This window comes from Puma concolor, chromosome E3 (assembly GCF_028749965.1).
Source record: "Puma concolor isolate L17-30 chromosome E3, mPumCon1.1.hap2, whole genome shotgun sequence".
Taxonomy (NCBI): Eukaryota; Metazoa; Chordata; class Mammalia; order Carnivora; family Felidae; genus Puma; species Puma concolor.
This window is the reverse complement of record NC_141682.1, coordinates 26,952,520-27,024,608: the sequence shown is the minus strand read 5'-3', so window position 1 is coordinate 27,024,608 and position 72,089 is coordinate 26,952,520. Positions and strand designations below refer to the sequence as shown.

Here is a 72,089-nt window from a genome sequence, read left to right as displayed (position 1 = left end):
TTGAAGAAATATCAGGGAAGATGTTAGACAATCTCTGTCTACACAGAGGTGAGTCTTTCTCTTCCTTTCCCCTTCTCCTCCCCTTTGTGTTTCTTTCTGTCTCTCCTCTACCCCTAACACCCCCTTTTCCTTTCTCTGTTAGTCAAGACCCACCTTCATTAGACATTTAACATGTTTTCATTGAGTGTCTGCTATGTGCCAGCACATGGGGATATAGTAGTGAACAACACAAGTACCACTCATGCCCAATGGCACAGCAGCAGTTTTAATTTAGGGTATGGGCAGTGCAGGCTCTGATCTTGGTTCTGAGAAGACCTGGCCCCTTGGCCTCCAGAAACCCCTACTGCTGGGATAGAGTTCTGCTGCCCTCTTCTCAACCTCAGCATCCTCCCTGGACTCCTTACATATTCTCATCAGCACCAGTGGCTACTAGAGCTTCCTGATTCTTCACGAAGTTTTGGGATAGAGCAGGCACACAGCATCCTGAGCCCTGGCTCCTGACTGGCTGTTTTCTCAGGCATGTCAGGACTCTGCTTCACTTTTCTGCATAAGAGGCCAGAGCTGATGGACTAGGCTTCCTACCATGCTGACTGGCGACTATTAGCAACGTGCCCCTCTGTGAAGATGGAGAAAAAAGGGTCACAGATGGGGTTTCAGCTTGGGCTGTATAGTACATATAAGGGGACTTATTTGGTGAGAGTGAGTCCTGGTTTCCAGAAAGACTAAAAAACTGGGAATGGAGAGACCTGGCGTTTGATTCCAGCTCAGCCTGTAGCATGCCATGTGATCTAGGGGAAATGCCTTTCCTTCTCTGGCATGGCTCTTCCTGTCTGTGATGTCTGATTCTTGTAGCACTTTCACTGTTTTGCCATATCAGTGTATTACCTCTAGACTTACTTAGTTGTTTTTCTTTAAAATGACTTACCTTAAATTTACTTTAAAAGGAAAATTTATGTAATATTTATGTCCTATATTCATATCATGAATGAAAATCCAATTATCAATCAATTTCCATAAATAAGAGACAACCATGAAAATAAATAGGGGGAAAACAAACCCACAATACTAAGTTCCGCTCAGATACTATTGCCCATTAGAAGCTTTGAGTTTGGGGCCTGACATGATTTGTTAAGTAGGAAATATGGCATGTTTTAGAAAGGTGTTCTAGATGTGCCAGCACCACATAGAGACTTGTAATTAGAAAGATAGAAAGAGAACAGTGAAGATAGAATGTTGTATAAGTTGATGTTATTTACTTTCATGTCTGGGTACCACATAAAAGCCAGTCTCACTCTTATGAGTGATAATTACCCCTCATTTTGGAAAACCTCCATGATTTCTTTAAAAAAATTTTTTTTAAATGTTTATTTATTTTTCAGAAACAAAGAGAGTGTGTGAGCAGGGGAGGGGCAGAGAGAGAGAGAATCTGAAGCAGGTTCCAGGCTCTGGGCTGTCAGCACAGAGCCTGTTGTGGGGCTTGAAATCATGAACCCATGAGATCATGACCTGAGCCAAAGTCGGATGCTTGACCGACTGAGCCACCCAGGTGCTCTGTTTTCTAAGGTCCCTTCTTGCTTGGACATTTTAGGACTCTTAAATACCTAGATTCTCCAGCTGTTTTAACACTCCTTGCTGCCTGGTGAGGCAGGTGGAATTGTTTCATTTTTTAAATGAGTTAATTAAGGCCTAAATGTGGTTGGTCCCAGGCCTTCCATGTCCCTGCTCAGCTTTCATGTTTGGGATCCGTAATGGCAATTTCAGACCTTCTCCATTCCCATGCCTCCTGCCAGCTACTATCCTCTGACTAGATGGTCATGGAAGCCATAATTCAAAGGGGAGGTCCCCCTTTCCAATCCAGTCTCTCCTTTTCTTATTTTATGGTTCAAGAGGTATCTTACCTGTTCTCTGGATCCCCTCCTGGGTTCTCAGGGTCTTCACTCCATCAATTATCCCTAGTCGTTTCAGCATTTTCAGTTTCTCTCCTCTAGTGACTCCTCACCAACATTTGTTTGGGTATCTCAGAAGTTCTTTCCTACAAATGGACAGTTTATTGGGTGATAAGGAAGACTCCAAGGAAACAAGATTGTTTGAAAAAAATATCTCCGATACTTGTTGAGAGCGATTACCTGTCTTTTGACAAATAGTTCAATCTGGTAAAGCAGGCATTTGGCAAAGTATAGATAGCCTCTAGCCCTGCTTGTTTTTTTTTTTTTTTTTTTAATGTTTTAAAACATTTATTTATTTTTGAGAGAGTGAGAAGGAGGAGGAAGGGCAGGGAGAGGGAGACAGGATCTGAAGCAGGATCCACCCTGTGAGCACAGAGCCCACTGTGGGCTCAAACCCATGAACTGTGAGATCCTGACCTGAGCCGAAACCGCAAGTTTGCCACTTAACTGAGTGAGCCACCCAGGTGCCCTGTGCTTCTGCTTGATTTTACAAATAAAGTGTTATTGGAACATAGGCATGTTCATTTGTTTATGCATTGTCTGTGTCTGCTTTTACACTATAATGGCAGAGTTGAGTAACTGTGACAGAGATGGTTTGGCCTTCAAGTTAATATTATTTATTATCCTTTACTTGAAAAAAAGGGGGTGCTTGGCCGGTTCATTCGGTAAGCATGTGACTCTGATCTTGGAATTGTGAGTTTGAGCTCCATGGTGAGGGTAGAGATTACTTTAAAGCATTATTTATCATCTAGCCCTTTGCAGAAAAAATTTGCTGACTCCATGCTAGAGAAGAACCAGTTCATATTTCAAGATAAGTATTAATGATGGGCTGCTTAAAACTGACACATGTTTAAAACCATTGTCTGAATAGAAATGTGGCCACAGGCCAGAACAGACCATAGAGTGATGGTTCAAGGTCTGGATTGCACACTGGATGTGGCACACTTTGATCCATCCACCTCTTAGATTTTTGCTTGCATTAAAAGATCTCGGTGAGTGAGGGCATTGTCTCATTGGAGTAGTGTGTGTTTAGATGAGCAAGCTGGACAATGATGATATTTCATAACAGCACACATCCATTCAGCATGATAAGCACAGCACTGCCATGTGGAATGATATCCAGGTGAAAATCCAGTGCCTTAATGCTATCTGTCTACACCTTGAGCACACCTTTCCCTTCAATGCAGCACATTCATTTATGTGTGCTTTTTATCTGGAAGAAACACACATGCACTCAAATCACAATTTGGTCGTCATACATTCTGGATCCTGTGGTTGGCCAATGTGAGATGAAATGGATGGTTGAAGCTTGTCTTCATGTCTCAGAGTTTTGGGTGAGTTCTCAAAGCTGATAGGAATAGGGAGGGGCAAGGAATCCCCGTATTCTAAAGTGAGGTGTTAAATTCTTTTGAGAGGACTTTGGCAGGCCCCCAGGTTGGATCTTCTAGAATTAGCCCATCCTCAGACTTCAGACTATGGGGAGAAGGCTAAAGATTGATCCAGGAGCTGAAGAAAGTATAGAGTGAACAAACCAAAGAGTGGAAGTGTCTTTAGACAGAGAGTTTTTAGATTATTGATGAATTTCTGCATCCTCTTCCCACCATGAGACAGAAGGGGGTGGTGGCAGTGGACTTAAAGATATCTGCTTGGAAAGGTTGAATTATATCCCCTGAAACTCAAGGAATAAAGTAATTGTTACCTGTTGTACGCATAAATATCCAAGACAAGCTCCAATCCAAGCCAAGCTGGAAGCTGAGGAGGAGATAAGGCTGCCTTTGCATTGCCCGGAGTCACACAGGCAAGGTTGCTCTTAACCTTACCATGGAAGGGAGCTGGCTAGGGGTCATCCTAAAAGGTATGCACCCATGAGGATCATCTGGAGAGAGAAGGTTACTTCAGCAGATGGGTGGACTGCCAGAAGCCAACACCTGGGACAAAGAAGATGAGAAAGTTTGTTTAATGGAACAGTGGTAAGAAAAAAAGTTTACAATTAGTCTGTGTTCCTACCTTCAGTCTCAGGTAACCATTAATCTACTTTCTCTCTCTATAGACTTTCTTTGTTCTTTAGAAAAACATTTTATGTAAATGAAATCACACAGTATGTAGTCTTTTGTGTCTGGTTTCCTGCACTTATTAGCATGTTTGTGAAGTACATCCATGTTGTAGCAGGTATTGGTATTTTGTTCCTTTCTATTGTTGAGTAGTATTCTGTTGCATGGATATACAGTGGTTATGGGCATTTTTTGTAGCCGATACTACCCAAAGCAATCTACATATTCAGTACAATCTCTATCAAAATAACACCAGCGTTCTTCACAGATCTAGAGCAAACAATTCTAAAATTTGTATGGAACCAGTAATGTTGAAAAAGAAAACCAATGCTGGAGGCCTCACAATTCCAGACTTCACGCTGTATTACAAAGCTGTAGTCTCAAGACAGTATTGTCCTGACACAAAAACAGACACATACATCAATGGAACAGAATAGAGAACCCAGAAATAGACCCACAAATGTATGGCCAACTAATCTTTGACAAAGCAAGGAAGGATATCCAATGGAAAAAAGAAAGTTTCAGCAAATGGTATTGGGAAACTGGACAGTTTGTAATGTAATGGTATTTTGTTCCTTTCTGTTGTTGGGTAGTATTCTGTTGCATGGATATACACTGGCTGTGGGCTATCCTAGGTGATTCTAATGTGCAGACTTGATGTATCCATTCAGCCATCTGATTATGAAAAAAAAAAACCTGTGAGACACCAAGTCAACATGTTTAAATTTCTCCTAGTTTATAAAAAATAAAACCAACCAGTTTCCTTCAGCATCACGCCTCCATGCAGTGAGCAACTCCCTCCCTCTCGGTCTTCCTCCCTGACAAACTTCTTGGTCAACTGTCTCCAGTTCCTCACCTTCTCCTTGACTTCTGACCTGCCTGCTGCTCTGAAGCTGCTATGTGTAAGGAAATGTCTTGGTTGTCCCCTACTTAGCCTTGAGGGCATTTGTCTAGCTAATTACTTCCTTCTTCTTGAAACATCATGACATCACAATTTTATGATTTTCCTTTGAACTCCTGACTGTTTCTTTTCATGAATATTTTATTTGTATTAGTTTTCTACTTATGTGTAACAAATTACCAAAAATTTAGTGGCTTAAAACAACACATTTATGATCTCAGTTTCTGAGGGTTAGGAGTGCAGGTACAGCTTACCTGGCTCTTCTGCTAGGGTCTAAGAAGGCATTTACATCAAGAGTCTTGACTGAGGGAAAATTCAGTCCTAAGCTCATCAAGCTGCTGCTAGAATTCATTTCCTTGTGGCTCTATGACTGAGGGCCATGCTTCTCATTTGGTGTCAGCTTGGGGCAATGCCTAGGTCCTAGAGGGCCACCCACAGTTCCTTGCCATGTGGCTCTCTCACAACATGACAGCTGATTTGTCAAAGCCAGCAAGACTAGTCTGCTAAGGCAAAGCCTCATGTAATGTAACATAATAATGAGAGTGATATCCTATCACCTTTGTCATATTCTGTAGGTTAGAATCAGGTCATAGGTTCTGTCTGCACTCATAGAGAGGAGATTATATAAGGACTTGACTCATTGGGGATTACTTTGCCTTCCACATTCTTATAAAATACAGTAAATGCAGAGTATATATACTCATCTGTATAATATCTTGGCATTTTTCCTTGTTTGTTTCAGAGTTATTTAAAGGAATGACACATCAGTCCATTCAGTTGCAGTCTGTTTTGTGTCTGTTTCCTTCGGATTTCCTTTCTCTTGTCCAAGAAGTATTCACTATCAAAAATTTGGGATTCAGCATCTCCATTCATATTTTTACTGTTTCTCTAAATGTATGTATGTACCCAAGGAAACTTAAATAAATGTAATCATATTTTATATACATGTCAGTTTTTAACATTCTCTTTTGAGGTTTATTTTTTTTTTAAATTTTTTTTTCAACGTTTATTTATTTTTGGGACAGAGAGAGACAGAGCATGAACGGGGGAGGGGCAGAGAGAGAGGGAGACACAGAATCGGAAACAGGCTCCAGGTTCTGAGCCATCAGCCCAGAGCCCGACGCGGGGCTCGAACTCACGGACCGCGAGATCGTGACCTGGTTGAAGTCGGACACTCAACCGACTGCGCCACCCAGGCGCCCCTTGAGGTTTATTTTTGACACCTGTAGCTTTAGTTCATTCATTTGCTTTGTGATGTAGCATCCTATTTATTTGACCATTTTCTTGGTGGACATGTAGGCTATTTCCAAGTTGTTGCTAATGCCACAATGCTGCCATACACATGCTGGTACCCATATCTTTGAGCATATGCATGAGATTTTTTCCCCTGAAGTGTGCAGCTGGAAATAGAATTATTTGATGGTAAGGTGATGCCTGGCTCACCAGTTGTTCTCTGTGTTGCCCAGCTTCTCCTCAAAGTGCTTATACCCATTTTTTGTCTTTTCACAGGCATTTGTCTTTTCCATATCCATCCAACACTTGAGGCTGTTTCATTTAATTATTGACAATCCAATAGGTATGAAAATTGTTGATGTTTTAATGTCCACATTCCTGATTTTTAGTGAAGTTGGACATGGTATGTATGTATGTATGCATCATTCATTCATTAATTCATTCACCTTCCAGATTTCCTCTTCTGTGAACTGCTTACTGCCTACTCATAGTTAGAATCTTCATGATTTTTTCCCAAATATATGCCAGGTGACTTGACCTGGAAGAGAGACCATTTCCCACTTCTGCTTGGAATGTGGCCCTGCTCTAGCTTTTGTTGGCCTTTTCATGGTGGCCTCTGTCAGTAATGGCAACAGTGAGGTCCTCTGAAGTTCTTCATGTTTGGGAGACATCAACAAGAAGAACCTGGGACAATAGAGGAAGAAGAACAGGGAGGCCTCCATGTGGACACACTAGCTAATAGATTGAGGACATGTGAAGTGACCACAGAGACTCCTCGAAATATTGAAAGGGGGACCCAAGGGAACACACAGAGGCAAGACAGAAAAATTTAGGTAGATTATAATTAATAGAACTTTAAAAACAATTTTTTTGACGTTTATTCATTTTCGGTAGAGACAGAGTGCAATTGGGGGAGGGGCACAGAGAGAGGGAGACAGAATCTGAAGCAGGCACCAGGCTCCAAGCTGTCAGCACAGAGCCCGATGCGGGGCTTGAACCCATAAGCCATGAGATCGTGACCTGAGCCGAAGTCGGACGCTTAACCAACTGAGCCATCCAGGTGCCCTAGAACATTTTTAATATAGCTCTTTGTATATCTACAGGATGGTGAGGCAGGGGCACGTTTGCATTATTATACATTTAGCCTTTTCTGATTGAGATAATATGGCATCAGTAAAATCCTTTTATAACCTTAGCAGCACATGTATAAACCAAAGGGAGAGGTTAACCTCCCAAAAGTATTGCTGTTTCCTTAAGCAGGGTCTCTTTCACTGTAAGGTATGATCCTTTCTCTTTGGAAGGGGGTTACACATCTACCTACAGCTGTGCTGGACTTGGTTGGAGATATAGTCTCATTTAATATTTCAGTTCCACCAAGATAAGATGGAATATTTTAAAGGTATGGGATGTAGCAGAGAACCAGCAAAGAGAACCTTAAGGAAGCAGTCAAACTTGAAATAGAATTGCCTCTAGGTAGACCTATCTCATTGATAGAAATCTCAGGAAAGATGAACCATCCCAGTTCTCTTTCTTCTGGCTTCAAGCCCCACATTTAGCATCTTCTTCCCAGGAAACATCTTGTAAACATAAATTGTCCAAGTTAAGACAAAGAAGCTGAACTCTTTCTCCTACTTTTCCAAGCCCATTCCTTTTGCCTTGTCCAATGGCCTGCTTCTTCCCCAGATGACAGATGCTATGATGACCTCATTCTTGGGGAAAACGCTGTTCTTTCTTCTCATGGCTGTGGCCTTTCCCTTGCAGACTTCACAGGGACAGCGATGTCAGAACACATCACCATGCCCCAGAAATCAGATACACTAAGAGGGACACACATATAACCACAGGGAGTCATTTCCTTACAGCCTCTTAAAAATCAGATATTTATAAGATTAATTTGCAATAACAAGAAGCCCTTGTCTCTAGCTGAGGAATATTTGTGTCCTCTCTCAGAGCCCTGGAGACATACTTGACATCTTGGGGACAGGTCACCTGTATCAACCTTCACCCACCAGCAGGAACTATTTCCATTTTTCTCATCACTGGTGTGAAATGATAGCAACCCTAACGAGATGGGCAAGTGGCCTTTATGCAGTCGCCATCACATCATCCTGAAGGCTGAAGTTTCACTCCAGCAATTAGTGTTGGATGCATACGGTTTGAGAGAAAGAATTCGGGTGTAACTGGAGGCCACATTTCATGGTATTGAAATTGACTGTGGAGTGACTGATGGCCTGCCCCTAGTCTTCCAAATCCTTGATGCTCTGTCTTTTCCAGGGACTGTCACTAGATGATTGCAATGAATGATATGCTTTCTCCACTTTGAAAAAGAGAGAAAGCTGGAACATGACATAACTAAACCTTTCTTCTCAAGAGTGGCCTTGTCATTGCAAAGGTGACCCAGTTTCCCAGAGAAGTTCTGGAATATGCAGTGTTCTCTTGTCCCTATCGTGGGGAACTAAATAATCATAGCACTATTTATTAGTAATACAGGTATGTTCCAAACACTTAAAAAAATCATGCAAATAACTCCCACCACCCGCCTTTTCAAGTCAGTACTATTGTTATTCCTACTTTCCTTATGATGTAACAGTAGCTCAGAGACTGGAGTAACTTTTCTAGTGTCATGTAGCTGGCAAGTGGTGGAGTCAGGATTTGAACCTAGATCTGCATGACCCACATCCTTGCACACCAGGAAGCTGCCTTTGAGGGTTGCAGTGCTATGAAGGTGTCTGATACTGGCACCACTTTTGTTCACTCCTAAAAGTGCTATTTGGCATCCTTATTTTAATCAAAGTCAATTAAAATTATTTTTGATGTCAGGGGCACCTGGGTGGCTCAGTCAGTTAAGCATCTGACTTTGGTTCAGGTCACGATCTCATGGTTCACAAGTTTGAACCCCGTGCCGGACTCTATGCTGACAGTTCAGAGCCTGGAGCCTGCTTCAGATTCTCTCTCTCTCTCTCTCTCTCTCTCTCTCTCTGCCCCTCCCCTGCTCACACTCTGTCTCTCTCTCTCTTTCAAAAATAAATATTAAAAAAACTAAAAAAATTATTTTTGATTTCAGAGCATTTAGAGAACTGTGTGCTGGCAGTGAGAGATAGACCAGGACTGAGGCCTTGAAGATAGAATTATGCCTTTGGAGGCACCTAATTTGAGGACATGAGGCTCTGGAGGATTAGAAGGATCTTTTCTTGCCTTTTATCTAAGTATTTTAACAGTGCAGCACACCTGACTGTTTTTCTCCTTGTGGGTTGTGAAATACTGAGCCACATTTGTAAAATTCCCTGGGTCATAAGGATGTGAATATAGGGGAGACCCATTTTTTCTTTCTAATAGTTCTTTTTTTCCCCTAATCCAATTAATTATTTTTTATTTTTTTAATTTACATCCACATTAGCGTATTGTGCAATAATGATTTCAGGGGTAGATTCCATCTGTTAGTTCTATCTTAACCCGTAGTTTAGGAAGTGTTGATTTTACTCTCAGAGGTACTTGGAAGGTAACTTTTCTCAACCCTTCTTTTTCACTCTGCCCCCAAAGGAGAGGGAAGGCCTTGACTGATTTGTAGCAGAGGAAGGAGGAACACCATATATGTAAGAAAGCCACCTTATCTTTCTATTTCTCAGGCCTCCAGAAAGGAGGAATTGTTTCCATGCTCCTGCCTTCCACACAGGAATCCTAACTGGGTTGTGGTCCAGGTGTGGCTTGCAGAGGAGGGTCTAGAGGTCCGTCTGTAATTGTCCTCACTGATAGGACTCTCCTTGGGGGACAGATATTATGCTTGCAACTGTCTTCTATACAGTTCCAGACTCTCATGAGTGTTTGAGCCAAAATATAAACTGATTGGGTAGGAAGTCCATTGGCTCTCAATTCAACCAGGTTTTCCAACCGACCCTTCTAGTAATAGAACTGATCATTGATCTCCACTAGTCTGTTTTTGAATCTGTTTCTCAGCAGGTTCCACACTCAGAGTAAGGGGGTATAGGGTGTGATTTGTCAGTTTCCTTAATCTTCAACAGTGAGAAGTACACACACTGTAAACCTCAACCAATTCTGGAAAGTCTGAATTGGGAAATAGCCAAATGAAAGATTATTTGGGAAAGCTGTATCGTAATTTGCCAGTTCTTACAGGCAACCAAGTGTTACCAAATAGGCAAGTGGTTCTCAAGCCTGGCTCTGTATCAGAATCACATGGGAAGGCTTTAGAAAATTTTGATGTCTTGAGCCCATTGCCCTTGGTTCTGATTTAATTCATTTGGGTGTAGAGTCAGGCCATAGGTTTAAATTAAGGCTGGAAATCACTAAAGGAAGGTGCTGAAGGCTCCTTGTTTAATAGGTCAATGTCTTCTAAAGTACAGTGCTTATAACAAGGGGTATGTGAATCAGGTTAGATGACAAAGGCTTTGCTTCAGTAACATTGAAGCACATTGCAAAAAATTTTTTCCCTTTCTAATTTGTTATTAATCCTTCTGATTAGGTTAAGGAGAAAGTCTCAATATGGTGGTAGTAGGCCCTTAATTCCTGTCTTTTGTTTGTTTGTTTATTTATTTATTTATTTATTTATTTATTTATTTATTTAAATATATGAAATTTATTGTCAAATTGGTTTCCATACAACACCCAGTGCTCATCCCAAAAGATGCTGTCTTTTGTTTTTTAACACAAAGAGAATAGATGTTAGTTTCAGACAGTTGTACAAAGTAAGAATTATTAACAATCTTTGGCCTTTTTAAAATGGGTTCTATCTATTATGGCAGGTGATTCTGGTTTTCCATTTATGATAGTGATTTAAAGTTTTCTTTAAAAAAAAACAGTGGTTCTCCATTTTGGTTGTACATTAGAATTATCCAAGGAACGTTAAAAAATACTGTCATCTGGGTTTCATGTTGGGTATTGGGATTTTCAAAAAGCTTCCCAAGGGTGTAAAACCACTGTTTTAAAGTCCAACAGTGCAGTACTTCTCAATATTTCATGTGTGTATGAATCACCTGGGATCTTGTTAAAATTCAGATTCTGGTTCAGCACATTGGGGTAGAGCCTGTGATTCCATACTTCTTACAAATTCCCAGTTGATACTGATGTGATGCTGCCATTAGTGGACCATGGTTTGAGGAGCAAGGCCCCAGTGGACCTCATGTTCTAAGAAATCCAATTCTTAAATAGTTTCATAAAGTAAATAATGCTGTACCAGTTCCTTTTATTTTAATTTTATTTTTTAAAATTTACATCCGGGGCGCCTGGGTGGCGCAGTCGGTTGAGCGTCCGACTTCGGCCAGGTCACGATCTCGCGGTCCGTGAGTTCGAGCCCCGCGTCAGGCTCTGGGCTGATGGCTTGGAGCCTGGAGCCTGTTTCCGATTCTGTGTCTCCCTCTCTCTCTGCCCCTCGCCCGTTCATGCTCTGTCTCTCTCTGTCCCAAAAATAAATAAATGTTAAAAAAAAAAAATTTACATCCAAATTAGTTATGATATAGTGCGACAATGATTTCAGGAGTAGATTCCTTAGTGCCCCTTACCCATTTAGCCCATCCCGCCTCCCACAACCCCTCCAGTTACCCTCTGTTTATTCTCCATATTTAAGAGTCTCTTATGTTTTGTCCCCCTCCCTGTTTTTATATTATTTTTGTTTCCCTTCCCTTATGTTCATCTGTTTTGTGTCTTAAAGTCCTCATATGAATGAAGTCATATGATATTTGTCTTTCTCTGACTAATTTCGCTTAGCATAATACCCTCCAGTTCCATTTACGTAGTTGCAAATGGCAAGATTTCATTCTTTTTGATTGCTGAGTAATACTCCATTGTATATATATACCACATTTTCTTTATCCATTCATCCATGGATGGACATTTGGTCTCTTTCCATATTTTGGCTGTTGTTGATAGTGCTGCTGTAAACATGGGGATGCATATGTCTCTTCAAGACAGCATACGTGTATCCCTTGGATAAATGCCTAGTAGTGCCATTGCTGGGTCGTAGGGTAGTTCTATTTTTAGTTTTTTTGAGGAACCTCCATACTGTTTTCCAGAGTGGCTGCACCAGCTTGCATTCCCACCAACATTTCAAAAGAGATCCTCTTTCTCCACATCCTCACCAACATCTGTTGTTGCCTGAGTTGTTAATGTGAGCCATTCTGACAGGTGTAAGGTGGTATTTCATTGTGGTTTTGATTTGTATTTCCCTGATGATGAGTGATGTTGAACATTTTTTTTCACGTGTCGGTTGGCCATCTGGATGTCTTCCTTGGAGAAGTGTCTATTCATGTCTTTTGCCCATTTCTTCACTGGATTATTTGTTTTTTGGGTGTTGAGTTTGATAAGTTCTTTATAGATTTTGGATACTAACCCTTTATCTGATATGTCATTTACAAATATCTTTTCCCATTCTGTCAGTTGCCTTTTAGTTTTGTTGATTGTTTCCTTCGCTGTGCAGAAGCTTTTTATTTTGATGAGGTCCCAGTAGTTCATTTTTGCTTTTGTTTCCCTTGCCTCCAGAGACGTGTTGAGTAAGAAATTGCTGTGGCCAAGATCAAAGAGGTTTTTGCCTGCTTTCTCCTCGAGGATTTTGATGGCTTCCTGTCTTACATTGAGGTCTTTCATCCATTTTGAGTTTATTTTTGTGTATGGTGTAAGAAAGTGGTCCAGGTTCATTCTTCTGCATGTTGCTGTCCAGGTTTCCCAGTACCACTTGCTGAAGAGACTGTCTTTATTCCATTGGATGTTCTTTCCTGCTTTGTCAAAGATGAGTTGGCCATACATTTTTGGGTCCATTTCTGGGTTCTCTGTTCTGTTCCATTGATCTGAGTGTCTGTTCTTGTGCCAGTACCATACTGTCTTGATGATTACAGCCTTGTAGTATATCTTGAAGTCTGGGACTGTGATGCCTCCTGCTTTGGTTTTCTTTTTCAAGATTGCTTTGGCTATTCAGTATCTTTTCTGGTTCCATACAAATTTTAGGATTATTTGTTCTAGCTCTGTGAAGAATGCTGGTGTTATTTTGATAGGGATTGCATTGAATATGTAGATTGCTTTGGGTAGTATTGACATTTTAACAATATTTGTTCTTCCTATCCAGGTGCATGGAATCTTTTTCCATTTTTTTGTGTCTTCTTCACTTTCTTTCATAAGCTTTCTATAGTCTTCAGTGTATAGATTTTTCACCTCTTTGGTTAGATTTATTCCTAGGTATGTTATGGTTTTTGGTGCAATTGTAAATGGGATGGATTCCTTGATTTCTCTTTCTGTTACTTCATTGTTGGTGTATAGGAATGCAACCGATTTCTGTGTGTTGATTTTATATCCTGCAACTTTGCTGAATTCATGAATCAATTCTAGCAGTTTTTTGGTGGAATCTTTTGGGTTTTCCATATGGAGTATCATGTCATCTGTGAAGAGTGAAAGTTTGATTTCCTCCTGGCCGATTTGGATGCCTTTTATTTCTTTGTGTTGTCTGATTGCAGAGGTGAAGACTTCCAATACTATGTTGAATAACAGTGGTGAGAGTGGACATCCCTGTCTTGTTCTTGACTGCAGGGGGAATGCTCTCAGTTTTTCCCCATTGAGGATGATATTAGCATTGGGTCATTCATATATGGCTTTTATGATCTCGAGGTATGATCCTTCTATCCCTACTTTCTTGAGGGTTTTTATCAAGAAAGCATGCTGTGTTTTGTCAAATGCTTTCTCTGCATCTATTGAGAGGATCATTTGGTTCTTGTCCTTTCTTTTATTGATGTGATGAATCAGGTTAATTGTTTTGCGGATATTGAACCAGCCCTGCATCCCAGGTATAAATCCCACTTGGTCGTGGTGAATAATTTTTTTAACGTATTGTTGGATCTGGTTGGCTAACGTGTTGTTGAGTATTTTTGCATCCATGTTCATCAGGGAAATTGGTCTGTAGTTCTCCTTTTTATTGGGGTCTCTGTCTGGTTTTGGAATCAAGGTAATGCTGGCCTCATAGAAAGAGTTTGGAAGTTTTCCTTCCATTTCTATTTTTTGGAACAGCTTCAAGAGAATAGGTGTTAACTCTTGCTTAAATGTTTGGTAGAATTCCCGTGGAAAGCCATCTGGTCCTGGACTCTTGTTGTTTTGTTGTGTTTTGTTTTGTTTTGTTTTGGGAGAACCAATTCCTTTTTTAACGAGAGGGAGCAAATATGTATCTTTAAAAGTGAAATTTTCTTTTTTTTTTAAAGTTTTTATTGAGAGAGAGAGAGAGAGGGAGAGAGAGAATGAATGAATCTGTCACCACAGAGTCTGAGTCACAGCTTCAACTCATGAACTGTGATATGACCTGAGCCGAAATCAACAGTTGGATTCTTAACCAACTGAACAATCTGGGCACCCCTATACATAAAATTTTCTTAGCAGATTGTGCATTTCTTATTCAAATCAAAGTCGTGGTCAAATGATTTCAGCACCTTGGACAGAAGCAAAGGCCCTTGCTCTGAAGAGCCAGCCACTAAGCTGGAGAAGGACCAAGAATTGAAATCTGTGTATAAGAGCATTTGCAAAACAATGTCATTGAAAATATTATTGAGGTTTGTTTTAAAAGATATATGCTTTCAAAAATTTTAATATATAATATAACAATATATATTTTATTATATATTACATATATTATAATATATAATTATATGTTACACAGTACATATACATATTACATAATTATGTAATATACACATATACATATACATAATACACAATATATAAATATATATATATATATATATATATATATATATATATATATATATATATTTAGGTAAATAAATATATATATTTGCTTTGCCTGCCAGTAGAGTCTATATTATTTTCTCCATGAACTTGTGTGACTGATTCTCTACTCTGCCAGATTTCATCAGACACATGAATTAGGTCATGAAATAGAACCATATGCTATCATGACCTGATGATTTCTGACTCTTCATTACTGGAATTAGAGGATAGCTTTAGTCTAAATATCAGCTTTGGATGATGAAAAGGCTAATGGGAACAAGCTGCTAATTCAGAAGAGAGTATGGGATGTGAAGGAAGTTGTGTCAAGGTGGCCTGAAGAAATGGCTCTTGTAACCAGACAGGACTAGGCTTAAATACCACTCATAAATTACTTACTGTGACCTTGAGGCTTCCCTGTGAGAATCCCCATGAGACTTCATTTTCTTATCTGAAGAATGGAGGTAACAATACTCTTCTTCAAGAGTTGTTATGATGGTTAGGTGATGTGGTTAGAAGATCACATCAGGGGTGCATGGGTGACTCAATCAGTTGAGTGTCTGACTCTTGATTTTGGCTTGGATTGTGATCTCACTGTTCATGGGATTGAGCCCTTCATTGGACCCTGCATTGGACTGATATCATGGAACATGCTTGGGATTCTCTCTCCCTTTCTCTCTGCCCCTTCCCAACTCGCATTCTCTCTTTCTCTCTCAAAACAAATGATTGAACTTAAGAAGATCACATCAATTTCTTTCTTAAAATTCGTCAGTGGCTTTTCACCAAGTTCCTTACCAGACCCCACAGAGCTCTGCATTATTTCGCTCCTGCCAGCCCCTCCATGCCTTGTTCTGTATCACTCTTCCCCTGGATTACTATGTTTCTGTAATGCTAGTCTCCTATTTGTACTATGAGTGCTCAGGGTTTTTCTCATTTCAAAGTGTCTGTACTTTATGCTTCCTTTACCTAAAAGGAAAGTCTTCATAGTCTTAGCACTACTTGAAATTACCTTATTTGCTTTCTTGCATATTGTCTCTCCTGATAGAATGTAAGTACCACAAAGTCAGAAGCCCTATGTGTTTTGTTCACCAGAGAATCACTATGCCTACAATAGATTTGGAATATGAGTAGACATCATATGTTTCAACACATATTAGTCAAATAAGTGAGTGATCGTAGGAGTGCCTGAGACACAATGGTTACTAAATGAGTGCCCAGCTTCCTCATTTCTCTCCCAAACATATTCATGTTGACAACTGGAGATGCTGAGGATTAATGAAAGAAAATTCTAAGTATGATGCTTGGAAAGCAAGTTTGTGAAGGTCTACAGTACATGTTCCTGGGATTGTGCTAGAAAATCATTAGAAGGCGGACCTACCAACATCTAGGTCATATGACCTCTGGTAAGGCGATCTCTTAGGCCTCAATTTTCCCTTTCTGTCTCTCTCTTTCTTTCCTTCCTTCCTTTCTTCCTCCTTCTTCTTCCTTCCTTCCTTCCTTCCTTCCTTCCTTCCTTCCTTCCTTCCTTCCTTCTTTATTTGAGTGAAGTATCCTCCATGATCCTCTTCAGCATTCAGTGATAGGAAAATAAGAATCCAAGCTTTGTTGGTTATTCTGCAGTTGCTGATTGTCTCACTTCACTCTTGATCTATTTTTCACTGTTTGTGCCTTGAGGCCTGGCCACTATGGACTACATCACCAGCTCTCCCTCCTTGGCTGACTTCTGTTTGAGCTCTGCTGGTGGGGGCATCAACATGCTATCAGAGGGAAGGAAAAGAGAGATTGGGGATCTTCCATTTCCTCTCAGGCCTCACATCTCTGGTAATGGTGTGGCACTTGTTTGCTAGAAGGCCCTACCTCCAAAGTTCAGCCACACTGAGCTGCAGTAACAGTGTTTTCACTAATTTTTCTAGTTCCTAGGAATCTCAATAACTCTTGTTCGTTCCCTTAATCTTGCTGAGACCATTTTTAAAGGTCTCCTTGGTTAAAAGCTTTTTATTGAAACCGTCTGAGTGAGATTTGTTTTCCTCCAAGACTCTGATATACAGTCCATTTGAAAATATACCCAGATTCTGAGAACTCCATTTGTGGAGTGAGTAGACATCATTATGAAGACTTCCCTTTTGGGTTTGATCTGGATCTCTCATACTTGAGTTTCAGTCTCACGTGCTTTTTTGTTCCATCTCCAGTAGAGAGAAATATTGTATTATTACCATTCACTAGGTAACAAAGCTCTATGGACATAGTAAGTTCCTCATGCAGAGAGTTGATGGGAAGGAATCTCTTCCCTATGGCCCTCTTTTGCTCCTTTTTAATCAGAGAAGTTTTCTTTTTCTGGCATTACAGTGACACATTCTCCCAATAAACCTGGGAAATTCACAGTTTCTATTTATCCCAGTAGACATGAGCCTCTTATCCCCCTTGTTGTGTCTGGCAAGTTTGTGGATTAATTGCATACCCTCCATAGAAGCTGAACCATCACATTTAGCTGAGTGCACTAATAAAAGGATTATTATTTAACAGTTCAACCTTCATCAACTTACTTTTATCCTGCCTTCCTGAGTTGGTGAACAAAATTAATGAGGATGCTGTAGCCATGCCTAACAGCTTCTGCTTGCAACCTTCTCAGCAAATTCTTTGCTTTTTTGTGCTTCCCTCTCAACTTGTAAGTTACTTTCATTATCCAAGTTGACGCAAAGATAGATTGTGACAATAGTTTGTGGATGGCTGTCAGAATTGATAGTGGTTTGTGTGGGAAATGCATAGCTAGTTTAAGAGCTGTGGTTAGGATTCCAGAGAGTCAACTTAAAAAAAAATCTACCTTAGAGGGAAAGGTCAAGCAAAATGTTTTAATTACGATGCAGTTATAATATATCTCATGCTTGGATGACCTGGGCTTAAAAGGTTGGAAAACTATGCAATATACTCAAATCTGAAAAGGGCATGAGTCAGAATCTTTCAGAGAAGGCAATGAGGTAAAGTGGGAGGCATGAAGTGTGTAGTGACTACTTTGGACAAAGTCATTGACCTCTTTTGACCCAGTATCCTTACCCGTAAAATGATGTGCACTTGGAGACTCCTTTTAGCTCTACTATTAATAATCACCCTATGAGGTATGTATTGGAATTACTAGTAGCCATATTTTATGGAGAAGAAATTGAGACTTAGAGAGATTGAGAACATTGTGCAAGGCCACACAGGTAGGAAGTGGAATAGCCTGCAAAGTTATAGCCTGCCAAAATTGACTCCAAATCTTGGTTTCCTGACCTTGAGAGCTTCTATTTACCTTGAAGGCAGCCAAGAAATTAAATTTTGTACCATTTTTTATGTGAGGACCATCTTTCAGAGATCTTCAAAGAATTGTTGAAGGCCACCCATTTAGTAAATGGTGGGGCTGGGATGTGAAACCATGACTGTCTGGCTTCAACATCCAAGCTATTACAAGATACAGAAACAACTTAAGTGGCCATTAATAGATGAATGAGCAGAGAAGATGTGGTATATACACACAACAGAATACTATTCAGCCATAAAAAGAATAAAATCTTGCCATTTGTAACAATATGGATGGACCTTGAGGGCTTTATCCTAAGTGAAATAAGTCAGACAGAGAAAAGAAAAATACTGTATGATCTCATTTATATGTGGAATTTAAAAAACAAGACAAAAAGCTAAGTTCGTAGATACAGGGAACAGATTGATGGTTGCCAGAGATGGGGGGTAGGCATGGGAAAAATGGGTGAAGGGAGTCAAAAGATAAAATCTTCCAGTTATAGATAAGTCATGAGGGAAAAACAAGTCCAAGCTCTTTGTCATTATGCTAGATTTCCTCTTATGATTATAGTCAGCATTGTCTTGAAGACATATAAAGGATAAAGTCAAAAGAGAATTCAGATTTATCCCCAGTAAACTACCTAATTAGGATTATAGGAAGCAGAGTTCAGTGGTCTTAAATTCTGAAATATATCTGGCTAACCAAGGGATAGGTGGGATTCAGGTCTCATTGTAGCACCAGCACAAAGGATAAGTAAAAAGCTCATTTAAAAATTTTTAGCCAGAGTTCTGCCATAGCATGAACATATATGCAAATTCCAAACACCAAGTGTGCACCATATTAGAATTTATTATAATACAAACAAGTCCAAACACAATATATTATCTAATTAAGAAAATATGAACATTTACTATTCTTCTCTGGTAACATTCTATTCCATTCTTTGAACTGGAATAGCCAACATTAGAGTCTTTGATTCACTTCACATAGGCTCATGTTGGACCAGTAGGCTCCAACTGTGCAAAGTAATCTTCCAGTTGCAGAATGTTTGCAAAATGGAAGTTCATACCTTCTCATGGTCTGTCTTTTATGGTTTGTCTTTCATGTTCTTCATTTCTTTCCCCATGAGACAGTTCAGTCCTTGAGCTGTCTGATAAAAAGACACAGCATGTACGTGTGTAGCATCACTGCATGTCCAACCAGGGACACAAATCACACAAGAGAAATGCTAGTTAGCAGTCTTTCACAAAAACCTAATATAAGGCAATTGCTTAAGTGCCGTCAACAGCAGCTCTTTACATGACAGGCTTTAAAATTCAAGGCTGTTTCCAAAACTGGCCTGAAAGAAAAGGTTTAAAAGTTTTTTTTCTTAAAAACCTTATCATTATTGTCCATAATTATTACTATAAATAATAATAATAAATTAAAAGTCCATAGATTATCTGAAACAAATTTTAGGACATATGTATTAACCTAACCCAGTGAGTACTCTTATGCATTTTAACCAGAAGATAACAACTCATTGGAATGCCTTCAAGAATCAGACCTCTTTTAAATATTATTTATCAAAATATAAAATATAGCCAGAAGGAAAAAAGATCACAATACAACGTGGTACAACCTCTACTGGTAAGAGAATTAATAAATGAGTGTATGAGGAAAACATTCCAAATGCACACCCAGTTTTTTATTTTTTAAACATCAACAGTTTTTACATGTAATTAAAAATGTGGAGCAGGGAGCATTGAGATTTACACACATATTTTCCATCTTGCATACATTCTTAAAGAGGAATTGCTTAATCTTTAGAGCTATTGCACTGTGACTCATCCACATATAGCTCAAACTAGCATTTTTGAGCCATGTGTTTAAAAAAAAAATATATATATATATATTCAGTGTAGGTAGCCTTTGGTCAATGTTCATTTATAAGGGGGTGTGGTGGAATTGCATCATACACACACTTAATGAACACGACATATTTGGACTACATGTGCTTGGCAAAAAAGAAACTGAAAGAGAAATGCAATTTAAAGGTTGTGGGGGAGTCTGCCCACCATTCCATTTGATGCACATGTGCGCTGGGGAGAGTGTGATATGGGACATACTAACCTGTTTGTCCCTCATACAACTTCCGTGAACCTCTTCTAGTGGGAGCATCTTGCTGCACCAGTGCGATCTTAATGTTCTTGGATACATTAGATTCATACAGTGAAGGGAGGTCTCTAAATGCATGCCAACTTTGTCTTATCCTTGATATAAGAAATCTGTTCTATTGCTGGAGAAGAACTTAGCTGAGTTAGGTTTTATAAGGATTAGAATATGGTCTCCAATACGGTTCCTTCCTCAGGACCTTGCAGAAGTAACTTCGGCTCTGCCAGATTTTTTTCTTTTGCACTGATTTTAGAATCTAATCTTTGGGTAAGATGAGACTCTACTGCAGTCATTTAAAAGGAGTAGGAATTAGAATAATCAGGACTACCATGACCTAAAATTATATTGACTTAGTATTGAGGGCATTGACTAATTGTTTAGGGCTTGTGTTACACTGGGGCCTTTTCTACCATACTCATTTTATTGCAGATTTCCTTAAAAAGGGTAAACACGTCTTCCAATTTAGGACTAAAAATGTAATAAGAATCCAGCCTGAGGAACCAAGTGTTCCAGGAGGACTGTTTGCTTTTTGTTTGCTCACCAAAAACACCATACAATTCCAAAATCATTTTGGGAGATTTCTTCCAGAACACAGATAATTTCAAATACTGGTAATCTGGAAGAGAAATTTTTAAAAAGCTAAATAAGTGGAACTCCAGCATGGTTTCCCTTTTAAAATACATTACTGGATACATATAAGCCTAATATAATCAAACATGTGTGGGCATGTGTGTGTACACACATGAGTGGCAAATCCGAGGGAAGCCCCTATTAATTACATCAGAGAGCTCTTCTTGCCTTGGACAGGCAAGGGGAGAACAGCTAAATAAATTCATATTTTATCATTTTGCAAAGGATCTGAATTAAGTAGCTTCACTGAAAACTGGTACCACCCTTTTGAGCCATATGCATCAAAGGGCACACAAGCAGACAACATGGGCACCTTTCCGTGTGAATTTTATCTGCATTTGTGGCTGAATAGTAATACCAGGTAGACTGTGGGGCAGAGCTAAGAATGTCTCCTTTCACACCTGGAGGGCTACAGTTCCTGACCCTTGAAAATTAAGTCCAGTTTGGAAGTCACTTCAGATAAAACAATTTGGTGAGGGCTTCAGCAAGCAAGGAGGCAGGGTTGTCAACTCTACATGTAAAAGGCTTCTCCAGGAAGCTTAAGTGGCACTGCAGTAAGAAGCTATTTTGAGTAAAGGGATCATACACAGCTGACACGGGATGGATCGAAACAATGGCAAGAGTGGGCTTATTTTTTTGTTTTTCTGGGCTCAAGAGATCCTCCTTCCCCCCTACGCACCAGGCAGGGGTCTTTGTTTTGGAGGAGATAGATAAAATCTATACATAATGACAAATAGAAAGCCTGCATTTTAGACCCAAATCTGAGGGTCATAGTTATGTTGGTTTGAAGCCTTTCCAAAGAAGCTCTGGCCAGAGTTTGGATGGGATTAATACTTGCTTGTCCCCTTACAGTGTCATTCTGTAGCTTAGGGTTCCAGGGCCACTTCAAGACCACAACCTTCTCTAGGACAAAGGGCACCTTGGAAAAATCCCAAATCCCAATGGTCAGCATTATTAGCTGCTGAGGATGGCACAGGGAAGCGATGGTTGACCTCAGCTCTTAGAGGAAGAGTGTGGACTCAGCTACCTGCTATTGTGGCTTGGTGTGTCACATAAATGAGAGGTTCCCAATGACTGGATGGTGCCAAGGCAAAGTCATAGAATATTTCTTTCCTGTGTCCTCATTGGCCACAGGATGATGACACAACCTCTAAAGACATCTTCAAACTGGTAGAAATTCTGCTGTCAAGTGACATTGTGAAAATAAATGCACAAATGAAAACAAGATTGATGCTTTTCTTTCTTCTCTTCCATCTTTTCTCATCTACCAGTCTGAGGGTTGCTCAGTCTGTGGAGATAGGAAATCAGGTTAGCACTTTTAAGTGGGCTACCCTCCCATCTGGAAATAGATTAGACAGAGGCACTAGGTGCCAAACCTGTGAGGTCATGGGGATACTTTTATAGGTTTTCCATTTTTGTCATACTGGTACACCAGCATCTTGATACAGTGTGAGTTGGCTGGTGAGATCCAGGGGCTACTTGTTATGGAAAAGTTATGGTTGGTGTAGAACTGTACAGGTTGCTTTTGGCACTTGAAGAAGGCCTTGAGCGTGGCGGCTGCCATAGTGCGGAACCTCTTGCTGATGAAGCAGTAGAGGAAGAAGTTGATGGCTGTGTTCAGAAGGGCCAGCATGTTGGCAATGTCGGACATGATGTGCACCAGCCAGCGGTTTTGGATAGGTGCCCCATAGAGGTGGTAGAGAATCATGACGATGCGGGGGGCCCAGAGTGTGGCAAAGATGGAGGTAATGGTGAACAAGATGGCAGTAGTTTTCCCTGTGGAATAGCCACGGAGGCGAAAATTGCTTTTCCTCCTGAGCTTGTACACAATGATTGAGTTCAAGATGAAGAAAATGGAGCAGGGCACCAAGTACACGGTGAAGCAGTGAATCCAGATAAGGACGTGATGCATGGAGGTGCTGATGTAGTCTTCAGTCCAGATGTTGGGCCACCAGTAGTAGGGGATGCTGGTCAGGAAGCAGGTGATGTAAACACTTACAATGACTTTCCGGGTGCGGGCTGGGTAGGAGACCGTGTGGTACTTGAGTGGATGGCAGACTGCGATATACCGATCAATGGTTAATGGAACAGTAATCCAAATAGAAGTGTGGATGGATGAAAATTCCAGCACTTCTATGATCTTATTGGGCACCTGAGGCATCTGCATGTTCAAGATGAAGTCTTCCAACAGGAAGTCCACAAACACAATGAAAAAGAGGACCAAGATGTCAGCAGCAGCAAGTGCCAAGAGATAGTTGTAGGAGGACTTCTGCCTTCTAGCTACCAGCTGAGAGAGAATGATCACTGTCAGGATATTGGCTGTGGAGAGAAGAGAATCTGGTTTATCTCTGAAGTCAGATGACTTCATTGGCTAATATAGGGCCCTAGGCTTATGTTTATGGGTACTTCCATGGAAGCCAAAGGGACCAAACCAGTGCTTTTGAAAGACAGTCTCTACACTACAAATTATAGCTCATGCAGCCATCTGGATACTATTTTGACAAAATTACATACTCGTAATTTAATATTGTAGGAATAAATAAACTATTCCTCACAATCATTGGAGGTGGTGTTGCCATTATTCTCACTTCAGAAATGAAACTGGGGCCCAGAGGGCTTAAGGAATTCACTTAAAGTCACACAGTTAGTAAGTGCTGGCGACAGGAACCAAGCCTAGATCCCCTAATCCGAAATCCCATGCTCTTTCTTTTGTCCTCATGCATGCAGGAAAATATGGGGTGTTCCCTGCTTCATGTGTTCAGGTAGGAGACTAACCTCTTAAGAACCTTTTTGGAACCTGGATTTTAGGACCTTTCCTTTTTATGTAGGTTTAGTATTGATGGAGTGGAGAAGATCAGGACCTTCAGATTAATTTAAAGATAAATTGTATTTATTTTTTAGAGTAGGTGCCGATGGTCTCTGATTTATGATGGTTCAACTTACGATTTTCTGCCTTTACTGTGGTGCAAAAGCTATAGGCATTCAGTAGAAATTGTACTTGGGATTTTGAATTTGGATCTTTTCCTGGGTTAGTGATGTGCGGTATGAGACTCTTGTTATGCTGGGCAACAGCAGTAAGTCAGAGCTCCCAGTCAATCACATGATCATGAGCTCTTACAACTGACACACTTGGGACAGAGCCAAAACATAAGAGACTGTTAAAAACTGAGAACAAACTGAGGGTTGATGGGGGGTGGGAGGGAGGGGAGGGTGGGTGATGGATATTGAGGAGGGCACCTTTTGGGATGAGCACTGGGTGTTGTATGGAAACCAATTTGACAATAAATTTCATATATTAAAAAAAAAAGATTTAAAAAAAAAAACTGACACACTTAACCACCATCTGTACCTGTATAACCATTCTGTTTCTCACTTTCAGTCCAGTATTCAAAAAGCTTTGTGTTAGATGATTTTGCCCAACCATAGGCTAATGTAAATGTTCTAAGAATATTTAAGGTAGGCTAGGCTAAGCTATGATGTTCAGTAGATTAGGTGTATTCCATGCATTTTCAATTTTTATAATGGGTTTATCAGGATGTAACTCCATTGTATCACGGAAGAGCTGTAATCTACAATAGGGTACATAATTAGAAATAATATCAGGGAGAAGTAAGTTTCCCTTCTTGTTCTCCAACCACCCAAATACCCCTCCCTCAGGGCAATCACAGTAATAAATAGTCTATCCTTATATATGTCTTTATAATATATATACTTTTTGAACAAACAGTAGCAATATATTATTTTTCTTGGTGTGTGATTTGTTTTGAAAATGCATGCATATAATTTCTTCTTCTAAAGTTTTTTTTTTTTTTTTTTTTTTAAGTAATTTCTGTACCTAACATGGGGCTTGAATGACTTTGAGATCAAGAGTCACATGCTCTTCCAACTGAGCCAGCCAGGTGCCCCTTGACATGCATGCATATAATTTCTGATCAATTAAAAAAAAAGTCTCTCTGAATAAGACACATCTGGAAAGTTGTTAGGGACTCATTCTAAAATGATATTCCAGTGGATAATATCTATAAGTCATTCTGCACATTGAATCTCATTAATTTTCAGTCGACACTATTAATCCTATTTTGAAAACAGGAGTATCAGAGAATTTATGTCTCTTTTCTGAAGTCTGGTGGTAGAGTTGGCATCTGAATCTCTCTTAATCTCACTTTTTAAAATGTTATACAATAGTTCACTTGTAAAATTAGCTTGTAATATACATATCTTGGTGCACTCTTCACTCAGATTAAATAAATTTTAACATATTTGTTTCAGTTCTTAAAAAAAAAGAACTGACACTGTAGATACAATTGAAGTCCTCTTTGAAATTGTCCCAGGCCCATTCTTTTCCTTCCCTCCTTCTTTCTCTGTCTCTAGAGGCAAACCCCATGCTGTCATCTTCAGGGCCACATTTGCATACCCTTACTTTTCTTTAGATTGGACCATCCACTCTATATGCTTCTGTTTCCATTCAACATTATGCTTTAGAGACCATATTGTTGATACATGCAGCTCTCATTCACTCATTTTAATGACTATATAGGATTCCATTATATAAAATTACTGTAATTTATTTATTCGCATATACGTACAGAGACAAATCTGTACATATATACACATGTCTGTATATATTTCTGTATAATAGGCATGTATAGGCATGTACACACATGTATGTCTACATAATATGTGCATATATACACATATAGACATACGTGTGTGTGTGTGTGTGTGTGTGTGTGTGTGTGTGTGTGTGTGTGTGCGCGCGCGCGCGTATAAAACAATGTACATTTAGGGGCACCTGGGTGGCTCAGTTGGTTAAGCCTCCGACTTCGGCTCAGGTCATAATCTCACAGTTCTTGAGTTCAAGCCCTGCATCAGGCTCTGTGCTGACAGTCCAGAGCCTGAAGCCTGCTTCAGATTTGGTGTCTCCCTCTTTCTCTCTCTCTTGGACCCACCCCTGCTGACACTCTGTCTCTCTCAAAAATAAACATTAAAAAAAATTAAAACAAAAAATAAAACAATGTACAGTTAAATTAGTCCCAAGGTTTTGCTATTAAAAACTGCTGTAGTTAACAGCTTGATATTTGAGAGTTTCTCTTGGGTAACATACATGTACAAGTATATTTATTATGTTCTAGAGTAAGTGCATCTTTATCTCTACCATCTATAGCTGAATTGGTCTGTAAAGTGGTTTTACTAACTTACATTCCCAACAGCAGGGTATGAGAGTTCTAGTTTCCTCATATCCTCTCTGTATTTCCTACTGTTAGTTTTTGTTTTTAAGTCTGTGCTATTCTTGCTCTTTTTCAAAGCACTTTGAAATAATATTTTGAAGCAGTGAAGAGTTAAGCATTTATGATATTTATTAGCCAGAATTCAAACCCAGGACCAATGCCCATGCTCTAAACCACTCTGCAATATGAATAATTCCAGGTAGTGGTGGGGGTACCATGCAGGTATATTACAGTGTGTACAAAAGAGAAAAATAATGAGTAAATTCTATTTGAAGTCACTACTTAAGAAAAGAGGTCCTGGGGCGCCTGGGTGGCTCAGTCGGTTAAGCGTCCGACTTCAGGTCATGATCTCACGGTTTGTGGGTTTGAGCCCCACATCAGGCTCTGTGCTGACAGCTCGGAGCCTGGAGTCTGCTTCGGATTCTGTGTCTCCCTTGCTCTCTGCCCCTCCCCCACTTGCACTCTGTCGGTCTCTCTCAAAAATAAATAAACATAAAAAAAAATTAAAAAAAAAAAGTCCCATTAAAGCAAAGTTTTTTTGTATTTGTAAACACGAAAATTCAAAAGTTTATTCATGCATTCAACAATGTTTTTGTGCATTGATTATGAGCTATGCCCTGGGAGGAGATGTTGACCAAAATAGACATGGATGGTCTTGCCTTCATGGAGTTTAGAATCTTTTCGGCAAAAAACCAAAAAGTTAACTGAAGAGCCACAGTAGAAAATATGTAACTGGAAGCTGTAAGTGGTATGAGTGATAAATAAAAGATTTACTGAGGAAATGATGTTCAAGCTGAAATTTGGAGAACCAGGAGGAAGTAAATAGGCAAAAAGGGTGAGAGTAGAAAGTGTGTTTCAGGCAAGGAAAACGGCATATGCAAAGGCCCTGAGATGGCAAAAGCATGAAGAGTTGGGTTTATTAAGGCAAGGAATGCTAATGTTAATTTTCTACTTGCTTTGTATACATTTTTGTTCTCTCTCTCTTTTAAAAATTTTTAATGTTTATTTATTTTTGAGAGAGAGAGAGACAGAGCCTGAGTGGGGAGGGGCAGAGAGAGAGGGAGACACAGAATCTGAAGCAGGCTCCAGGCTCCGAGCCGTCAGCCCAGAGCCAGATGTGGGGCTCGAACTCACAGACTGCAAAATCATGACCTGAGCTGAAGTCAGAAGCTTAACTGACTGAGCCACCCTGGCGCCCCTTCTCTTTTTTTAATAGAATGCACATTTTATTTTATTTTTATTGTAGAGAGAAAGCAAGTTGGGGAGAGGGGCAGAGGGAGAGAGAGAGAGAGAGAGTGTCTTAAGAAAGCCACATGCTCACTGTGGAGCCCGACAGGGCTCAATCCCATGACCCTGGGATCATGACCTAAGCTGAAATCAAGAGTCGTATGCTCAACTGACTGAGCCACCCAAGCACCCACACACTCTTGCTGTATTGTGTTGAAAAATGTTCCAAAATGTTTTATTCATTTAGAAATCTTTTCAAAAAGTATTTAGCATCTACCTTCTGTGTGCATGGGCCCATGGTAGAAACAAATTGGTGTTCAGAGTCTCCACTCAGAAAGTATAGAAAAACACACAAGTAACTAAGTATTAAAGAGATAAATGAGAGGGGCGCCTGGGTGGCTCAGTTGGTTAGGTGTCTGACTTCGGCTCAGGTCATGATCTCACGGTTTGTGGGTTCGAGCCACACATCGGGCTCTGTGCTGAATGCTCGCTCAGAGCTTGGAGCCTGCTTCAGAGTCTGTGTCTCCTCTCTCTGCCCCTCCTCTGCTCATGCTCTGTCTCATTCTGTCTCTCAAAAATAAAGATAAATTAAAAAAAAAAAGATAAATGAGAGAGAACACACAGGTGATTTAAGAGGGATTGGTGAACACACATAGAATGATTTGGGGGAAGGTGTGGGTCAAAAGTCTGGCTACTTTGATCTAATCATATACACTCAGGGCTTCGTAAATTCAAGCTGTAAAATCAGGTCTGATGGTTACGTATCAAAGAGCGTCAGGACTCTGGATTAAGTGTGTGGAGTCTGGGGCTGGGCTGCTGGAGTTTAGTCCTGGCCCTACTGCTTATTGGCTCTTTGCCTTTGGGCAGATTTATTCAATCTCTCTGCATGTCAGTTTCCTTCTTTATAAAATTGGGTTAATAAGAATATCTCCTTGAGAGGGTTGTTTTGAGAATCAAGTGAGATAATTTTTACAAAGTGTTTAGAACAGTGCGTGGCATGTGGTTAAGTTTTCAATGAATGTTAGCTATTGACTGAGAGTCCACTCCTTTAGCAAATTTTAGCAGAGCATTTCCTATGTGCCAGGCATTGTATGAGGTGTTGGAGATGCAGGGGTTAACAAAATGCACAAGTTGCTTTATTGTATGGTGAGGAAGACAGACAATAAATAAATATAAAAATGTACAAGAGAATTTCAGACAGCATACTATCCAGAATAAAACCCAGGGATGAGACAAATTGATGGGAGATTATTCTTTAGGTTAGGAAGTGACATTTGAGTTTAATTAAGGGTGGAAAGAAGGTTATCTGCCATGAAAAGACTTGTGGGAAAGGAATTCTAGGCAGTGGGAATGCCAAGTGCAAAGGCCCTGAGGTGGGAATGAATATGGTATTCATGGAACAGAAAGAAGGCCTCTTATCAGTCCTATTATCATCCCCATTTTATAGATGAGGAAACTGAGGATTGGATCTTTAGGTTATTTGCCCAAAGCCACATCTGGAGTAAGTGGGAGAGCCAGAAAGTGACTCTAGTTCTTTCTGACTTTATGGCATGTCAAGTTCTGTGTTGTTTATTTTTGATCACAGGAAAGGGTTCTCAGCTGGAGGAAAGTGATTTCCTGTTTCCTGGGTTGCCCCTGACTTAGAACTAAGTGCTGTCATTTCTCTCCCGTGTTCCTGCCCCACCTGCCAGCCTATAAGGAAGCAGGAATGGATAAATGCTGGGGTCTCCCCAGGGGAAAAAAAAAAAAAAACTTACTATATGTTCGGCAGGGAGTGACTCTTCACCACTGTCTCTTACTCCCCAGATGAATGCTATTTGAAGTGTGGTGCTAAAAATTTTCCATATCCAAGCTCTTTAAAAAATATTTCAGCCCCATCTAATTAATGCTTTAAGTCAGGCAAGTCATTGAGTCCAAACGAAATTGCTACGTATTCCTATTTGACATTTCCTTAAGTTTCTGGTAATTGTCTCTCTTGAGAAACTAACCCGCAGACACTGAGTCTCCTGTTTCTTTTGTACAGATAGATTTGCCCCCAAGGCAACATCAAGCACACTTAGGAGATCCTTAGGATGAGAGAGCATGTGTGAGCCACAGAAACTTGGAGGGGAATGGAAAGATGCCTGTGTATTGATTTTCTGAAAAAGAAATGAGAAGGTAGAGTTTTCAACTCTTAAGGTTTCACATTTGCTGTAATTACATCAAGAAATCCCTTCATTTCTTTGGTGGCACGTTTTCCCCCAAAGAAAAGGAGTGGTGTTGACAGGGTCTGTGCGTATTTATCATGGGTGAAACAAACAAACAAACAAAGAAAACAACCAAAGAAACCCAAGTCATCACCGCCTGATATTCTATTTCTGAGGTTTTCTCTCAAACTAACCAGCCCAAGACTCTGTTGTTGTGGAAACCTAAGCAAGCCCCAGTGAACTTCACAATCAAAATGTCAATGCTTCAAAAAAGCAAATCCTTTCTGTCAATGGTGTCACAGGGCAGTTTTAAGCTCCTGGGTAATAGAAAGCCCGTGTTTTGTGATTGCAAAGCTTCTTGGTTATATTCTTGGGGGAATTAATTTCCTGTACTTTGCAGCTTACTATGCTCAAACCTGAGAGGATTTGGGGAGTGGCTGAAAGAACAACATGGGTTTGGCTGTCAGACCCTACCACCGAATGGCCTACTGGTGCAGAGGTAAAGGGTCAAAGTTTTCCAGAGGTATTTTCTGTGTCTGTGAGGAGTATACGGTTCTGTAGGTTCCTTAGAAGAAGTAGCTGGAACAGAGAGCATTGACTGGGAGTTTTGAGTTTATCTCTCTCATTTCTGCTGGATTTCTTTTTTTTTTTTTTTGTCATTGAAAATTAGTTTTTTCAATTACAAAAGTAAAACATATACTTATAAAAACGTAAACATTATATTGACATGTAATTATATTATTATTAGCTCATTTTTATTGAGCATTTACTTGTAAGCATCTTAACAGACCATATATCACTTAATTCTTCACAATCACCTATGAGGTTGGAACTATGATTTGAGAGCATCAAGGCTCAAGAGAGGTTAAGAAACTTGTTCGAGGTCACACAGCAAGCAAGTGGTGATCTAGGACATTAAACCAGGCTTTCTGCCTCCCAGTTTATATATTTAACTACTACATTAGACATTGGAATGTGAAAGTCTGTCCAAATCCCATTTTCCAAAGGTATTGTAGTGCCTAGTCTCATAGATAGCCCTTGATGAACCACATGTCTGAATATTCATGCCTTTGGGTAGTCTCCTCCCCTTGAATTGGAGCTGGTCCTGTGATTTACTTTTGAGCAATAGCCTATGGGTCTGTATATACAGGGGTGACCTTGTATGTACAGGTAATATGTGGGCCTTCTGAATACTTGGTCTTGGGATGTTCCATTTTGGAACCCAGCTATGAGAAGCCCAAGTCAGATGGAAAGGTGTGCAGGACTCTGGTTGAAAGCCCCAGGTGATCTCATAGCCGAATCCAACATTAATTGTCAGCCATTTGAGTGTGCCATCTTTGATGTCCAGCTCAGTGGAACCCCAAGTGACAGCAGTTATTATAAATTATAAATGTAATTAGTAATAATAATTACTGCTACACAAGGAGATCATACAATAAAACTGTTGTGCAAATTGATTTTTTTTGAAATTAGAAATAAATCGTGGATTTTTTCCCATGTCAATAATATTCATGAAATATTCACCTATGGCTGAACATTATTTATTTTATCTTATTTTTTGTTTGGCCACTGTAGAACTTCATTAAGCATCTTTTCGTTTATCTGTAGAATAAATTCCCAAAAGTAGAAATGCTGGTTTAAAGGGTAACACAGTTTTTTCCCCTTCTTCCTCCCTCTCTCCCTCTTTCCATATCTCTCTTTCTTCCTAAAGGCAGCTAAGAAAATTTGTAAAAAGGAAAAGAACTCAGTTGAAACTACAAAAGGATTTAGATTAGGCACCAAGAAGAACTTTTTGATTATAATGGCTGCTATGTGAATGAGAGCAGGCCAGACACCACAGTTGCTTGTTCATGGAGGTCTTCAGAAAAGGACAGAGAATTTCTTATCTGGGCTGATTCCTGAGGTTCCCTTCTGCAAATCCTCTTTTTCTGCATCCTAAATTATGTTCTTGTGAATTTCACCATCCTTGGTGACTTAAATGCATCTCTCCTCCTTAAAGTTGTCTGTTTTTTGCACTGGAAGAGTTAGGCCTGTTGTCCTACAGAAGTACAAGGACCCCTAACATTGTAAGCAATTTCAATGGTGTTATTTTAGCTGTTCCTGGGAGATGCCCCAAGGATAGATTTTTAGGAGAAGCAATGTTTAAGCCTCCCAGGCAAGAATTCAGCACTGCCTTTGTTTAGATCAGCTGGGGAGTGGAGATTGAATTGTGTGATGGGCATTGACTCTTGGAGGTTGTCATCTTCCTCACTGTTACCTGTTCCACTCTGGATCTTGGAGGGTAGGGAAGAAGAGGGAATAAAGCATGATGCTGACGACTTGGTGTTCAGTCTTTTTGGCCTCCATGGATGGTACTAGAAGGTCTTCAGGTGGTTCTGCCCTGAGGGCTCCTAGGAGAGGAGCAGGGAAGGAATTGAGGGTAGCTGTCTTGCCATGTGGTTCCAACCTCAGGCACTACTAGCTGGCCAGTGGCCATCCTGTCTCTTCATTGTTCCTCTTGCTCCAGGGCAGAAGTTTGGGAATGCAAAAGTCTTTCTTGCTTTTGGTTATTAGTGGCACAAAACTGACTGTGGACTAGTGAGGACAGGCAGTGGGTCCCAACCCTCACCCTATGGGAAAGGCAGTCCTTGAGGGATGGCTTCCAGATTCCCAGGAGGGCTCTAAAGAGCCATTTGGGTTTGTTGTTGTTGTTCTTTGCAGGCTTAACCTCACCCAAAATATCCAGGTACATAAGAACCTATCCTAGTTGGAAGAGTTTGTGAAGTGTAGTGTTAATCTCTCTGAGCCTCAGTTCCTACACCTGTGAAATGGGCATCATAATAAACATACCCCCGTTGGTTGTTATAAAGATACATGAAATACCGTGTGTGTAATGCTTAGCATAGTTTTTGGCACATAATGAGCCCTCAGTAAATTTTACCTGTTGTTTCTTTTTACACCTATGTTACCTATTGTTACATTTTACACCTGGCAAGTGCAGTTCAGCAGACAATTATTGAGCTAGAGGCCAGACACTGTGCTGGGAGCAGAGATGAGTCAGAGAGAGTCTGAGCTCTCCAGGAATCCCAGAGAAGATTCTAGTTTCCCTTAAACTATAATTCCAGGCACTAATAATCCTGTCACCCTATCCTGAAATTCTTTATTGCCTCTAACTTAATCCCTCTAGCTGCAGTGGTATTCCGCCGGCTACTCCTCACTTTGTTTCTCTGCTTGGTGGAGAGGAACGCTGGCTGTTATCTAGGGCCCTGAAGAGCCATTGTTACACGATGACTCAGTTGTCTCTTGCTTTCTCTGAAATAGCCTTTGTTCTTTTAAAATTTTAGTTTTTATTTTGATAGCTCTTTAATTTTCTTTGTAGCTTTACTATCATGTTCTTCTCTATTTTCTTGTGGAGACCCCTATTTGTCACCGCATTTAGCACTGGAGTGGATTATTTTCAAAGCCAAGGGTAGTATTTCCTCTATTTCTACAGTCTCATGTGAAGGGTGATTGCACAGCCTGAGACAGGAATGGCAAAACACGGTTCATCTTCAGTCTTTTGGTAGTGGCTACCATGTTCCCTGTTCTAAAACCATGCCTGAGTTTAGTAGTGCTGTGTTGGATTAGTGATATTTGCCATGGTGGAACAAATGCTGTGGATTTGCCCCAGGGGTTTGAGCCCTGGATACAGGATGCAGTCTTCCTGGCTTTTCCTAGAATCTAACAAAGCAGTGGTTTCCATTGTAGACCAGAACTAGTTGAGATCTAGTAAGGCTGACCCTTGCAGATGAATAGTCGGCAAGAGCTAAGATGGTTGCCAGGGTAGTCTGACTCAAGACAATGGGGGAAAGTGAATTAGTACCTGGACTGGTCATCACATTCATCTGGGCCAATCATTTGGCCTTCTCTTGACTGCAAAATTCCTTCTGACTTTTTGACCAGGAGCACCGTCTTGGGGTAACCATGACAACTGCTAGGTCTCAGGTTGGCCAATAGACTCAAAAGTTTCCAAACCATACTGCTTGGTGCCAAAGTTTATTTTCTTATGACTACTATACATTGAGCATCTACTATGAGCCTCTTGGCTCTGTAGAGATGAGGTGATTTTATGTGATTCACTGATGAATAATTTTACTTTTTTTTTCAATATATGAAATTTATTGTCAAATTGGTTTCCATACAACACCCAGTGCTCATCCCAAAAGGTGCCCTCCTCAATGAATAATTTTACTTTAAAAGTTATGTGTTTAGTTTAAATAGAGTTAGAGGAATGTTATTTTTTCATTTAGGGTAGTGATTAAAAACATGCTTATAAAATAAGTTCAGTTCATTAAGAAAATGAGTTGATTTAAAGAAAGATGTGAGGGCATAACAGTGCAAAGAGAATGTAGGCTCTGGTCTCCATTTACAAAGAAGGAAACTGATGAAGGGAAGGTTAGGCACCTGTCCAACATGGCACAGCTGGTAAGTCGAAGAAGTATCTTGAAAGCACTCAGTGGTACCATCCTGGGTCAAGTGATAGATGCAGCTGTGTTTTTATGGCTCCAGGGTTTGTTGCAAACACAGATAGGGGCAGAGCTTGAGCTGTCTGTCCAGCAAACATAGAATGTAAGAGTTACCAGAAGGGACAGGCTCCTTAAAATGACAGGCATATATTTTGGAGTATAGATGAACTGCACTCAGATCTGCTCCTTTCTAGCTGTCATTCTTGGACAAGTAACACCAGAAGCTTCAGCATCCTCCTCAGTAAAGTAGGAGAACCAGTGACATGTGTTTCCCAGAAGATTGTTGGGGAATCAGAGGAGGTCACATGCATAAAGCTCTTTGCACAGAACCTGGCATGGGCAGAGTGGACAGTAAGTGGCCACGATTAGTTAGTATGCATGAGTGTGATGACTAGTCCTGTGAAGGAGATGATCTGAACTAGGTGAAGGCTTGACATGGAGGAAGAATCACTGGCAAGTCTAGGCAGGGGATTCTCCTGCTGTATTTCTTGAGGATGGGAGAATTGGTTGTAGAAAAGACCTCTGACTCATTATACTCGGTCAGTGAAAGTGTCCTTAACACTGCTGTCTGAGATACATGTGCAAGTTGTTAATGCAGAGTAAACCCTAAGAGTTCTCATCGTAAGGAAAAAAAATCCTTTTCTCTCTTTGCTTTCTCTTTTAATTGTAGCTGTTTGAGGTGATGGATGATAAGCTTCTTGTGGCCATAATTTCATAATATATGTAAGCCAAACCATTATGCTCTATACCTTAAACTTATACTGCGATGTAGGTCAATTATATCTCATTAAGATGGGGGAAAAGTGTGCCTAGGCATCCCAATTTTGTTGGGAGATGCCTCAGGCTTCAATTAGGTTCTGACATAGACCTGTGTGTGCCCGTGGACAAGACATTTCCCTTCTCAGGGCTTCAGCTTCCAGAGCTGCAAAAATGAGCCAGTTACCAATAAAGCAATAATAATAAAGATAGTATCATAGCTCGCATCTAGTTAGGGTGAGTGGTAGTTTGACAGGTACACAAGACAAGGAAGGACTCTCCAGGGAGAGTGAACTGCCATGTCCCAAGGCAAAGAGGCATGAGACAGAAGACCCATTACCATTTTTTCAGGGCCCCTGGAAGTTATGAGCACTTACTGTGTTTCAGGCCCTAAAACCCATCCCTTCATATACATGAAACACGTTTCAGATCAAATGTCATCTAATATCATAGTATTTAATATTAAATATCCAACATTTAATCCTTATGAATAAACTAGGCACTCTTTCCATCCCTTTATTGATAAGAAAGACTGAAGGGTTAAGTAGTTGGCTGTTAAGGAATCAAATGCCTCTTCCAGTTCTCCTGTTTATGGATACCTGTTATATTAGAGCTGAGCACATTTAGTAATAACTAATGCATGTATTAATAACAGTTCCCTTTTTAAAACATTTACCCCATGTGGCTCACTTGTTAGAGGTTTTACTTAACATTAAATTGAATCCTCACATGACGTTGGGAGATATGTACTATTAATATCCCCATTATAGGGATGAAAACACTGAGGCTCAGTGGGTTAAGAAACTGGCCCAAACAGACATCAAGTGTGTCCTGGACTTAGGATTCAAAAACAATTTATTAGACTTAGAGTCCATTTGATGCACGTGCTTGTCCAGATGCTTCCGTAATTAGCTCTAGTGAACTGACCATTATATAGAAATAGGCCAGTTTGTTCTTTCTCTTTCTTTCCTTTTTTTTTTTTTTAAATATGTGTATCAGCTGGCACTCTCCATTGCCCTTTCCAGTATTGAATGATGCTCCCCACTGGCTAATTCTCCCTCGTATTTGTCCCGGGTGCCCAGTTTCAGCCCACACTGCCCATCCCCTGACTTCCAGCTGGTGACTGCCTTGCACACAGGATGCTCATTTGTTTGTGCTGTTTTGTGGACCCAGGGTGATGGTCAGTGGGTGCCAGGGGACCAACAGGAAGTCAGAGGCTTCCGGGCTCTTCATCTAGAGTTCACTGGGGTGTCAGAGGCTAATTGTGGCTCTGCTCGGGTTGTCACTGTTTGATTAAACATCTTGTGCTAAGCACCATCCATCTGCCTCCCAATGGCTGCCAGGGGTAGGTATTTTTAGCTTCGGGCAAATAGCTTATCAATTGTGCATACAAAACACAGTCAACACAAAGTCAACACAAAAAGCCTTGTTTTCCGTTGCCTGTCTTCTTCAGTGCAGGCAAGGAAAAAGGAAGAATTAAATGAAGTTGGTGCTCACTTATTCATTCAACAAACATTTACTGAGCCCCACCATTACTAGGCCCTTTGCCAGACATGGGTGATGCAGTAATGTGGAAACACACAAGCAGATCAAGTCCACACAGAACTTACAATGTATGTTGACCAAGTAGAATTCTGTTCTGCTACCTACTAGCTTTGTGGCCTTGGGTAAGTCACGTATTTCTCTGGGCCTTCTTGCACTCAAAAGGCATGTGCTGGACGTGTGCTGTGTGCCATTCACAGTGCTGAGGCTGCTGATGAGGGGAGGTAGATCTCTCTGCTAGCAAGAATGGCAAAGAGTTTGCATGACCAAGCAGCAAGAGTGACTCAGTCTGCCCCAGGCATTTTCTCAGGTCTATGGGGAGAGAACAGCAACAAGGCCCCCCAGTGGGGTCAGGGAACGCTACACAGAGGCATGAAAGAGGAGACCGGGGAGACTGGGCACTCCAACATCCAGGAATGGTATGAGCTAGGGAGGCAGGACTGTGGGCAGCACAGTCAAGAACTAAGAATCTAATAGATATAAGAGATAAATTAAACAAATAATTCTTCAGCCAGTGACCCATGCTGTCTTTCTAGCCTGAAGGCTTTTCTTCTAAGGGGCTACTTCTTAGGGACAGCTGGTTGCCCTGGAGCTAAGACTGTGTATAAATGGCGACAATTAGCTGGCGACTTTGTACCTCCAGCTGCTTTCCAGTATTAGGTCTGCATCAAGGGTCTCCAACTTAAAAAAAAAAAGAAAAAAGAAAAGCAGTAACATGATGTCAGGAAAAACTTGAACATTCACTAGGTTCCAGAGCACATTGCTACGCTTAATCTGTCTACTTATGGTTCCATTGCTATAAACACTACTGGAACTGACCACAACTTTAAAGTCTGCTAGTTTGATGATTCAAGAGGCATTTCGGGGGCTCCCACTGTTATTCCAGAAAGACAAGGGCACAGAGAACAGATTCCAGAGCCAGATTGCTAGGGTTCAAATCTGCCTTTGCCACTTTTTAGCTGTGTCATCCTGGGCAATTTACTTAATAATGTGCCTCAGTTTACTCATCTATAAAAAGGATGATGATTTGGCACCTATCACAGGCTTCTATGAGCATTAAATAAATAAATATAGGGAAGATGCCTAGAACAAGTACGATGCATACTTGTACCATGCATGCTATATAAATTTCACCATCATTACTATTAGAGGGGTTAGAACTCTAGAAGGGCAGGAAGTGTGTCTGTTTTGCTTATTATTACTAATACATTTCCAACCTCTTACACAGTTTCTGACATGCAGTAGCTGCTTAATAAATACTGTTGAATGAATGACTAACTACAAATAGAGATTAACACAACATCACAGACACACAGAAGTTCTGGTTAACAATTTTGAATAGACTGGGAGCTTACCAAGGGTTTACTGCAGAAAATGAGTCAGGTGATATGATCAAAGGCAACTGGAAATTAATTTAGTGTTTAGTGTGAGAGAGAGATTATCATTCTTCTCTGAAGAGGATTTGTGCCAGAATCTTCCACGTGAATCCAATTTTGTTCAACATAAATTTAGTGATGCCCACCTACGTGCCAAGCCTGGAATAGGCTCTTGGGAGTACAAGACCAATTCCTTGGGCTCAGGGTGCTCAGAACTTACTGAATCAATCATACCAAGGCAGCATGAGGAGTCATTCCAAACTTGCTCCTGTCAATGGCTCTATGCCAAGGTTTGAAAATTCAAATGGCAACAGGGCCAGGCAGGTAATATCAATATGTGAGGTGGGCATGCAGGGACCTTTAATGAACTGAGTAGTTCATGCCCTCCTTCAAGAGAGCAGCCACTATTTAGTTCTTCCTGGTGGTTTTCCATGAGGGAATGACAGCCAACTGGCCAGGTCTTCTAGTGCTTTAGGAGAGGCTTTCAAACACCACCCACCCACACACACACACACACACACACACACAGTGTGGCCTGTGGGCAACTAGTTTGAGACCTCTGCTCTGTAGCCAAAATCCAGGATTTTTGCATGACCAACAAGACACCTCTCACACCATCAGCTCCCTTCTGTAACTCATGCAAATGCACCTTTCTCTTCACTTTATGAGCTTTTGCCTAAATGCACAGCACTCTTTCTTTCCTTCATAGCACTGAATGGGCTATTTCTTCTGCCTGGAATGCCTTCCTTGCCTGTAGCTCTTTGGCTGGTAGATTTTTTATTTTTAAAGCCTTCCCTGATCTCAGCATGCTGAGTCAAGCATCTCATTGGCTAGAGTATTTAACACATTTTTGTAATGATCTTCTTCAAAATCTTTATTACCCATTCACTGAGAGCCCCTGGGAGGTGGGGACTGTATCTCTTTTCTCTGAACCTTGAGGGTTTGCAGGGCAGTCAAAGAGTGTGTACTCTATCAACATTTGTAGAATAAGAGTGACGGATGGATGGATGGGTGGATGGATTCCCCATGGCATTCTTTGTGGAACATTTATCTGCTTGCTGTCAATTTTGTGGTATTCCATTACACACATGATAACTTGATCATATCCCTTCGCTCTGTTTTTTTCTGTCTAAACCCAGTCTCTCTAGGTAGCTTCTTAGGAACTTATTTCTCTTACCTCCTATGATGGATGATGGATCTGAGTTCCCCATTTCCTTGCCTGAACATGACACTTAACTCAGTTTTCTCATCTCTGCAAGGCAGACAATAACATTTTCCCATAGAAGACTGAGCATTTATACCATGCCTTGCATGTAGTCGGTTCTCAAATATTATTCATTTATCCACTGAGTGTGATAGACAGTTTCTTCCATAGAGCACTAACCCTTTCCCTTGTTGAAAGGTGGAGAGGTTAAGGGCACTGATTCTGAAACCAGCCTTCATGGGCTTGGATCCCAAGTTAGCCAGTTCCTTGTTTTGTGATCTTAAGTTTCTTAAATACTCTGTGCCTTAATGTTCCTTATCTGTAAAAAGGGGATAGTATTACCTGTTTCATAGGGTTCTTGTAGGAACTACATCAAATGCTTAGAAGAATACCTCGTACATAGTGAGTGCTCAACAGATGTTATTTTTGTTGCTCACAGCCCAACCCAAGAGATTCTGGAGTGAGAAGGATTTTGCATTATCACAGACAACTCAGGCCAGCCTCCCTCCCCTTTCTTCTATCACCGATACTGACTCCCTGCTGTGTTCAGGCACTGTGCCACAGCTGTGGATGTCATAGTAAACCCGAAGAAATGGTTTCTTCCTTCCTGGAGCTTCTAGCCTGGCAGAAGCCAGATAGATACCCAGAAAGAAGCTCCATAACAGCAGAAGACAGCATGTTATTGGGAGCACTTGAGAGTGGGTAACCATCTAAACTAGAGGATCACGGAAGGCTTCTGGGAGGAAGTGGCATGTGTGTGCAGTGACATGGAGGAGTAAGAACCAGTTGAGTGGGGAGCAAAGTATGCCAATAAGAGAGAACAAAATGTGCAAAGGTCAAGAGACAAGAAAAAGAGAATGGCTGTTGGAGAAGCTGAAAGTTCAGCATAGAATGGAGGTCACAGACCAGAGGCTTGTGGGGTAGATACCAGGCTGCAGATGTGTCTTTAGGATTTCTGAATCAGTTTGTCATATCTACAAATTGAAGTATTTCATGGCCAATGGAAGATTTGAGCTTCTTTTGAAAATCAGAAGGAGAGGGCACCCTGGGTGACATTTTCATGGGGGCGGGGGTGTTCTCCAGCTTAACCAGTCCCCACCAGACCTCACTCATTTATGTCATCTGCCTGCCCTTGCTGGAGAGAGAGCTGGGAGAGAGGCTTGGTTGGAGAAGTGGTAGAGAAGTAGTAGCACCCGACTCTAATGATTCAGACAGTTTTGCAGTCGTGGTTGAGTTGAATTTGTCCTGAGGAAATGGAGAGTCATTGAAGGGCTTTTCAGCCTTAAGGGGTTTTACTAGGTAAGGTAGTTGTGGGGTGCCTGGGTGGCTCAGTCGGTTAAGCATCCGACTCTTGGTTTTGGCTCAGGTAATAATTTCACAGTTTCGTGAGTTTGAGTACCACCCTGGGCTCTGTGCTGTGAGCTCACAGCATGGAGCCTGCTTAGGGTTCTCTCTCTCCTTCTCTCTCTGCCCTTCCCTCACTTGCACTGTCTCTGTCTTTCTCAAAAATAAATAAATAAACTTAAACAAATTTTTTTAAAAGATGGTTGTTATTTCTGTATCAAACTACAGATATCCAGGTGGGGATGGGGTAGGTAGGTGGGGGAGTAAAGAACAGAAGGTCCTTTATAAACCTCATTGAAACTTCCAGACATGGGTATTGGTATTGTAGCTTCCTCATAGACCTCATAGACCAAATGCTTGAGAAGTAACATCTCCCCATGTGACGTGTCCCCCTTTCCCTGCTTGGGCTAACAGAGGAAAGTTCCACGGGATCTGAATGTTCAAGAACATTGGAAAATTTCCTGATGCACACAGCCCTGCTGCACACTTTCCAAGGCTGCTGTCCTAGTGGACATTCTGTTCCACCACGGGACCTGCATTCTCCCAGTGGATGCCGGGTTGAAGTGGCAGCACCTATGTCAGAGGATGTGGATGGACAGGGAACAGGCCATGCCCAGAAGACAATGTCTAATTACCCTGGGGCCTCGGGAAGCAATTTTCTCTGGCTGCAGAAATTGTTTTGTGCTTCAAGCCCATGCACACAGCCGAATGACATGTAGGTCAAGGAGGCATAATTATATGGAAATGGTTTTATGTTTGGGAACTTCTAAAAACCCACCTCTGCACACTGGGAGGTGCCAGAGAGAGAGTAGCTTCCCCTCTGCCCAAGCTGAATTCAGCAGGTGAAGGATGCCTTACTTTCTCATGACTTTGGAGGGGTCTGTTTCTTTTCTGGCTTTGGGACACATGCCCGAGTGTCATAGAGAAAAAGAATCGTTGCCTTCTGGTGTGCTGGTGATGAGCCTGGGCACTGGATATAGATCTGACATGTTCTTGCTGTGTGACCTTGGGCAGGTTACCTAACTTCTCTGTGCCTATATTTGCTCATCTGTAAAATGGATCTGATTGTGAGGACTAAGTAAGTTAATGCATAGAAAGTGCTTAGAAGAATATAGGCTGCCTAGTAGACACCACTGGAATTGTGCCCTCTGCTCCTCTCTGCATCCCATCTCACTCATCATCCCTGCTGAGGGGATGTCCCAGCTGAGAGGAACTACTGCACGTGAAGCCCCCCAACAAGCCACATTCTCTCCAGACTTTGACCTTTGCCTATGCAGTTTCCCTTTTCTATAACACTTCCCCCCTCCGCTTTGTCTTGGATGACTCTTGTTCTTGACTCTTCATGAGCCAGCTTGTCCAGCCCCCGCATTGATACCCCCTGTGCTTTGCTGTACCCCTTGCCTGTAACAAAACAAACCGCCTCCCTTTCTCCTCTGAGCAGAAATATCATTTCTAAGAGAGAACGAGGAGAATGTTACTAGGAAAAGCGAGTGGGTTTTTAGAAATGAGAGAAATGTAAATAATAGCAGTAGCAGTAATGATGATGATGATGATGATAAATGTGTGCCTTTTTCTGCCACAAGGGAAGTGGTCTTACTAATGAATAATAGCTTCCACTTCGCAATCCCTTATTGTATGTTAGAAACTGTGGTGGGTGGTTTGCACTTAGTTACTGCTACTCCCGTCATTTTAAAGGTGGGTATTGTTAGATCCTTTCTATAGAGGAGGGAATTTAGAATTAGGTTTAGAGATTTGCCCAAGGTTACACAGCTAGTAAGTCACACAGCCAGGATTTGAACTCAAGTCTGTCTAATTGCAAAGTGTTAACTGCTACACTCTTTAAGAAGGCAGAAGGCCTGGGGGCCATTGCTTCCAATGACACCTAAATCACCTGCAGGACAACTTGTGCCCTACTGGTCTTCTGGTCTCCTCTGACATGGGCACCATCATTGGGTACTCTATACTCTAGGATGCTGGGCCTTCCTCGCTGCCCTAGGGAAAAAAGGCCTTTCCCTGCCTTCCCATGGTTTCCCAGAATGAATAGGATACTCCTTGTTTGAACAAGGAAAGGATGGGCTGCTTTCTTGGCAGAAGGGAACCACAAGTGCAGAATCAAGGAAGTGTGAAAGCATGCTTTGTTTGCAGCACTGTAAAAAATGCCAGGCTTGGCTGGCATGTAGACCAGAGGGAAATGAGGAATAAGAATTCAAGAATCCAGGGTGATAACCTCAGTGAAATTGCTCTGCGGACTCCCAAGGTTGTTGTGGGGACTGAAGAAGACAACACATGGGAAGTGGCTTTGCAAACTGGAAAAGCGTTAGACAAATGTTAATTATCACAAATTGTTTCACAGGTAGCCTGATTGGTATCAGGGGTGAGATAGCAGAAAATTAAAATATCTGGTAATTTCTCTTGAATCCACGTTCTCAAAAGCATTCATAAATGAAAAATTCTAATGTCACTGCTCTCATCTCCTTTTTTCAGCTGAATAGATTGTAAAAGATTTCAGAAGCTAATAAAAATTCAGTCAATTTCTTGGTTATTATCAATGATACTGCCAGGTTTTGAGACTTGCAGTAATGTTTTTGTTGCCCATCTAAAAACCACATCAGCTAATTCTTGGTCCAAATACCTTTAGAGGCACCTTGTCTTTTCTCTTTCCTTGGTCATCCTGATCCTGGGAGCCCTGGGAAGGCCTGTCTCATTTTGGGCCATATTCCCAGTCACTAGTACAGTACCTGATACATGATGGTACATGGTGGGTACTTGATAAATGTTTAGTGCAGCATTGAGCCTAGATGTCATCATATTACACCTGAGTTACTGAGGGAACTTAGTTCTGTTCCCAAAGCAATCTGTCTGCATTTGATGCAAAACTCAATCCATTCTCTTCATTCTGATAAAATATTATTGGTAAAACTAATTTAACTAATATTAAATATTAAAGCTTCTAACAAAGAATCCAAATCTACAGTGTAGCCAAAATGGTAAAGTGGGAAACTAAAATAAGGAGGATAACTATGTAACTATTTAAGAAGGCATCATCATCATTATTTATTGATAGTATAATGGTATGCTTAGAGAACTCAAGAGAATTAGCTGGAATGTTATTAGAACCAGCAAGAGAATCCTCAAGAGAACCAAAGCCCAAACGTAATAGCAATTGTTGCTTACACGATGGAATGGGAAGAAGATTCCATTCACAAGCCTCTAAGTGCCAACACCCTCAGAGGCTGTATATTCCTAGCAGAGGTGAAGAGAATGGCTTCCTTTTCAACCTTGGGTTGCACTTTGTCTCCTGCATCCCCAACCAGTCCTGCTTGAGTCTAAAGTCTTTCAGCATCTCTCACCAGACTGTTCTGTTGGCTCTGGTTCTTAACAGTATAAAAAATAAGGCTTAAATCCAGTTGGCCTGTTGGGGGAGTTAGATGCCACCCCAATTATCTTGCCAATATCCCCTCAGGGAAGATTTTCTACCTGATTCCTGATTCCTACCTGATTCTACCTCCAACACAGACAGCCTTTACAATTCTATACCCCAGAGGTTAGGTGCCTCAACTCCCCATATCCATTTCAATGGAAGAGATCATGGCTTTAATGAAAGCCCCACTTGGATGATCCTGGAACCAAAGAACTGTTCTGACCAAAAGCACAATTAGTGCTTCAGCTGAGCAGATGACATTACTCCTGATGTCTGGGTTAGAAGCCTGGCTTTGTCATGGCACTAACTGCATGACTTTGAGCCACCTCACAACCTACCATGTGTCTCAGTTTCTTATACCCCATCTGTAGAATGGGGTAATAATAGCTATTATTATTATAGAATATTAGGTATTATAGAATATTAGGTATTATAGAATAATACCGACTTCATGGGTTAGAATTAAGTTAGTTAATTCATTGGAAGTGCTTGAAACAGTGCCCAACAGGTCATAGGCATTCCATTCATGTTAGTTACAATTATGGTAAATAGCTGTTAGTTTAGTTTCTACCATCAGGTCTTCAGTAACTGTGCTCTCCAAGCTTCAGCCATGGATACTGCTACATGGGGGATGCGGTGGTAGATGCATGAGTATGGTGTCAGATCACTGGTTTGGGGCTTCGACATCATCCTGAACTTTTTTTCTGAACAGCAAACCATTACACTATAAGGTATACATTTTAAAAGGTAAAAAAATGAACATATGCATTTTAAAAGGTAAAAAATGGCCAAATGCTGATAATTTCATATAGTACAACCTTACAATTTTCAATTTACTTGTTTTGCCCACTGGACAGTACACATCTTAAAAGTATGGGCAAAGTTCATTCATCTCTCTCATTCCCAGTTCTTAACAAAGATTCTCATGTGAAGGAGATGCTCCATACGTGTGTATGATGAAGAAAGAGATTTGTGGTCAGAATTCACATTGCGTATTGGGTACCAGATAGGAGGAAGGTGAGTTCCAGATAGTAGGAGCAAAAAAAGTCTGCCCTGTGACCCTGCTGCATTCCCAGCAACCCAACCCAAGACTGGGGTTGATTTCTTCTTCTTTGTCGCATGGTACATGGGCTTCCCTCTTGCTCATATCTTACCAATTTTCATGCTACTGTGAGTTGCTTCTTCATCTCTTCAGCTAGATTGAGTCCTCCTGGAGAGCAGGAACCCAGATCTGTTTGTCTTTGTGTCACTAATAACTAACACATAATTTGCGAATGAATGAATGAATGAATGAATAATGGAAAGTCCTGGCAGAATTCATAGGGGAGGCTCCATTTTGGGGATCATTCCTACTTCTGACAGCTTTGTATAGGATCTAGCTTTGCTTTTCAGCCTGGCCTACCAGTAGTAACTTGAGAAAGCTATTTAACTCCTCCGAGCTTCAGTTTCATAATGGATGAGAAAGCCCTTTGTAAATTTTAATTCACTTTGCATATTGGCCAGCACTATATTAACATTAATGGCTGTTATCGATGATTCTTTTTAAGCATGAGGAATAGAGCCTGGCACATAATAGGTGGTCAATAAACATTCACCACATGAACTGGATTTGAAATTTTGAGCCCTTGACTGAAACTAAGCGCATTTATGGCTGATAACAGAAACCTTGGAAGGATTTGGAAGACCACAGAGTTTTCACAGAAATTGTTTCATTACAATATGCTTCTTTAAAAAAAAGGCAGCTCAATTTCCATTTTGTAGGTTAGGTATGAGGTGGAGAGGGAATTCACCTGCCTGTCCTTGCTCAAAAATAATTTCAAGTAATTAAACCATCTGCTTGGGGAGAGGGCAACGGGGACACTGGGAGAGTCTTCAATCAGGAAGGAGGACATAGTCCCTTTAAATGCCTGCAAAGACCAGGCTGGGAGGGTGAACCAAAACAGAGGTCTGTAGACACAGCATTTGTCTTTTCTGATGCTCTGAATACCAATGTTTGCAGCAGGTCCAGTGGTAAGAGTGGAGTACAAGCAGTGATACACAGGCCTACTCTGTCTTAGCTCTGCTCCTCAGGAGCTGAATTGCCTTGGGCAGGTTATTTACTTCTCAGAGCCTCAGTTCCCCCATCTACCAGATGGGGATGATAGAAGTACCACCTCACAGGCATTACTTTGGGGTTTAATGAGGCAGTGTGGAATAATGTGTTTGATTCAGTGCTTGGCTTGGATTAAGTGCTTGATAAAGGGTGGTGGTGGTGATGATGATAGTGGTGATCAAGATGTTTTCTTCAGTCTCTTCAAGGTTAGTGTGGACATGACATTAATGGGATAAAGAAGGCAGTCACCTATTCATGTGATGCATCCACCCATCTATCCATTCAGTATTGCTAAGCCCCCTATCATGTGCCAAGGCCCCCCAGAGGGTACTGGCATCATGGAGATGACTCAGATCCCATGCCTATTGGCATGGTTATTTCAAAGCCTAAGTCTGCATTTTTCGATGCCCTTAGGCAAAGATAAGTTTGAGGTCCCACAGGAATTTAAATGCTTCACCCTTACCCCTGTTGTAGAACTTGTCATATCACATTATGATTATTGACTTGCTTTTCTACCCATCTAGACTGTGAATTCTTTAAGGGCAAGGGCCATGCCATGTTTATCTTTGTCTTTCGCTCATCTTTATTCCCTAGAATTCCTGGCACAAAGTATGAAATGAAAAGAAATCTGGCCTCATGTAATGGAGCCAGATCTTTAACATAGCCTAAGGAGTCCAGGTGAGGATTTGATAGGAAATCCTTGTCAGTCTTAAGAAAAAAAATCCTCTATTAAAAACCTACCATGTGCCAGGTACATTGTCTTGTGTATTCCCCTCAACAAGGGGTGCATCCTTGTTACTTATCCTCATTTTACAGATATGGAAATAGACATTCAGGGAAGCTAATTGCACACAGCTGGAAAGTCCAGTGGATCTCAAACCCAGGTTTTCACCAACTTCCCTTCTTGCAGGAAAGCATATAGTGTGGTTCGAAAGCATAGATGCGGCTAAAAGTGTGGTGGTATAAATGGATATGGGATATATGTACGTATGTGTTAAGCTTTAGACAGTAAGACAGTAAATTTAAAATCCTATAGGAGCAAGGTAGGGAACAGAAGTGAGAGAAACAGGCCAGGTGTGTGTGTGTGTGTGTGTGTGTGTGTGTGTGTGTGTGTGTGTGTGTGTGTGTGTATAAAATCTTTGTGCTGGGGCACCATAACTCCGATGAACTGGGTAGCACAAGTGCCACCTAAAGAAGGCTGTGGCTACTTGGTTCTAGGCACTTAGTGACAGGGAAAGCTCAGTTTTTCCAGCCTTTGAAATTTTCCAAGACTCATGAGAAACCTGAATTTTTAAGAGATTGCCTCTGAATGTTAATAGGCATGGTGCTGCCTTTTAAGAAAACCTTTCACAGGCTTCTTTCACATTCCGAGGGGTCTGAGTTTCTGGTTGGTTGTTGGCTGGCTATGACCCCCAGTCCAGGCCTCTTCAGGAGGTTATATGAGGGTGGTTGAGAAAGGTATTAACCAGCATGTATCTGAATAGCATTTTGAGGAAATTATTCAGTACTGATAGTGATTAAGGAAAAAAAATCCTTTTATTTCTTAGAGCCATTCTCTTCTGGCCAGAAGGTCTAACGCTGAGAAGATCCAAGAGGCAAACTACCATTTTCTTTCCTCTTCCATGAGCATTCTCTTCCCATTTTCAGGACGTCCTTGGAGTCTCCACCTCAATCCTGGGGGCATTACTCCCTTCTTCCTGTAATACCTTGGGTCATTAGAACTGAATGCAGTCACAATGATAATGTCTCTCTACCATGCCAGCCAGAACTCAATCCTGTTCATTTGTCAAATGACAGTGCTGAAGGTGACCCTTTTCTTGTTGTCCAGACACTTGCTTTCTCTCTGTTCAGGACTCTCGCAATTGACAGCTGGATCATTAGCAGGACTTGCCCACTGCCACAACCAAGATGATAGCTCTCTGTTGTGCTACGGGCGCTTTGCCATGGTGCCTGGAGAGCCAGGCACAGATGTCCTTGATGTCTGAGGACATTGTTAGTTTGCTCACTTCACATGTCTGATGCTGTTTCACTTGGAGACCGAGGTGATGGTGGATGGGGTGGGAGTAGGATTGGAGCGTCTGTGAACATGACCCTTGACCCACACTCCTACTGTGTGCCGGGCACTGTGTTGGCCACTCTACAGGTATTGCGCACTCTCTCCTACTGGAAACCAGAGATCGTTCACACTGCAACAGCTTCCTCTTCTTTCCTAAGAAAAGGAGCTTTCCTCCTAAACCACCTTCCATTTGTTTTTTTCACAGCAGCCAGAGAGACCTTTGAAAAACTCAAATTACGTCATATCACCTGCTTAAAAGGCTCTGGTCTCTTCTTGCAAATCCAGATTCCTCACTGTGGACCAAAAGGCCCCACAATCCAGCCAGTGTCCGCCTCTTCCCCTCATCTCCTGCCACTCTCCCTCTTGTTCATTGTATTCCAGCCACACAAGTCTGCCCTCACTCCACCTCCTTCCCACCTCTGAGCCTTTACCCTGTGGGGTCCCTCTGCCTGGCATGTCCTTCCCCTGTGTTTCCTGTGGCTGGCTCCTTCTCATCATTCCAGTGTCATTCTGGACATCAACTCTTTGGAGAGCCCCTTCCTGACCACCCTATGTAATATAGTTCCCTATCTCCTTACCACCTTGTTTTCTTGATAGCATGTATCAATATCTCAAAGAGTGTTGTGTATGCATTTGTTTATTTGTTTACCACTTGTCTCCCTGGTAGAATGTACACCTGTGCAGACTTTCTTTATTTTTCCTCCAGTGCCTACATAGGTGCCTGGCATATGAAAGGAGTGCCACATATATGCCAAATAAATAAAGTTGTTATCACCCCCATTCTCAGATGAGGAAACTGAGGCTCCAAGAAGGGTAAATTACCTGCTCAAGACCTCACAGTTAGCAAAGTTGCAGTGCTGGGATTCAAACCCCCAGGTGTGCCTAATTCCTAAGCCAGTGTTACTTTCCTGATAGGAAAGGTGGTGTTCTGGAAGGGTCCTGGGTGTGGAGGGTAGACATGATGTGGAAGCCAGGCTCTGTGAGGGTTAAGAATGTGGGCCTGTGATTCCTTTAAGGAATGCCCATGTCTACCCTTTTCATAGCACCAGCCCCTCTTGAGTTCTCTCTCCAGTTACTGCTCCATTCTGCTACCTTCCAGGGAGGCCACTGCTTTTCGTTCAAGAGGCAGATGATGGTTCTTGTCAGCAGCTCTATGGAGCTGAACCATGGTGGTGAGGTCCAGAATGCTAACAGCAAAAGGCTATAGCAAGGACCAGACCATTCTATACCTTTGACTGTGGGAGGAGTGTGTGTGTGTGTGTGTGTGTGTGTGTGTGTGTGTATGTATGTGTATGCATGTCTCTGTGTGTGTATCCCTGTGGGTGTATGTCTGTGTGTTTGCATGTCTGCGCATCTGTGTGTCTATGTGGTGTCTGTGTATATGCCTGTGTATGTTTGTGTGCACACATCTGTGTGTGTGTGTGTGTGCACATGCGCATGCATGCATCTCTGTGTGTGTGTGTGTGTGTGTGTGTGTGTGTGTGTGTGTGTGCACGTCTCTCTGTGTGGGTCTGTGGATAGTCCCTCCTGTGAAGTCATGTGGTAGATAGTTTTCCCTGCACTTAGCTGTAAATGATAAGAAATGTCTGTGGTGGAAAAGCAATTGCCCCAGGTCTTCAACTGCCAAATATTCTGGTAAACAAAGGGGGAAAGAAAAGAAATCATTGGTTAATACCAGAAGTCAAAAGGAGTCAACACTGTAGAATGTGTTCTCCCAATTCAGGGTCACTTTGTGTGGTTTCTGTAAAGCTCTGATTTCCTGTTTCCTCTGCTTACATCTCATGCCTTGTTTTCCTCCTGTCCTCAGACCACCTTTTGGCACTCCAGACTTGTCCTCTTTTTGTTCCTATATGGTGCACCAGTCCTCTCTTGCCTAAGAGTCATCGTGAAGCCTGTCCCCCTTGCCTCTTCTTCCATTCTTTCCTTCCTCAGTCTTCAGGTTCTAGGTCTTCCCCACTGGGCAAGTCCCCCCACAAAAAGCTCTCTTATCACCCTGTGCCTCTCCTTCATGTTCTTCTTACATGGGACTATTTACATTTATTCAGACTTCTGGTCATGCTGGTCTTCCCCACACAAACATGCAGACATCGAATGGGTCTTTTTAGACTTGCCATGAACCTACCACAGACTTGCCATGAGCCTACTTGGCAGTGCCAGGCACATGGATAGATGGATGGAAGGAGAGAGGGAGGGATAAGTGAATCAATAAATGCAGATTCAGGGGCTCCTGGGTGGCTCAGTCGGTTAAGCGTCTGACTTCGGCTTAGGTCATGATCTCATGGTTCGTGAGTTCGAGCCCCGCGTTGGGCTCTGTGCTGACAGCTCGGAGCCTGGAGCCTGCTTCACATTCTGTGTTTTCCCCTCTCTCTGCCCCTCCATGCTCATTCTCTGTCTCTTTCTGTCTCTCAATAATACATAAATGTTAAAAAAAAATTTTTTTAAATGCAGATTCATTTGCCTAATTGTGCTTTCTGGTTTCTTGTCTCATCCTTCTTTGCCATGGGGCAAAATGAAAACATGTATTTGGGTTGAAAGTCACAGCTCTCACTGTAGTTCAGCTGGTCATGACTTTTACTCTAGAGGAGCCCAAGTCATTCAGCTTCACTTGATAGAAAAGCAAAGATCCTGGATTATCCATAGTTAGAAGTCCTCTCTGTTTGAATACCAAGGGGATTCAAGGTAGCCACATCCTCCCCATGCCCCAACCCCCTTTCCTTACATTTCTCTTGGTGGGGGACAGATGGTAGGGCTGTTGCAATGGCCAAAGCACACTGGATTCAGAATCTAGAAGATTTGGGGTCAAGATCACACCTGATTAGCTGTGTAACCTTGGGGAAATTTCTTGTCCTCTCCAGGGCTTCAGTTTTTGTATTAAGAGCATTGTACTATATCAGGGCTCCCCAGATTTTAGTGATTGGCCACCAATATTATGATTTTTGCCATATTCTTGTGTCCCCTGTGCTATTATTAACATTTTGTTTTAAAGTGAGTTGTCTTTTTCCCCCTGAATTAAACTTTATACAATACTGCTGTCCAATATAAATGTAATGTGAACCACATATGCAATCTTGATTTTTCTAGCAGCCACATTAACAAAATAAGAAACGGGTGAAATTAATTTTAAAAATATATTTTATTTAACTGTGTTCATCCAAAAATGTAATCAATATAAATTATTAATGAGATATTTAATTTTTTTTCATACTAAATGTCCAAAGTCTGGCATGTATTTTACATTCTGAGCACATTTCTCTAAGGATGCTAAATTTTTCAGTGGAAATCCAGATTTCTGTTTAGATGTCATAAAGTAGACAGTTGAAAATTTCAGAGTAGATTCACATACCCAAGTTGTTCCAATATACAGTTATTGTCCAATAACTGAATCAAGTATCAGGTCTTAATTGTAAATGAATTGAAATGAAATTGAATGAAAAAATCAGTTCCTCAGTTGTGCTACTCAAATGTCAAGTGCTCAATAGCCATGTGAGGCTGGTGGTTACTATATTGGACAGCATATATAGCAACCCTGAATCCCAAACCCACCTCCCTGTTGTAAACAGAAGATAGCCTTAAACATAAATATAATGACAGCGCAAGGGTGACATTAAATTTTAGCTAGATACTGCTGCTTCCCAAGGCCGAGCTCTAGGCCTGCTCTGTGTCTGTTAATAAGGGAGGTTTAGCACGCGTGAAAAGGTGTTAAAGACATACTAGCACCAAGATGAGACTTTCCCTTTGATAGAATCAGAAAGGTTGAGAAAACTGAAAAGGGATTAGATAATGATGCAGTCTTGTGCCACCTAAAATAATCCTACATAAAACAACAATAACAACAAAATGCCCCCAAATCTAGATGATTACTCTGAGTTCTAAAATTCCACAGCCTGTTTCTCCTTTACTCCTATCACTTTGCTTCCTCAAGAAATCAGTAGCGGTGTGATTTTATAAAAAGGGAACTAAATTAAAGTTGGAAAAGTTAAGTTCTGGTTTAGATTCTGCCATTCCTAGCTCTGTGACATTGGCTAAGGTGTCAGTTTCCTCATGTTATAAAATGATGGTGCTGACATTGATTAAAAAACAGCAGCTATGGAGTGGCAGACATTGGGACCCCTGCTAGCCATGAATTGTTTCATTTTGTCTGTACACACACCCTGTGAAAAAGGCACTGTTATACCCATTCTGCAGAGACGATCACTGATGCTCAGAGAGGTTTAAGCAACTTGCCAGAGCCCTGCCACTAGGAAGTCACAAGGCTGGAACTTGAATCCAGGTCAGTGGGAGACCATGAGCCCACATCCTAATCCACCATGCTGTCAGGTTCTAAGGGCTCTTCCCATTTACAAAAAAAAAAAATGGGGGATTTGTGTTCCAGGACATTGTCAACATGCAATTTGTGGTACTACTTGGAGCCCTTTCTTCTAGTCATGCCAAACCCCTGGTTTCCTGAGTTGGCATGCTTGTTTTTTTTTTTTTAGTCATGTGTTTCTTTGGGTCTCCCTCTCTTTTATTCCTTACTCCTCCCCCTAGCTTCTTGTTTTTATTCTCCACACACTGTGCACTGTGTTGGCATTTCTTGGTACCTCTTAAAGCTTTACCCACTCTGGAGTTTGTGAATTGGCAGCCTGGTGGGCTGTATCAAGCCTGAAGATATGTTTGGTTTGGCTCATGCAGTGCTGGCTCGCACAGTGTTTTTTAAAATTTTTGAATTAGTTGCCAACATTGAAACATTAGGATATTTCATATAAAAATCTAGATTTGTAGATTTTTGGAAGAATTTGGCAACACTGCATTGGCTAGAGAGCTGAGTGGTGATGGTACCTTGTAACCTCCTCCAGTCCTTACTCCTCCCCACTCCTCCCTATTGTTTGTTACCCCTGTCCCTAGTGATCTAGTCCAAGTGTTGCTTGTCAGCTGTCATTGTGTGTGTGTTGCCATTTTCTTATCATAAAGCTGGATAGCAGTAATGAGTATCACTCTGTTGATTTCTAGCTATGTGACCATGGGCATCTCACCATTCTCATCTGAAAAATGGGCATGATAAGTATGCACACCTCAAAGGGTCATTGTGGTAATTAAATGAGCTAGTGCCTGTAAAATGCTTTGAAGAATCCCTAGTACATAGTAAGTGCAACAAATGTGCTAGCAGTTGTTAAGAGGAGAGTGCAGTGGTTTTGGTACATACGTCTCTATCACTGAGGGAAGATTAGAGAGACCAAAAGGGCCACATGTTTTCAGAAAAACAGCAGGGAAGGATGATTCTTTGGGTAAGTGAAATATTTCTTAAAACTGGGCCACTTTGTTTATTTATGCTATCTGACTGCCTCTAGCAAGTATTTGAATTCAAGACACCTGCTCTTCCCTGCCCCCAGCGTTTCATGGCACCCTGTGCAGGGCTAGCATCCCCTATCAGCATTGCCCACACAGTTCAGATCACATGGAGGTTCAGTGGCAGGATCTGTGTTCACCTCCTTGCATCACTTCTGTTTATGATCCTGGCTGCAGAATGCAGGGCACTCTTCTGGGTGCTTGTCAGTCCCTTTATCAACTTTAGCTGAAGAAGGTTTCATGTTCTGGACTGATGGTATTTCTGGAGGTTTCACTGAACCACAGGCAACTCTTTGAGAGGTACAAATTCCTTAGGCTTATGATGGAATTGATTGTTTAATCCATTGGATAATTCTTTCTTAGTTTTCCAGGGCAAGGAGTTTCATTCCTGGTGGGTGCACTCTGAGTGGAATTGTATGGGAAAGACCTTGGTCAACAAGGCTTGTTGACATGTTAAACAATAAAAACAACACCAGGTACTCTTTATTGAGCTCCTACAATGTTTGAGGGATTGTGAGAAGCCTTTGCATATTTTATTTGGGATCACCACAGTAACAATGCAGGGCACAGAAGGTTAATAACACTTACTGAACTCTTACTCTATACAAGAGCAAACATGTGGCAAGAATGGTGCTAAGTATTTTTACATTTTCATTTAATCCTCACAACAACCCTATGAGATAGGTATTAGTATGGCCCCACCTCATTGATGAGGCTGCGACTCATAGAGGGTGAGAAATTGGCTCAAGGTCACAGACTGGTAAGTAGGGAAGCTAGGATTCAAACCCATTCAGTCTAACATCAGAGACCTCTTTCTTAAATGCTGAACTTGGCTGATTATTTTATTACAAATGAAAACTGGGACTCAGAGGTACAGTATCATCTCTGAGATCACACAACAAACACAGGTAAGATACAGGATCCAAATCCATGTCCAGTCAGTTCCAGTGCAATGCATTTTATACACAACCTCAAAAGCAGAAATTACACATGGGATCACTACAGAAATTGTGCAGGGGCAAGGACAACAAAGCTCCTGTTCTGGACCCCAGCCCAAGGCCTAGGTATACTAGGTATGCCCCAAGGGGCATAGCTACTTCACTGGTCAACGCTTGTGTCCCATTTATGGGCCATGTCTCCAACTGAGCTATACAAGCAGAGCCCAGCTCTCTCAGGCCTCTCTCTGACAGACCCACACTGTGAGTTATTGCTAGAGAATAGCCTGGAATCCAGGACTCCTCATGCAGTGCTCTTTCTCCCACTGTTATAACAGGGATCCTAGGGCCAAATGTGCATAAAGAGGGGCCATACATGTTACAGAGAACAGTGAGGTGTCGCATATAGGGACTTTCACATAAGAGTGCCTATGTGATTTTGAAAGTGGCACCCATTAAATTATGGTACAAATATACAATGGAATACTATGCAGCTTCATAAAAGAATGAAAAAGCTTCAATATACCATGATGGATGATTAATATATTAAGTGAAAAAGAGCAAGATGGAGGACAGTGTGTATAATGTGCTCATTTTGAGAACAGTAAAAAAAAAAATGAGTTGAGATCCTCTATTCATACTTGCTTGTATATAAACTAAAACACTCTGAAAGAACAAATGAGAAACCAAGATACTGATGCCCTTGTTATCTGTGTAGTAGTGATGATGGGGTGGATTTAGGAATTGGTGAGCGGGGGAAATGAATGGGAGGGAGATTTTGCAATGTGTGCCTTTTTATATTACCAGGTTTTTGAATAATATGAATGTCATTGCCTATTTAAGGCTCTCTCTCTCTCTCTCTCTCTCTCTCTCTCTCTCTCTCTCTCTCTCCAAAAAGCAGCTACATAGGAAAGCAGTCCATTCCTCATCTGCAGCCAACCTTCTGGGAATATGTGCCTAATGTTAGTTCCTCTGGCTTTTCAAGGAAACTTGGAAATCTCTTTTTTTAATTCCAATTTTTAGTTTCAAATTGTTCATTGCTAATACATAGAAATACAGTAGGTTTTTGCATATTAACAGTGTGAACATGGTGCAACATGTGCAAACATGGTGAACTCACTTATTCTGAGGAGCTTTTTTTGTGTGGAGTCTTTGTGATTTTCTATGAAGGTAATTGTATCATTTGTGAATAGAAACAGTTTAATTTCTTCCTTCTAGTATACCTTTTTTTAAACAATTTTTTAAGTTTATTTATTTTGAGAGAGAGTGCAAGTGGGTGAGGGGCAGAGAGAGAGAATCCCATGCAGGCTCTGCACCATCAGTGCAAAGCCTAACTTGGGGCTCAAACTCACAAACTGTGAGATCATGACCTGAGCTGAAATCAAGAACCAGACCCTCAGTTGACTGAGCCACCCCGGTGCCCCTTTCCAGTATACCTTTTATTTCGTTTTCTTTCCTGGCTAGAACTTCCAGTATGATGTTGAATTGGAGTAGCAAGAACAGATCTACTTGCCTTGTTCTAGATCTTAGAGGAGAAACATTCCATCTTTTATCATCACATGTGATGTTAGCTATAGGTTACCTATTGATAACCTTTATCAGGTTAAAGAAGTTCTCTAGTGTGATGAATTTTTATCATGAATGGATGTTGAATTTTGTCAAATACTTTTTTATATCTACTGAGAAGATCATATGGATTTCCTTTTTTAGGTTTTTTATTATGGTGGATCACACTGAATGATTTTCAGATGTTGAGCCAGCCTTACATTCCTGGGATAAACCCAACTTTATCTTGATTTGTTATCATTCTTATATATTCCTGAGTTAGATTTGGTAATATTTTATTGAGGATCTTTTGTGCCCATGTTCATGGGGAATATTGATTGGTAGTTTTCTTGTAATATCTTTGTCTGCTTTGGTATTAGTGTAAAGCTGGTGTCATAAGACAAGTTGAGAATTTTTCCTTAATTTTCCTAATTTTTAAAAAAAAAATTTTTTTTACCGTTTTTATTTATTTTTGAGACAGAGAGAGACAGAGCATGAACGGGGGAGGGGCAGAGAGAGAGGGAGACACAGAATTGGAAGCAGGCTCCAGGCTCTGAGCCATCAGCCCAGACCCCGACGTGGGTCTCGAACTCACGACCGTGAGATCATGACCTGAGCTGAAGTCAGACGCTTAACTGACTGAGCCACCCAGGCGTCCCTAATTTTCCTAATTTTTAAATGATGAAAAATATGACTTATGGAGTGCTTACTGTGTGGCAGACATTGTGTTAAATATATAACCCACTGAATTTTCACAGCAACTCTATGAGGTATGTGCCATTATTATCATCATCCAATTTTACAGATGGGGAAACTGAGGCAGAGAGTAAAGTCACTTGCCTAAAGTTACATAGCATATAAATAGCAAAGCCAGGACTCAAACCCCAGAGGTCTAACTCCAGACCTTGTACTGTTAACCTGTTTACTATATTTTCTCAAAAGATGTTTATAGGTTCTCAAAAGAGAATGCATCTGAGGGCTCAGTCCAGCTTGCTAGTCACCATTTTCTCACCTCTTGTTAGCAGCAACTGTAACCACCATGTGTCAAAGCACTATCTGACAGGTGACAGACTCATCATCTCCTTCATTGTGCACCGATCCTCACAGGCAGGTATTACCATCCTCACATGGCAGTTCCAGAAATGCTCCTATCTGCTGGGCTGTGTGTGGTGTCAGGCTATCGTCTTCCTTACCTTGTCTCCCGTAACATCCCTGGTGCCTTTTAGAAGGTAAAATTTAAAAAAATATCTTTCATATCTCAGTTTAATTTCGTGCTGCTCTTTCCTTATCAGCCAGGCTCACCCGTCCTCCCTGCCACTCTCTTCCCTCAGGCACCAGGCTCATCTCTTCTTCCTGTACTGACTTCTGCTTTGGACTATCTTGTCCCATTTGGCCCCATCAGGGCCCCCAACTGCACCTTGTTAGCTTTACTGGCTTATTGTATGCATTTGAAAAAGCTAGAAACATCTTGCTTACTTAAAAGGAAGAGAAAAGAGACATAGTTTTAGGAACAGCTGGGACACACCAATGTTCTCCACTGAGTACACAGCATAAAGGACTGGGGTTAGTTAGAAGAACTTCCTGGCAATAATGAAGGCACCGTGGTACAATGGAAAGAGCAGGTGTTTACATACTGGTTTGATTGTGTGACTGTGGACAGGATGCTCCATTTCTCAGAATCTCAGTTTGCTCATCTGTAAAATGGGTCAGGGACATGTACAGGTCACAGGGATGTGGTGAAGATTAAGTGCAATAATCTAAGCATTTAGCATAGAAAAAGATCCCGTGCAGAGAAGGCACTAACAAGTGTTTTCCTCAGTCCAGGCACTGTACTTAGCCATTTTTATATGGATGATCTTATTTAATATACATTATCTGTGTGGGTAGTAGGGAGTGCTGTTACCCCCATTTTGCAAGTGGAGTAATTTGTGGTACAGAAATGTTAAGAATTCTTAAGTGGCAGAGCTGTGCCCATACTTCATATTAGGACCCCCGGGTCCCACTCCAAAGCAGTTAAGTTAGACTGAGGTGATTCCTAGAGGCACGGGATTGGACCACATGGCTTTTCCCAAGCTCTTCCTTTTAGTCTAGATACTGAAGGAGGTAAGAAACATCTGTCCTTTCTCCTAGTCACTAGCTCCCTTGTTGCCAAACAGCCACTCCTCATCCACCCCTCAGTTTCCAATCACTGTGAGAATTTGGAAATGGGTGTGAGTTCACTGCCAGGAAAAGTGATTCAATTAAAATCTCAGTTTTCAAAAATATGACCAAGCTCTGTGGTCTGTTACTTCACACTCAGCATAGCTGTGCATCCTGGTCAGTAGCAGGGTAATGAGGGTTTGCTAATTGCCGGTAGCTGGGGGTGGGGAGGGGAATACTGTAGTGAGCTCAGGCGCTGAGCTAAGTGCTTTTCTTGTGTGCTCCCAGTCCCTTCTCTGACTCCCATGCCACGCAGTCCCCCCCTCCTTACAACCAGATCAGCTTCATGATGACCACAACTGCAGTGTCACAGCAGCAATCAGTCAGTGTGTGGTGTGTCAGGCACTGAGCTGAGCGCTTAACCTGCACCATCATCTCCATCAACGTCTTTCCTTCTTGCCATCATTCCGGGAGGTGGCTGCTGTCCTAATGCCTGTTTTACAGATGTGGAAACTGAGGCACAGAAACACAGAAGGTCCACATGTTAACAACCAGCTCTGCTTCATTCTACAGTCTGCATTCTTAGTCACTAGGACATACTTGCCTGCCCTTATGGTTCTAAGAGAATGACTTAAGGATTTCACCTTCTGAAACACCTTGCAAGCAATTAACAAAACACTTATCAACCTATCGTCTTCCTGCAAGCCTGCCCTCTTCAATCATCCTTTTCCAGAATGCTTGGTCCTTCTGCATCCACCACAAGCTCCACTTGTGAGCTCCTTGAATCCTGTAGGCACCTCTTTAGCACTTGACACACAGTAGGTGGTCACAGCTTTTAGTGGAGCATAAGAACCTATCAGTGCCTTCCAGGTTCTCATCCTAATCCCTCTCTCTTTGTCTCCTAACCCTGGGCTCAGCCATGATGAGCCTGTGCCTAGGACTGCTTGGCACACAATAGGTGCCAATGCTATGGGTCAGGAAGGCCATGTCTGGCATAGGAGTTATGCTGTAAAGATGTGAGGTATCTTGTTTGCACCTTGAGGTGTTTGAAGGTCTGAGCTTTTCCCTGTTCTACTCATCTTCATGTCCCTGCTCTGGGCCCTTGGAGCCTCCCCGTCTTTATGTCTCTGTCCCTTAAAGGGTTTTCAGAAGGAAAGCCTGAGACAGTAGCTTCTTTAGTCAGCAGAGGAGATGGAGGGTTGAAGGCGGAGGGGTCAGACATTCTGATGTGAGAGCCGAAGGGAAAAGGGGCGGCTATCACTTCTCTGGTTCAGCAAGTGTCACCAATAACCAACCTCCTCAAAAACTCACTCCCTAAAAGAGAGCTCTGGGAGAGGCTCAGGGGGGCTGATGGGGAGGTGGGGACTGGACAAATCAATTCCTGCTCAAGGTAATTATAGGACACGTGCTGCTGCCCCAGCAGGGTGAATCAGAGGCTGAGTGTCTCTCCCAGGGCAGCCAGAATGATTAGTTAGTAATAAAAACCTCATCACTCGCTGGGAGAGAGGCTTGGTGATTATAAACTTATGCTTTCTCATTCCTTCCAAAATTTGGGAGGGGGAATTTATATAAACAACCTTATCAGGGGCCCTGACCACCAAGTTGAATGTTTTGAAAAGGAAATGTCAACAAGGCTTTCAGAAATCCAGCTCCCAAGTTCCCAGGATGCGGAATGGCAGGGTAGATGATGTTGTGATTCTAGGCTGTATGCTGGATTTTTTTCTTTCTGTTTCCTTTTGTCCCTCTCTTGTCTGCTTGCAAGTGATCTTTAGGAATCTTTCTGCCACACAGACCGTCTCAGAGACTATCTGGAAGAAGGGGTTATCTCAAGCTGGAGCCCCAGGAACCCCCTCCCCCTCTCTCACAAACAGCAAGCACCCCCAGCCCCCAGCAGCCCAGCTCTCTTCAGGAATTCAGCAGAAGTCTCAGTCACACTTTGGAGAGGACGTTAAGATGTGGGACCAGCCAGACATCCGCAGCGGTCATCAGCTGCCCAGAATGGATGGACAGGGAAGCAAAGCCAGGGGGCAAGGCATGTCCTCAAGGAGACTGTGACCCCCTGAAGTGGTGGCTTCTGAAGCCTGTGGGTGTCTCTGGACCCTTACCCTGGCCAAGGCAGGGTCCCAGACCCACCCAGACTCTTCCTAGCCTCCCTGGAGATCCCTTCCTCACTTAGGGGTCACAGGGGCTCGTCCTTTGCTCCATCCCAGCAGCCCCAGAGAAAGAGTGCTGGGCATCAGAACCTCTGGCTTCACCTCCAATCAGGGGTGACACGCGCGGTGGGGGAGGGGGCAGAGGTTTTCTCAGGCTGGAGTGGATGTCGGGGGGGGGGGCCACAAGAGAAGTGAAACCCCAGAAAGCTGTGGGGAAGTGCGGTCAAGTCACACAGCCCCCACTGGACACCTTCAGGGACGCGGATCACTTCAGATGCTCATGCAAATACTCGAATCCACGCTCACACTCACACCAACACATACACCATGCCCATCACCTGCCACGCACGCTCGAGACGCGCACGCGCGCGCGCACACACACACACACACACACACACACACACACACACACGAGTCCCTGACAGGCACAGCAACTTCCTTTCTCCCCAGTCTGGAAATGTCCGCTGTTGCCCTTAGGCTTAAACTTTTTCAGAAGGGGCGCCAGGGATCACGCGCCGAGGATGTCTAGGCCTGGGGGTTCTAGACAGGGTCGCTCCGCATTCGGGGGTCCCGGCTTCCTCCCTCTCCCCCACGCTCCTCACCTGGTAAACCGAGGCACAGCAAGAGGCTGTAATAAACCACGGGCACGAAGCCCAAGCCGCAGGTCGAGCCGGGGGACCAGGACAACGAGCTGTTGGCTACGAGGTGGGCGTGCGTGTGCTCCATGAGCTCGCCCCTCGCTCCTCTCGTCTCCGTGCCTGGCCTGCCAGCCCCGCTCTGGACGCTGGTTCGGTGGTGGCGGCAGTGGCGGAGGCAGCAGCCGGAGCAGCAGCGCCTTTCTTTCTGCAGGACTTGCTTCTACCTTTGGCCGTGGTCCCCTTTGCTCCCTCTACACCTGCCCTCCTGGAGTCCTGGCACGGCCGTCGCGTAGGGCACAGGGCGCTGGGCACAGGGACTTGGGAGGGGCTCCCAGAGCCGGTTCGTGCGCCTCCCACCTCGGACCCGCTCCGCTCCCGCCTCGGAGACGGGGAGCTGGGGCGCTGCTCCCCGCAGCCAATCAGCAGCTGCCTGGACGCGGATGGTGGGGCGAGGGGGATGCATGGGAGGAGGGGGTCCCAGCTGCCTCTCACAGCTCCAGTTTGAGGAGAAGAGTGAGACCTGGAAGCCCCAGAGGAAGACCGGGGTGGGAACAAGCTACCCCTCTGCGGGAGGGGCGTGGTGTGGGTGGGACCTGCTTCCCCGCAGCGGCTCTGGCTCCGTACTCCTTCAGCGTGTCCTCAGTTTGCCTTGCTCGATTCTCCTCCCAGTCACTTTTCTTCCCCGTTGCCAGTGCTCTGAGTCCATCTCCATGTAGAGGATCCTTCAGCCAGGGCATCGGAGGGTGGGGTTGGGGGGTGGGGAGGAGGCTGTCGGAGCGAGGATGCTCAAGGTTTGTCGGTTCTCTTGGGCCAAAGGAACAGCGCTTGAAAGGAAGTGTGCGTGCGTCTCAATGCGTGTGTTGATTCTGGGGAAGGCCAGAGGTGGACTGTCCCTGAGCTGGAGTGCCTTTGAAGAGGATGCAGGCTGGCTGAGAGAAGTGTGCCGCAAAGACCTTCTGTCGGGAGTAAAGATGTTGCAACCACTCACACAGACTCACCCACGCTCACACAAAGACACACAATACCCGGTTATGCGGGCGCACACACACACACTCACAGGCACGCGGAGGCCCTCTCATCCGTCAGCAAGACACGTGAAAACACAGGAGCACCCTAATCAACATGCACAAAGACCACACTCACGTGACAACTCAAACACATACAAATTCACGTGGGTGTCATTTGAGGGTGGTCTAATTTGAAAGTTGAGTGAAGCATAGGAGAGGTAAACAGGTGGGACCTAGGCAATCTTGGAAATTTTTGGTGCATAGACACCCCCCTTTTTCTTGAGTGTAGGAGGGTGGATAGTTCCTAGTGTAGCTCTTCTAGAGGCCACAACAGATTTGGGCAGGGGGAGAAATCAGGGCTCAAGACAGCATGTGTGAGAATTAGGTTCTGCAGAAATAGGAGGAGAAGCATTTCCAGGGGGATCAATGCAAGAGCATGTGATGAGCTCAGAGAAGCCTTAGACCTCTCTCTTGGCTTCCCAGCCCCTCCCCACTCACATCTATCTATTCCTGGGGAGAAGGAACTGACAGGGATCTCCCCAGCGTCTTTCAGTCTCCCAAGATGGAGGAGACCCCTGCTCCTCATGCCCAGCAAGGGGCATGTGTCCAATCTCCATCATTGTTAGGGGCTTTCCAAGGCAGGCGTTGGGGGTGGGGCTGGTGGTAAACCACAATGCATTCAGGGCCAGGCATTCTGCATAAGGGAGGCATTCTGGCTGGGTTTGTGGTGAATAGGGGGGCTTATGCCCCCTGAAGGGACAGATTATTACAAAGAGTCATGTGGGCCCAGTGAGCACAGGTCTGATATCTCAAGCCAAGTTGGATATTGAAATTTTGTTGTGAACTGTTTCATTTAAATGTGACTACCCCAAACAAAGACAAAATGAAAACCCCACTGTGTTGATAAAGAAAGTAGTACCATTGCAGAAATTCAATACCTAATGGTTCAAAACCCTATAGATTAGATTTGTCTATAGGCAACAAAACTGAGATGAGAAGCTGGGGCTGGGAGGGGGAGTGTGTATGGTTTGGCTAAGTGCTCCAGTCTATTCAGGTATCTCTCAACATTATGAGTCAGGGATAATGCCTCAGGGCTTTGCAGTGTCTGTTCCTTCTGCCTGCAATGCTCTTTCTCCAGAAAGCTGTATTAACCAGCTTCTTCACTTTCTTCAAGTCTTTCCCAATCAGTCCTATTTAAAGTTGAAATCTCCACTCCTACCCTCCCAAATGCTCACTTCCTCTGCCCCTCCCCTGCTTAATTTTTCTCCATCGTGCTTAGTACCATGGGCATACCATATACAGTTTATTGAATTAGTTTGTTTCTTATCTGTTTCCCCTCTTAGAGAATCAGGGACTTTTGTCTGTTTTGTTCACAGTTGCATCACCAGCTTCTACATGGTGCCTGCATGTTGCAGATTCTCATTAAACATTGAGAGAATGAAAGGCCCCAGCACCTGCTGACTTAGGGCAGGCAGGGCATGGGGAGATGAGTTTATCTTTGCTTGTCTTTGCAGGCCAGAGTGTCAGAACATGGGATACTGTTAGGGTTGTGGGGCTCAGTCTCAGATTTAGCACGTAATTATCAAGTCTGATTAACCACTATAAAAATAATTTGTGTTATTTGGTTCTGGGGATCTTGTTAGAAACTATAAAACTAGAAACTTGGCTAGGCAAAGGAGCAGGGCTGCATGGAGAATCTTGATGGACCTTATTTTTACTGAGCCTCTATTTCCCCATCTGTAAAATGGGATGAAGGAAACCAGGTGCATCTTATTCCAGGGATGCTGAGCAGGAAGAGAGGGAGTAGAGAGGTAGAAACCGTGCAGATTCTGATCTGGAGAATGGAGAATGGGATGGGGTTCACTGCTGGTTCCATTGAGAACTCTGGCAGCCTGTCAAGGTCAAAGTTTCCCAGGAAATGGGTGGGTTAGATGAGAAGAAATTTAAGGTCAGGCTTTTAGTACCAGGGAAGGGACAGGATGAGTCAACAACGAAGTTTGTTGAATTTTGCTCCGGGGCTGAGCCACTTGACTGGCTCTGTAAGATAATGGTGTTCTTGAGCATCAACTGTGGTTGGCTAAATTCACTCACTTATTCATTCTCTCAACAGACATTTACTGAGCATTTAATGTGTATTGATCAGGACTGGCTGCATCATTGCAGGGCCTGATACCAAAATAAAAATACAGGGCCCCTTGTTCAAAAATTAAGAATTTGGGGGGCAGCAACAGCAGAGCATTAAACCAAGTGGAGAGCCCTTTTAAGTATGGGGCTCTGTGTGGCTGCACAGGACACATTACCCATGAAGCCAGTCCTGCGTAAGGTACAGAGGTAGGAAATAAAAGATATGGGGGTTTATGATGAGACAGCTGTGTCTTAACTCATTACATGCACACAATAACACTATTAGCTCAATTTTACAGGTGAGGAAACCAAGGTATAGAGAAGTTTGGTAAGTTGCTCAAGGCCACCTGGCTGGGATTAGGTCCAAGGCTGTCTGGCTCCAGAGCTGGTGTTGGAACCACTTCTGCTTAGTGGAAGGACAGATATACAACAGTAAACTCACACTGTAATTCAGGCACTATGACTTGAGGGCAGGGACTTCATTTGCCATATCCACTGTATCCTCAGTGCGAAGAACATACCTAGTGCCAGGTGGGTGTTCAGAAATAAATCTTAAAATTTTTAATGTATATTTATTTATTTTGAGAAAGAGAGACAGCATGAGTGGAGTAGGGGCCGAGAGAGAGGAGAGAGAGAGAATGCCAAGCAGTGTCCATGCTGCCAGCACAGAGCCTGATGTGGGGCTTAAACTCACGAAACTGCAAAATCATGACCTGAGCTGAGATCAAGAGTCAGATACCTTAAATAAATAAATAAGTAATAGAAATATATGAATAATGTTAGGGGAAGGTGTTGAAAATTCAAATGCCTACGAGCCTGGACAGGAAATAAACATAAGTGAGACAGAACTATTTATTGTACATTTTCTACTTCCATAAAGAAAGATGCAGTCTCCCATTTTCCTGGAAACACTTGGCCCTCTGGGTCTAGCCTCCATTTCTCTACCCTTTAATAGAGGCAGTAGTCTAAAGGAATAATTCTTTTTTCTAGGGAAACAGCACAAACAACATAAGTTGTAACTAACACAACTTGGAGTTGGGAATGCAACAGGGAGTGGTGGGGACTGTAACAAAATGGAAGTGTGCACTAGCCACTGTACTGAATTCTGGGTATGAAGTTATTTTAAGAAGTTGACGTGGTCTCTGATTTCCTGGGTCTTAAGTACAAGACACAGGCATGAATCAATCCATCAAATACACACACATACACACATTTCTAAACTTGGATAAGTGCTATAAAGAAAAAGTCAAACAAATGAGAGAACATGTACCAGTGAGATCTGATGTGGTCTGGCAATCAGGGAAGGCTTCTCTTAGGAAGTGATATTTGAATCTGAGATAAGAAGTAAAAGACGAGTAAGTGTTAATTAGGTAAAGGGATGTGGGGCTGGGGGTGAGAGGAGCATTTCAAGGAGATTTCAAATTCAAAGGCTCTAGGATGGGATAGAGAAGGACTCTTTGAAGAACTGGAAGACCAGGGAAGCTGGGGTGCAGTGAGTGGGGTGGATACGTGGAGCTGGATGTGGTTGGAGAATGGGAAGGGTCTTGTAGGCTGTGTTGAGGAGTTCTTTCTTTATCCATGGTTTTAAGCAGGGGAGTACCACGATTAGATTTTCATTTTAAAATATTTGCTTTGTCAGAGAGGTGGACAATTGATGGAAGCAAGGCAAGAATGGAGGTGGGAAGACAAGTTATGAGGCTGCCAAATTGGACATGTGAGAAATGATGGTGGCTTAGACTAGGGCGGTATTGATGATGGGGTGGACTGCATCCCAGAAGGTAGGCGAGTGAGTGCATGAAGAGAGGAGAGCGAAAGAAGGGGAGGGAGAGAGAGAGAGGGATACAGAGAGAGAAACGCAGAGAGAGACACACAGTGAGAGACAGGAAAAGAAAAAGAGGGGTGCCAGGGTGGCTCAGTTGGTTGGGCATCCGACTTTGGCTCAGGTCATGATCTCACAGTTCATGAGTTCGAGCCCTGCGTTGGGCTCTGTGCTGACAGCTTGGAGCCTGGAGCCTGCTTTGGATTGTGTGTTTGTCTCTCTCTGCCCCTGCCCTGCTCCATCTCTGTCTCTCTCAAAAATAAGTAAACATTGGGGCGCCTGGGTGGCGCAGTCGGTTAAGCATCCGACTTCAGCCAGGTCACGATCTCGCGGTCCGTGAGTTCGAGCCCCGCGTCGGGCTCTGGGCTGATGGCTCAGAGCCTGGAGCCTGTTTCCGATTCTGTGTCTCCCTCTCTCTCTGCCCCTCCCCTGTTCATGCTCTGTCTCTCTCTGTCCCAAAAATAAATAAACGTTGAGAAAAAAAAAAATTAAAAAAAAAATAAGTAAACATTAAAAAAATTTAAAAAAAAGAAAAGAAAAAGAGAGACAGAGATGTGGAGAGAGACACAGAGAAGACAGATGAATAGACAGATTGATAGAGGGACACACACACAGATTATGACTGAGATTGTTTTGGTTCAGAAGGTTGGTGAAAAGGGCTTGGAGCTCCCTAAGACCACTCTGCTGACCCGCTCTGTTCCCTGCCTCCCATAAGAGTGCAACTTGTGCTCTGTTTTCTCCTGACTTTACAAGCCTCCTCTTTTTTTTTTTTTTTTTAATTTTTATGTTAATGTTTATTTATTTATTTTTGAGAGAGAGAGAGAGAGAGAGAGAGAGAGAGAGAGAGAAAGAGAGAGAATGAACAAGTCGGGGAGGAGCAGAGAGAGAAGGAGACACAGAATCTGAAACAGGGTCCAGGCTCCAGGCTCTGAGCTGTCAGCACAGAGCCCTATGTAGGTCTTAAACCCATGAAGTGTGAGATCGTGACCTGAGGTGAAGTCGGATGCTCAACTGAATGAGCCACCCAGGGGCCCCTAGAAGGCTCGTTTTAAGGGTCACCTTGTCCTCCAAGCTTTTCCAAGTCCCCCAGCGCCTCCCTGACACTGAGATCTATCTTCTATACCACTTATCACATTGTGTTCCCACTAGAGGGTTACTTGTTACCTGTGCTTTCTGGATTCACATCACCTACTGGGCAGGGTAAGTTTCCCTCCTCTTTGAATTTTCAGTTCATGACCTAACTGTAGCGTAACTTAACAGTCAAGAACTTGAACACAGACTTGGGTGTGAAACCCATAGTAACTATTCACCAGGATTATTTTTATTGAAATGAATAGAAAAAGAGCTCAAGCTATTTTTTCTTTTTTAAAAGCTTATTTGTTTATTTTTAGAGAGTGAGAGAGAGAGAGAGAGAGAGAACGAGCAGGGGAGCGGCAGAAAGAGAAGGGGACAGAGGATCCAAAGCAGGCTCTTTTCTGACTGCAGAGAGCCCAGTGCAGGGCACGAACTCATGAACTGTGAGATCATGATCTGAGCCACAAAGTCAGATGTTTAATCGACCTGAACTATTTAGTTTTTTAAAAGGAATGTATTAACTCTTATAACTGAAAAATACGGTTTTCTGGACTTTAGGCCTGGCTGGATCCAGGAGCATAAATTACCTGTACCTTTCTACCTATGGGCTCTGCTTTGCTTTGGATTAGCTGCATTTTTAAGCAGCTTCTTACAACATCTTAAAAAAGGTGGACACCAGCACACCAGCATCCCTAGATTTATCCTATTGGATTAGTAACCTGAACTGAAAGAGAATTTCAGTGAGGGTCTTCGGGAAGGCTCTCAATGGACCAATGGGATCCATGTGCCCATCTCAACTCAACTCACCATTTGAATTGGATTTCTGTAGCCAATCAGCACTGCATTGATTGGCCAGGTAGGGCTCATGGGCCTGGTGATAGAGCCAAGAGAAGCAATCCGTTCTTCCCAAAACACATGGATTATGAGAGGAGGTGGATCATTTATTCAAAAGAAGCTTGGGATTCTGTAACAGGAGGAATGAGAATAGATTCTGGGCAGGGAAAACCAACACATGTCTGCAAGCCAAGTTCAGCCCTTGGGATGCCAGTTTGCCGATCCTCTGTTAGAGATAAGTCATAGGTTTTATTTAATTTTCAATCATCTATTTAATTAAAAAATAGACTTTATTTATAAAAAGAAAAAATAGACTTTTTAAAGAGCATTTTTAGATTAATGGCAAAATCAAGCAGGAAGTATAGAGATTTCCCATAAAACCTCTGGCTACACACATACACAGGCCCCCTCATTATCCATGTCCCCCAGCAGACTGGTACATTTGTCACAATGGATGTACACATCATTATCACCCAGAGCCCATAATTTACAATAGGGTTTACTCTTGGTATTGTACATTCTGTGGGTTTGGACAAATGTATAAGAACAAGGGTCCTCTATTACAGTGTCATAAAGAGTATTTTCACTGCCCTAAAAATCCTCTGTGCCTCATCCATTCATCCTTCCCTCTCCCTAATCCCTGTGTTTTATTTTTTATATCAGAAATATCTTCTGCATGTGCCCTAAGCAAATACTGCATGCTGAAGCTCTGAGGTAACATGTACCATTGTATGCCATTAACTGTGAAGTGTATCAAAAAGTCAGATGGATTGATGATTGGATAAAAGAATGGATAAATATGTGTTAACCCAGGGAAATATTAATAGTAGAATCTAGGTCATGGGTATATGAGTTTTCATTATAAACTTCTTTCAGTTTTTATGTATCCTTGAAAATTTTCATAGTAAAATATAGGAAAAAATATCTTGTGTACTTTGTCTTGGGCATGTAGGTTATTACAAGCTGTTGTCAAAACCAGCACCTTCTGGTGGTATTGCAATTCTTGACAAATTCAGCCTTGGGAGTTGTTGCAGAAGACCATTCCTTCCTTGCTATTAGGCTGTCAAAATAGTACCTGACATTTCCCCTGACGTTCCTGGTTCTCCACTGACCTTGGCCAGCTTTACTAGAGCTTTTACTGGTTTGTCTTTGTCTGCAGGCTCTTGTTTGCTTTCCAATAAGAACTGTAGCATTGCGTTTCTCTGCTGTGTTTGTTTTACTCCACATGCATGGCTTGTGGTTGAGGGCGTCTTGGTGAGCTGCTGAGAATCCATCCATTCCAGTGCTCTCTGTAACAACCATTCACTACAGTTCTCTGAGGGGCATGCCAATTCTGATAGAATTTGGGTAAAGTCTTTTGTTGCTTGTCACTAACCTGTTGAGGTGGTCAGTGATTGCCACAGAGCAGGAAGAGAATTATTTCCACAGTTGCATGCCTCTTTCTCAACCCTGCAGCCTGGTGGGGGAAGAAAGGGTCCAAATTGCACGTGGGCAAATTTCATCAGGAGGTGAGGAATGACAGAGGATGAGGTGAAGGAAACAGGGCCTCTGCCTGAGAGGAAGAGGGAAGCAAGGGTTGGGGCGTGTATCTGTGTCTTATGTGTACGCACCTGTGTGGCAGATTGAAGGAGGGGTAATTGACCAGGAGGTTGAAGCATGAGGAAAACAGTCTTTTCTCTTTGGTTCAGAGACCCAGGAGACTCGTAAGTATCCTTCAAGCCTTTGCTCCTATCACCTTACCAGACAGGAGTGAGTTGGGGAAGAGAAAAGAGGAGGAGAGGGACAGAAAGAACAGGGGTGGGGGTAGGGGTGGAAGAGGAAAGAGAGAGGATATGGAGGAAAGAAATAAAACCACTCTAACCAAACTACCTGTCTCCTATCAGGCAGGGGAACATGTAATGTTGAAAAGTAAAAAAAAAAAAAAGTCATACTGGTGGGTGACATACTGTGATTATTTAAGCATTTAAGTAATCTCTGGGTGGTCATTATTTCATATTCAGGAGCTGTGCAGAATCTTATTCCCCTTCCCCGCAGTTTTGATTTCCTTTTGGAGAGTGATCCTCTCTACCTGGTGTGGTCTCAGCGAATTCTGGTGTCTGCTACTCACTCATTTACAGAAACAGAAGGGGCCAGATCCTCTGGCTCAGGACTGTCATGGGTGGGAAGGCAGGTGTTCTAAACTTGGCCAGTAGATTCTGTCTTCTGGGGTCAGAATCTTGAGTGAGTGAAACAAGGGCAGGAGAAGAGTTTGGATTTCATTTGTCCTATGAGGACTGTCTGGCAGGATTCTACTGCTCTGGAGCCATTGTTGTGGTTCTTGTTTCCTGCCCATTCTCAAATCTATGGCTCCCGGTTTCCCTGTGAGCCCTTGAGTACCTCGTAACTCCCAAGTTCATAGCAGCATTATTCATAATCATTAAGATGTGGCCACAGCCTGAATGTCCAATCATGGGTGAATGGACAAAGAAAATGTATATACATACAGTGGAATATTATTCAGCCTTAGAAAAGAAGGAAATTCTGCCTAATGTGACAACATGGATAAGCCTTGAGGATAATATGCTGAGTGATATAAGCCACTTACAGAAAGACAAATACTACATGATTCTACTTACATGAAGTATCTAAAATAGCCCACTCATGGAAGCAGAGAGTAGAATGGTGATTGCCAGGGGCTGGAGGAGGGGGAATGTAGAGTTGCTACTCAAGGGGCATAAAGTTTTAGTTATGCAAGATGAATAAGTTCTCAAAATCTTACCATCATGCCTATAGTTAACAATATTGCATTACACACTTAAAATCTTGTTGAAAGGGTAGATCTTATGTTAAATGTTCTTATTACAATTTTTAAAAATCCAAAAAACATAAAGATAGTCTAGGTAAGGCTTTGTAGAGAACAAAAACAAAAACAAAAACGAAAACAGAAAAAAACCCTCCCATTTGTTTAAGTTAGAGAAGGATTTTGTTCCTAGCAACTCAAGGGCATGCGTCGATCAACCAGTGATCTTTGTTGTCATTACAGTAACACTTCAAAACTGATGGAAATTTACTTTTAACAAATATAGCTGTGTACACCATTTTATTTTAATCCTCATCATTATCTGTGTGAAGTGGTCAGAGCTTAATTAGCTCATTTTACACATGGGAAATCCATGGCCTGGAGACAGCAAGCACAGTGCCCACATGATTACCTAGTGTTTGAGGATTGTGATACCCACAGAGATGATTCTGTCCAATTCCTATATTTTACAGATGAGAGAATTGAGGTCCAGGGAAGTTAAGTGAGGCGCCCATGGTCACACACTGCATTGATATCACAGCTGGAACACAAAGGCAGTTTTGACAACACTTAGTATCATGCCACTCCCAGCATAATTGACAACTGGCTCCAGAAGAGGCATGAACAGTAACTTGTTGTTGAAATCCTGTCTGTGGGTTATATGAGTTTCTTCTGATTTGTATACATTCAGAGGCCAAGAATTCTCATATACTATATAACACCTAGAATAGATGGTCAAGTTGTCAAACTAGTAGATGAGAGAAGGTTTGAATATTCTTTCTAGCCAGGTTATCACAAGAACATTCCCCCCATCCTGGAGCCTTTTTTTTTTTTTTTTCAGCCACTGCACTCCAACTGCTGAAAAGTTCAATTTTCTTTAAGAGCCTCAGAAATAGTCCTAACAGGGAAGCATGGAGTATTAAGAGCAGTGAGAGTGAAGGTACTTACCAGAATCTTCCCTGCGGGGATAAAACATTGAAATGTACAGAAAGCATGACTCATCAATGTACAGATAAGGCGGGTTCTGCCAAGCAGCAACGAAGACAGAAGCAGAGCAGCTAGAAAGGCCAGCAGATAGGCAATCTAGTGGCTGGGCCACACTAGGTAGGGGCAGAGGCGTGAACTGTCCTGATCAGGAAAGTTTCAGAATGTCCTGAATACCTGAGCACCAGATGCTGTCTTCCCTGGAACAGCACTGTCATCCCGGGGACTCCACATTACTGACCTAAGAGACGAATTAACAGTGCAACATTGGGTTCTAGTACCACTCTGCCTCTCTATAGCTGATACTGTGAGAAGAGAAGCTGCTGGAGATTTGGAGACAGAATTTAGTGCTTGCCCAAGCATTTGCAGGTGAGGGTTAGCCATACACCTGGAAGCTAATTTCTAAAGCCAGCACTCACTGGAACTTTTTATTTTTTAAAATTTTTTTCTGAGAGAGTGAGAGAGAGAGTGTGTGTGCATGCATGCACAGGGGAGTGGCAGAGGGAGAGGGAGAGAGAGAATCTTAAGCTCAGTGTGGAGCCCAATGCGGGGCTTGATCTCACAACTTTGAGCTCCTGATCTGAGCTGACTGAGCCACCCAGGCACCCCTGGAGCCTTCCTAAGAGATGCATCGGAGGTTTTCCTAAGTTGACAACTTCTGATTCTGATAACAAACACTGTGATCAGTCAGCGTGGTGAGATTTCAAATTTTGCAGCTAGGTAGAATTGGGTTGAAGAGGCCTATCTGACTTTGGCTGCCTCGCTTTTCCTATCTGCGTCACAGACTCCAACATGTAAACTAGAGATAAAAATGGCATCTACCTCACAGGGTTGCTATTAGGATAAAAGAAGTAAGTCAGCACTTCCTGAAATTTAGCCATTTGAGTACTGTGTGTATGATTTTTGCCACATGTACTAT

General features: G+C 42.3%; 1 protein-coding gene across 1 annotated transcript; it reads right to left on the bottom strand.

Moving 5' to 3' along the window:
• Positions 1 to 19,711: 19,711 nt before the first annotated feature.
• Positions 19,712 to 60,890, bottom strand: GPR139 (G protein-coupled receptor 139). Its single transcript, XM_086692049.1, has 2 exons — positions 60,514 to 60,890; positions 19,712 to 23,217 (listed from the first exon to the last, which is right to left on the bottom strand). The coding sequence occupies exons 1-2, from the start codon at positions 60,635 to 60,637 to the stop codon at positions 22,283 to 22,285; spliced, it is 1,059 nt and encodes a 352-aa protein (XP_086548175.1). The 5' UTR covers positions 60,638 to 60,890; the 3' UTR covers positions 19,712 to 22,282.
• Positions 60,891 to 72,089: the final 11,199 nt, after the last annotated feature.

Bases quoted from the DNA above. Each gene is read 5' to 3' on its own strand.
- GPR139 (XM_086692049.1), bottom strand. From the start codon at position 60,637: ATGGAGCACACGCACGCCCACCTCGTAGCCAACAGCTCGTTGTCCTGG. The intron at 23,218-60,513 runs GTGAGGAGCGTG...TTCTCTCCACAG, and splicing joins GCTGTGCCTCGGTTTACCAG to CCAATATCCTGACAGTGATC.